Source organism: Coenobita brevimanus, chromosome 15, assembly GCF_032717465.1.
Source record: "Coenobita brevimanus isolate Jiangsu-jjx chromosome 15, ASM3271746v2, whole genome shotgun sequence".
NCBI lineage: Eukaryota > Metazoa > Arthropoda > Malacostraca > Decapoda > Coenobitidae > Coenobita > Coenobita brevimanus.
Genome location: NC_136968.1, coordinates 33,509,416 through 33,581,504, shown reverse-complemented (window position 1 = coordinate 33,581,504; position 72,089 = coordinate 33,509,416). Strand labels below are relative to the sequence as shown.

Genomic DNA, 72,089 nt, shown 5'->3' with positions numbered 1-72,089 from the left:
GTTTTGTCCTGTTGGTGCTGGTGAGTGAAAGTGTGAGAAAACAAAATGTGATGTCGGGTGCTGGGGATGCAGTTTGCCTGGTTTGGGGTGAGGGTGTCTTGTGAGGTGTCAAGGAGAATGTATGTATTGTTGAGCTGTGTTGCAATCTGGAGGCCTAGGCACTTGTTTTTATTATGTTTGTACCAGGTGGGGTTTTTAGCATTTTAAGTCCCCAACAAGTACAAGTATGAGAAAGAAGAATACTCTCTTTGGGGAGGAAAGAGAAATACAGAAGGCAGGGCACAATACTGGCAGAGGACTGTTGGTGAGCCATTTCTCCTGCATATACTAAGTCAATAAAGGAAGATGTGTGAAAAACAAATTCTCAAAAAGTTTTGTTACAGGAAATTAATATACTATTTATCAGTATTATGAGCTTCATTTTGAAGGTTATGCAATACGAAATAAACAAAATTGCAGCAAATGGTTTACATATAATTTTTGCTCACCATAATGGTATAGGAATCTGAAACCACCCTGCCACCCTATTTTCAGGCAGATTTCCACATTTTTTTTCCCCACCCATTTTGGTTTGGAAGAAGAGAGTGAAGCAGCATGTTGGTGAAAAAAAAGGAGGGGCAAGAGGAGTGTGTGGGAGAAGTGTGTGTGTGAGGATAGTGTAGCCTGGAGGTAGTTGTCATGGCCATCCTTTGTTTGGGGTTCCCAGCAGGGAGCAGGTGAAGGGTGTTGGTGCTCTGTGTATCATGTACAGTACTCCTGCCATAGAAAATTATTTGGAGAAGGAAATTTTTCCTAAATTTGAGAATTTACCTGTTTTCTTCCATAGTCACTGTAAAAAATTTGAACAGCAAAGTAATATCCATGTTTGAGAACTTCTGTCTAGTAGCAGCTTTTAGACAGAAGACACCTTGCATGTTCAAGTGATATAGTCAGTTTTCCCATTTTTGTTTGAAGTCACTTCAGTTGATGGTATGCCCAAACCTGTGCACATCCCTCCCCTTTATTGTCTAAATTTCACAATCATAAAACATTACTGTCCACTTATACAGCTATTTGCCTATCTGTCTATAGTCAGATACCTTAATTATGGAAGCGGTGACCACAGACAAATGGCCTCCAAGTCATCCTGTACGCTGTCATCAGGGTCACACCCTCCTCTCTTATACTTCTCTGCCCGTCTCATTTTCAGCTTCACATGTGTGTTGTACAACTTTTCTCTAGTGGGAGTGGAACATCCCCTGTGTCAGTACTAGTAGCAGTTTCCTAAATTTCTTCCATCCATTCTTAAGAGCTAGCTTCAGCCTGCTCAATCCCCTTTGCAGATATATTACCCAGATAAAATTCCTCTTCACAAACCATAAAAATATCTGCCAAGTCTGTCATGCCATGTGCAGCCCTCTCTCTTTGCACTCAAAGCCAGCCTCATTCTGTAACCAGCTTCTGACACCATTGCACCTTCTGTGAACCCAGTTGTTTCAAACATTACGTAAGACTGAATGTCCCCAACACCATTCTGACACATGACACAGCACACAGGGCATAGTCCATAATGTACTCTAACCTAAGACTTGTTTTTGTGGCCCCAGTCTTGTCGCAATGTAAACCTGGTGGACTGCAGCTGAAGGTCCTCTCCTCCTCCAGTCTTCCACTCTCCTTTTGGGGGATAATGAAGTTTAGGGACATACGCATAACCAGCACTGAGTTGCCACCTTTTATCAGCACTGTCACATGAATGCAACCCTCCTCAGTACCAAACTCCTCACAAAAGTACTAGGGTAGGACCAGGATATTACTGGCATTTAGTAAGGGCTGGACATGGGGGAGTGGCTGTAAATGGTAACAACACACCATACTCCAGAATGTGGGGAGGGTGGCAAGCCAGAAATTTATTAACACCAGCATGAAGGAAAGAGTCATTGTTCTTACAGAGTTCAGATTTATGAAGTGTGGTCATTTCCGCAGATATAGGTGCCAGAATAAATAATCAAAATTAGCCATTTTATTCCTGGTGGGTTTATTGCCAGTGTGGCTGAAGGGTCAGGGACTGGTATTGGTAATGTTTCTTAGCACCAGAGACCCAGTATGTTATTCTTGGAGCCTCAGTAAGGTCAGCAGGTTAGGATCATGCTAGGTGAAGTTAGGCAAGGTTAGGCCAGGCTAACTAAAACAAGTCATTTGCAATATAATTAACTACTGTACTGGTATCAGAATCAGATCAGTTTCTGTAAACTTATGAAGGTACCTGGGCTTTGGTTTTGTGGTGGTAAAGATTGAGCTGTCTTTCCTCTCCTAATTATATTTATTTATTTTTTAGTTTTTTCTTTTGCATTATTTATTGTTATTGCTGTTTTTGTCGTCATCGCTGATGTTTCTGTTTTTGGTGTTAGTGTTGTGGCTCAGGGCTGTGAACCATGGCAAGCATGATTTAAATCAAGTGGTTTACAACAGTGATCTAAAGCCGTGATTTCTGACATTAAAAGTGTGTCATAAATGCCATAAATGTAAAAAATGCATAATTTCACAAAGTGTTATTATTTACTAATATCTAAGAAAAATATTGGCATTTATATATTTATTTACTTACCCATCAGCAGTTATAGTAAAAGTTGACTATGAAGAGCAATGTGTACTGTAATTCTTTACTTTATAGATAGAACATGTAAAGTTTTGAAAAGCTGTGGTGGGCACCAGAACTAGCAAGTGAGATATGAATAATTGACAATGTTAAAAAAAGTACATTATCATAGATTTTATGTTTATTTCTTGCCGTGTGAAATCTTCCAGCAGTTATTTTAGTATTTTTAAATATATTTAATTTTAAGAAATGAATGGGAAATCATAAATAAGACAAATTTGGCAGTACCATATATCAAATTACTTGATTATTGCTTCATCAAACCAGAAATAATATCTGATTTCATCTTATCTTTACAGTAGCAGTCCTCAGGATGAATGAAAATAGTAATTCATTAATTTATTCTAGTCAGCCTGTAGTTAATCCTTGATCTTACAAAACTTACCATATTTAGTACATTTTAGTTGTATTTGTTCTTATCTGACATTTATATTGTACAGTATTGCAGTACAGTAACACGCAATAGAATGTTTGTGCAGACAATTTTTTTTTCAACAGTTTGATTTTTATAATTGTGCATTTATGACCACATAAATTTGTCATTTATGACATGAATTAATCAGTCTTGTTGAGCATCACTTATGACACACTTTTTGAACCTTGATGGAACCCAGTGTAGTGCATAATAAAGTTGTCCATCTGTAGTCCACCGTCCTCTTCCTGGAGGATAGGGAACAAGCTGAGAGATGTTTGTATTACCTGGCAGTGAGCTGCCTGGTAATATCAGTGCCACCATGTAGTGTCCCTCTCTAGCACTGCCAGTTTTAGTACTGTATTCATTCAGATTGTGACATATTGGTCTATGAAGACCTCTGATGGTTGAATGTTTTAATATGAAATGGGATTCATTATCTTATGATTGTGATTACTGGACTAACTCATATGAGTGGTATTGGAATTTGCTTTGCAGATGTTGAGCTTTGGCCAAGTTTGGGTGGGTTGACTTAGCAGATGTGTCATGATAACAAGGTTGACTATATGATATTACTTGGCAGCTGTTGTCATTGTTGTTTGTTGCAACCCCAGTCTCTTCTTTGACTGGCCAGTCTGGGAGGTCTTTGTTGAGGTTATGTTGAAGGACTGTGTTGTGATAGTGTGGTGCATGTGGTGTGGTGTGGGAGGCTGCATTGCAGTGTGAGGAAAATAAACTGTTTGTGAGTTGTACTTTGTGTTGATATTGTAGCAGGGAAGAGTGGTGGCCCCAGTGCAGTCTGGCTGTGCTTGCCTATGTTGGAATACTCGTACATTGGGCCTTAACTGGAAACACCACCCAGCTTTTACCAGCTTGTCCTAAACCACTGTGGTGAGCTACAGCTTATTTTCTTATCGTTGTCAAGCGCAAAAGCAGACTTTCTAGAAGTAACACTGCCCCTGATGGTGGGGTGGAGCAGAGTGGAGAACAGACGTAAATGTGGTTGGAGAGAGAACTGTGAGCTGAAGCGGAACAGAAAATTCCAGTGATATGTATTTTAGTTTATTGTTGTTACCACAAAGCAGTTATATTCATTCTAGGTAAGACTGAAGGTATTAAGTATTAAAAAAAGGGATCATCAGAGTGTTGGGGTTAAGACTGAATTGTGACATGAAAAGAACTGGAAAATGGAGCAGAACAGAGAACAGATGTGAGCTGAATATTAGGTGAAATAGGACAGGGAACAAAATTATGTGGGTGATAAGGTGGGGCTAGAGTAAGGAGTGGTTGGAAGAAGTTTAGGGAGCTGTTGTCTCCCTTTATAAGAGAGCTCTCCCTCTGTTATAAGAGATCTCTGTATGTGGCATGTGTGTTAAAGAGCATATAGCTGTACGGTGGTGAGACCTGGGCAGTAAAGGAAGAGGATGTTCGTAGGCTCAAACGAACAGAAATGACAATTAGATGGATGTGTAGTGCATCCATGAATGCGAAGCCTGGGGGGGGAGGGGTAGATATGCGATTGAAGAGTTGAGAGGAAGGATGGGACTGGAATGTATTGGTGTTGTGATGAGGAAGGGTAGATTTAAATGGTTTCGGCATGTTGAGAGAATAGAGGACAGCAGTTGGGTGGGGAAGATGAGGAGTGTGAACATTGAGGGTAGGGTTGAGAGAGAGAGACCAAAAAATATCTAGGATGAGGTCATAGAGTGTGACCTTGGGGATAAGGGATTAAATAGGGAGGCTGCCAGATTTTCAGCAGCATGGAAAGCAGCCATTAGGTGACCAAGGCCGACACATGCAAGTATGTTGGAGCTTCTGTAAATGCAGTGATCATTGAGACAAAACTGTTATCTCAAATGTAGTAAAGGATGGACCGCTTAACAGCTTTGTGTGTAAAGATGAACCACCCAGAGAGTTAGCAGTTAACCACAAACCAGTGAATTTGGTGGTTACAGAAGAAGCAGTTGAATTAGTGGTAAACAATGAAACACTTTGGGAGTTACATTGAGAAGGAAACAAAGTATATTCTAGAGACCTTGTGGCGGATAAAGAATAAATAGTATGAATTTGTTGGTGGTAAAAAGTTCAATCTATCTATTGCCAAACGCTGTAATCCCGTAAGGGGTGGCCATTTGACTTTGAGTTATTTGTTTTACGGGAAGGGGCACTAACCCTCCACAGACCCACTTGTTGACACGTAGGGAGCACACATGGTTTGGTTATATGGTTACCACCCAGCGTTGTAAATGGTTTCTTGGCTTACAGGAAACCATTTGGCTTGTCACTCAATGTAAAGCCACCTGTACAGGAAAGAAAAGCAATAAGAAGTGACAGGAAAGATGGGAGAAATAGGAAGACAGTTAAGAGTGTGAATTTCATTTCATCCCAAGTCTTGTTTTGGTCAGCCTCTAGCAACTCTACCCAAACCTTCCACTCTCAGTTGTGATCCTTCATCCTCTCCACATGCCCAAGCCATTTCATCTACTCTTCTCATCACAGCACTAATACTGTATCATGTGAAAAAAAATAATAATAATAATAAAAATAAGTGATAAATCTGGTAAACTGTTTGCATAGAAGGGTACACTGAGAGCTTTTTACGTTTGATGCTGGGGCGACAGGAGAGATTTGGGGAATACTTTAAACAAGAAGATTCTAATATCTGGTGATGTTTTGAGGTACTATGAAGGGTATATCTTGTAGTAAAGGCCATGGTAGCCCATTTTTAAGCATTTATTACTTTGCGGAAATTTGTTTCTTGCAGGTGTCTGTGTAATGTGACCCCCTAAAAAAAGATCGGTCCAGTAGGTGTGGTGAGGTGTAGTCAGATACTAAGGTCTGTTCACTGCTCATGCCTCTTACCTCATCAATGGATTCAAAGATGAGTGTGACATAGTGGACTTTCAAACCCAGTCTTTCAAACGCAGTGTCCAGGCATCTCGAAATGAACAGATTTTGAATTTGGCTGTCACTTATTTTGTTTATTCTTCTTCTTGGAGGGAACAACGTTGCTTGCTTCTGGCTTTTGGGTCCTGCTTTCTTGCATTAAATATAAAAATACAGGCACAAATTATGGATCACCTGTGGGCGATTATAAGCACCTTTGTCACTATAGAATTCATGCATCTGTGAATTCATTAATGTGGAAGAGGAAGGAAAGTTAATAGGACTTAAGTATTTGACTATGCATTGACAAGTTTGTGTTCTAATTTTATATCTATGGACAGTTTTTATGAAAGTATTTACACGAGTATGCCAGTCACCGTGTTTTATTACTATTTCAGTTAGATTTCATTCTTGTTGTCTTTAGGTAATTTTATTCAGATTGGGAAAGTGAGAGTATTATTCATATTGGGAGAGTGAAAAGAAGTATTATCCATATTGGGAGAGTGAGGAGTATTATTCAGACTGGGAGAGTGAGGAGGAGTATTATTCTGACTGGGAGAGTGAGGAGGAGTATTATTCAGACTGGGAAAGCGAGAAGAGTTTTATTCCACGTGAGAGAGTGAGGAGGAGTTAGGGTATAGTATATCGTGGATGAATTGTCGTGTGGTTGCAAGAGTAAGTTGAAAAATACTGAACGTCATTGCATTGAAGGGGCTGAATAATTCCTGAACACATAATATGGGACAACAGCTGCTTTTCCTCAAAAAATATTATATTCATCCAGTTATTAGTATGAGTCATATCCTAACTGGTTCTGGAGGTTTTGTAAAAACCATTTGCAGTGTAGTCTGCATGTTGCACTGCAATACTACGTGTACTGAGTGCAATTATGCTGCTGCATCCACTACTACTCCTGCTGCTGCTGATGTCATGAATGCTATTCTACTGCCACCACCACTTGCCATTGCCACCGCAACTACTGTTACTGCAGCCACTGCTGATGGTACTTCAACTGAGCCATTCCACCATCACTGCTGCTGCCACTGCCATCCCTCCACTTGTTGCTGGTATCACTGCGTATATCAGTGCTCCTGCTTCTCCCACTGCTGTTCCTATTGATGATGCTGCCACTGCTGGTGCTGTTACCCTTACTGCAGTCCTTCCTCTGCTGCAAATACTGCTCTTGCCACCACTGCTGTCTCTGCCATGCTACTGCCGCCCTTGCCCTGCCACTGCTGACCCTGTCCTGTTCATGCAGCTGCTGTCCCTGTCCCTGCCTGCTCCTGCTCCTGCTGCCTCCACCACTGCCCCTGCCTACTACTGCTCCTGCTGCCTCCACCACTGCCCCTGCCTACTACTGCTCCTGCTGCCTCCACCACTGCCCCTGCCTACTACTGCTCCTGCTGCCTCCACCACTGCCCCTGCCTACTACTGCCCCTGCTGCCTCCACCACTGCCCCTGCCTACTACTGCTCCTGCTGCCTCCACCACTGCCCCTGCCTACTACTGCTCCTGCTGCCTCCACCACTGCCCCTGCCTACTACTGCCCCTGCTGCCTCCACCACTGCCCCTGCCTGCTACTGCTCCAGTTGCCTCCACCACTGCCCCTGCCTGCTACTGCTCCTGCTGCCTCCACTGCTGCCCCTGCTTGCTACTACTGCTACCTTCACCCCTGCCGCTGCCCCTATCTTCTACTGCTCCTGCTACCTCCATTCCAGTCCCTGCCAGCTAATGCTCCTGCTGCCTCCTCCCCAGCCCCTGCCCCTGCCTGTTACTGCTCCTGCTGCCTCCACCCCAGCCCCTGCCTACTACTGCTCCTGCTGCCTCCACCACTGCCCCTGCCCCTGCCCCTGCCTGGTACTGCCACTATTCCTGCAGCCCCTGCCCCTGCCTGGTACTGCCACTATTCCTGCAGCCCCTGCCCCTGCCTGCTACTGCTCCTGCTGCCTCCATTGCTGCCACTCCTGCTGCCTCCATTGCTGCCACTCCTGCTGCCTTCACCACTGCCTCTGCCTGCTACTGCTCCTGCTGCCCCCACCATTGCCCCTGCTTCTGCCCCTGCCCCTGCCTGCTTCTGCTCTTGCTGTTCCTGATCCTGCTGCCCCTGCCTGCTACTGCTCCTGCTGCCTCCACCCAAGCCCCAGCTACTGCTTCTCCTGCCTCCACCCCAGCCCTTTCTGCTGCGTCCACCCGTCCCTGCCTCCACCCCCAGCTCCTGCTCCTGCTGCCTCCACGGCTGCCCCTGTCCCTCCCTGCTACAGCTCCTGCTGCCTCAACCCCAGCTCCTGCCCCTGCTTGCTACTGCTCCTGCTGCCTCCACTGCTGCCCCTGCTTGCTACTGCTCCTGCTGCCTCCACTGCTGCCCCTGCTTGCTACTGCTCCTGCTGCCTCCACTGCTGCCCCTGCTTGCTACTGCTCCTGCTGCCTCCACTGCTGCCCCTGCTTGCTACTGCTCCTGCTGCCTCCACTGCTGCTCCTGCTCCCTCCACTGCTGCCCCTGCCTGCTACTGTTCTTGCTGCCCCTGCCTGCTACTGTTCTTGCTGCCCCTGCCTGCTACTGTTCCTGCTGCCTCCATTGTTGCCCCTGCCCCTGCCTGCTACTGATCCTTCCTCCACCCCAGCCCTTGCCCTTGCCTGCTACCGCTCCTACTGGCTCCACTGCTGCCCCTGCCTGCAACTGCTTCTGCTGCCTCCACCACTGCCCCTGCCCGTGCCTGTTTCTGCTCCTGTTGTTCCTGCTGCCTCCACTGCTGCCCCTGCTTGCTACTACTCCTGCTGCCTCCACCCCAGCCTCTATCCCTGCCTGCTACTGCTGCTGCTGCCTCCTCCCAAGCTCCTGCTCCTACTGCCTCCACCCCAGCTACTGCTCCTGCTGCCTCCACTGCTGCCCCTGCTTGATACTACTCCTGTGCCCCTGCCCCTGCCTGCTACTGCTCCTGCTGCCTCCACTGCTGCCTCTGTCCCTGTGTCCTGCTGCCTCCACTGCTGCCCCTGTCCCTGCATCCTACTGCTCCTGCTGCCTCCACTGCTGCCTCTGTCCCTGCATCCTACTGCTCCTGCTGCCTCCACCCCAGCCCCTGCCTGCTACTGTTACTGCTGCCTCCACCCCAGCCCCTGCCTGCTACTGCTCCTGCTGCCTCCACCCCAGCCCCTGCCTGCTACTTCTCCTGCTGCCTCCACCCCAGCCCCTGCCTGCTACTGCTACTGCTGCCTCCACCCCAGCTCCTGCCTGCTACTGCTACTGCTGCCTCCACCCCAGCTCCTGCTTGCTACTGCTACTGCTGCCTCCACCCCAGCTCCTGCCTGCTACTTCTGCTGCTGCCTCCATTGCTGCCCCTGCCTGTTACTGTTACTGCTTCCTCCACCCCAGCCCCTGCCTGCTGCCTCCACTGCTGCCCCTGCCCCTGTCTGCTTCTGCTCCTGTTGTTCCTGCCCCTGCCTGCTACTACTCCTGCTGCCTCCACCCCAGCCTCTGCCCATGCCTGCTACTGCTGCTGTTGCCTCCTCCCAAGCTCCTGCTCCTAGTGCCTCCGCCCCAACTACTGCTCCTGCTGCCTCCACTGCTGCCCCTGCCCTTGCCTGCTACTGCTCCTGCTGCCTCCACCCCAGCCCCTGCCCTTGCCTGCTACTGCTCCTGCTGCCTCCACCCCAGCCCCTGCCCCTGCATCCTACTGCTCCTGCTGCCTCCACCCAAGCCCTTGTCTGCTACTGCTACTGCTGCGTCCATTGCCGCCCCTGCCCCTGCCTGCTACTGCTCCTGCTGCCTCCTCCCCAGCCCCTGCCTGTTACTGTTACTGCTTCCTCCATCCCAGCCCCTGCCTGCTACCGCTCCTGCTGCCTCCACCCCAGCCCCTGCCCGTGTCTGCTACTTCTCCTGCTGTCTTCACCCCAGCCCCTGCCCCTGCCTGCTGCTGCTGCTGCCTCCACTGCTGCCCTTGCCTGCTACTGCTCCTGCTGCCTCCACTGCTGCCCCTGCCCCTGCCTGCTTCTGCTTCTGTTGTTCCTGCCCCTGCCCCTGCCTGCTTCTGCTTCTGTTGTTCCTGCCCCTGCCTCTGCCTGCTTCTGCTTCTGTTGTTCCTGCCCCTGCCTGCTACTACTCCTCCTGCCTCCACCCCAGCCTTTGCCCCTGCCTGCTACTGCTGCTGCTGCCTCCTCCCAAGCTCCTGCTCCTACTGCCTCCACCCCAGCTACTGCTCCTGCTGCCTACACTGCTGCCCCTGCTTGATACTACTCCTGTGCCCCTGCCCCTGCCTGCTTCTGCTTCTGTTGTTCCTGCCCCTGCCTGCTACTACTCCTGTGCCCCTGCCCCTGCCTGCTTCTGCTTCTGTTGTTCCTGCCCCTGCCTGCTACTACTCCTCCTGCCTCCACCCCAGCCTTTGCCCCTGCCTGCTACTGCTGCTGCTGCCTCCTCCCAAGCTCCTGCTCCTACTGCCTCCACCCCAGCTACTGCTCCTGCTGCCTCCACTGCTGCCCCTGCTTGATACTACTCCTGTGCCCCTGCCCCTGCCTGCTACTGCTCCTGCTGCCTCCACTGCTGCCCGTGCCCCTGCCTGCTACTGCTCCTGCTGCCTCCACCCCAGCCCGTGCCCCTGCATGCTACTGCTCCTGCTGCCTCCACCCCAGCCCCTGCCCGTGCCTGCTACTGCTCCTGCTGCCTCCACCCCAGCCCCTGCCTGCTACTGTTACTGCTGCCTCCACCCCTGCCCCTGTCCGTGCCTGCTTCTGCTCCTGCAGTTTCCACTCCAGCCCTTGCCTCTGTTACTACTCCTGCTGCCCCTGCTGTGCTGTTGTTCATGCTGACCCTGCCTGCTCTTGTTGCTCGTGCTCCTCCTGCCCAGTTACTGATTTTGCTGCCATTGCTGCCCCTGCCCTGCTACTGCTGCTGCTGCTGTTGGTGCCCTGCTACTGCTGCTGCTGCTGCTGCTGCCCTGCCCTTCTACTGCTGCTGCCCTGCCCTGCTACTGCTGCCCTGCCCTGCTGCTGCTGCCCTGCCCTGCTACTGCTGCTGCTGCTGCCCTGCCCTGCTACTGCTGCTGCTGCTGCCCTGCCCTGCCCTGCTACTGCTGCTGCTGCCCTGCCCTGCCCTGCTACTGCTGCTGCCCTGCCCTGCCCTGCTGCTGCTGCTGCTGCTGCTGCCCTGCCCTGCTACTGCTGCTGCTGCTGCCCTGCCCTGCTACTGCTGCTGCCCTGCCCTGCTACTGCTGCTGCTGCTGCTGCCCTGCTCTGCTACTGCTGCTGCTGCTGCTGCCCTGCCCTGCTACTGCTGCTGCTGCTACTGCTGCTGCTGCTGCTGCCCTGCCCTGCTACTGCTGCTGCCCTGCCCTGCTACTGCTGCTGCTGTCCCTGCCCTGCTACTGCTGCTGCTGTCCCTGCCCTGCTACTGGTACTGCTGTCCCTGCCCTGCTACTGGTACTGCTGTCCCTGCCCTGCTACTGGTACTGCTGTCCCTGCCCTGCTACTGGTACTGCTGTCCCTGCCCTGCTACTGCTGCTGCCTGCCCTGCCCTGCCCTGCTACTGCTGCTGCTGCTGCCCTGCTACTGCTGCTGCTGCCCTGCTACTGCTGCTGTTGCTGCCCTGCTACTGCTGCTGTTGCTGCCCTGCTACTGCTGCTGCTGCTGCACTGCTACTGCTGCTGCTGCTGCCCTGCTACTGCTGCTGCTGCTGCTGCCCTGCTACTGCAGCTGCTGCTGCCCTGCTACTGCAGCTGCTGCTGCCCTGCTGCTGCTGCTGCCCTGCTACTGCTGCTGCTGCTGCCCTGCTACTGCTGCTGCTGCTGCTGCTGCCCTGCCCTTCTACTGCTGCTGCTGCTGCCCTGCCCTGCTACTGCTGCCCTGCCCTGCCCTGCTGCTGCCCTGCCCTGCTACTGCTGCCCTGCCCTGCTGCTGCTGCCCTGCCCTGCTACTGCTACTGCTGCTGCTGCCCTGCCCTGCTACTGCTGCTCTGCTACTGCTGCTGCTGCTGCCCTGCCCTGCTACTGCTGCTGCTGCTGCTGCCCTGCCCTGCTACTGCTGCTGCCCTGCCCTGCTACTGCTGCTGCTGCTGCCCTGCCCTGCTACTGCTGCTGCTGCTGCCCTGCCCTGCTACTGCTACTGCTGCTGCCCTGCCCTGCTACTGCTGCTGCTGCTGTCCTGCTACTGCTGCTGCTGCCGCTGCCCTGCTGCCCTGTTACTGCTGCTGTTGCTGCTACTGCTGCTGCTGCTGCTGCTGCTGCTGCTGCTACTGCTGCTGCCCTGCTGCTGCTGCCCTGCTACTGCTGCTGTCCTGCTACTGCTGCTGCTGCCCTGCTACTGCTGCTGCTGCTGCCCTGCTACTGCTGCTGCTGCTGCTGCCCTGCTACTGCTGCTGCTGCTGCCCTGCTACTGCTGCTGCTGCTGCCCTGCTACTGCTGCTGCTGCTGCCCTGCTACTGCTGCTGCTGCTGCTGCTGCTGCCCTGCCCTTCTACTGCTGCTGCTGCTGCCCTGCCCTGCTACTGCTGCCCTGCCCTGCTGCTGCTGCCCTGCCCTGCTACTGCTGCCCTGCCCTGCTGCTGCTGCCCTGCCCTGCTACTGCTACTGCTGCTGCTGCTGCTGCTGCCCTGCCCTGCTACTGCTGCTGCTGCTGCCCTGCTCTGCTACTACTGCTACTGACGCCCTGCTCTGCTACTACTGCTGCCCTGTCTCTGCTACTGTTGCTGCTGTTGCCCTGCCCTGTTACTGTTGCTGCTCCTGCTACTGCCCTGCTGCCCTTGCTGCTGCTGCCCTGCTGCTGCCCTGCTACTGCTGCTGCCCTGCCCTGCTACTGCTGCTGCTGCTGCCCTGCCCTGCCCTGCTACTGCTGCTGCCCTGCCCTGCTACTGCTGCTGCTGCTGCCCTGCCCTGCTACTGCTGCTGCTGCTGCCCTGCCCTGCTACTGCTGCTGCCCTGCCCTGCTACTGCTGCCCTGCCCTGCTACTGCTGCTGCTGCTGCCCTGCCCTGCTACTGCTACTGCTGCTGCCCTGCCCTGCTACTGCTGCTGCTGCTGCCCTGCCCTGCTACTGCTGCTGCTGCTGCCCTGCTACTGCTACTGCTGCCCTGCCTTGCTACTGCTGCTGCCCTGCCCTGCTACTGCTGCTGCCCTGCCTTGCTACTGCTGCTGCCCTGCCCTGCCTTGCTACTGCTGCTGCCCTGCCCTGCCCTGCTACTGCTGCTGTTGCTGCCCTGCTACTGCTGCTGCTGCCCTGCTACTGCTGCTGCTGCTGCCCTGCTACTGCTGCTGCTGCTGCCCTGCTACTGCTGCTGCTGCTGCCCTGCTACTGCTGCTGCTGCTGCGCTGCTACTGCTGCTGCTGCGCTGCTACTGCTGCTGCTGCTGCTGCTGCCCTGCTACTGCTGCTGCCCTGCTACTGCTGCTGCCCTGCTACTGCAGCTGCTGCTGCCCTGCTACTGCTGCTGCTGCTGCCCTGCCCTTCTACTGCTGCTGCTGCTGCCCTGCCCTGCTACTGCTGCCCTGCCCTGCTGCTGCTGCCCTGCCCTGCTACTGCTGCTGCTGCTGCCCTGCCCTGCTACTGCTGCTGCTGCTGCCCTGCCCTGCTACTGCTGCTGCCCTGCCCTGCTACTGCTGCTGCTGCTGCTGCTGCCCTGCCCTGCTACTGCTGCTGCCCTGCCCTGCCCTGCCCTGCTGCTGCCCTGCCCTGCTACTGCTGCCCTGCTACTGCTGCTGCCCTGCCCTGCTGCTGCCCTGTTACTGCTTCTGCTCTGTCTACATTGTTGTTGCCCTGTTCTGCTCTGCCCTGCTACTGTTGCTGCTGCCCTGCCCTGCTACTGTCTGTTCTGTTACTGTTGCTGTTGTTGCCCTGCCCTGCTACATTGCTGTTGCCCTGTTCTGCTACATTGCTGTTGCTGTTGCCCTGTTACTGTTACTGTTACTGCTGCTGCTGCCCTGCCCTGCTACTGCTGCTGCTGCTGCTGCCCTGCCCTGCTACTGCTGCTGCTGCTGCTGCTGCCCTTCCCTGCTACTGCTGCTGCTGCTGCCCTGCCTTGCTGCTGCTGCTGCCCTTCCCTGCTACTGCTGCTGCTGCTGCCCTGCCACTGCTACTGCTGCCCTGCCCTGCTACTGCTGCTGCTGCTGCCCTGCCCTGCTACTGCTGCTGCTGCCCTGCCCTGCTACTGCTGCTGCTGCTGCTGCTGCCCTGCCCTGCTGCTGCTGCTGCTGCTGCTGCTGCCCTGCTACTGCTGCTGCTGCCCTGCTACTCCTGCTGCTGCTGCTGCCCTGCTGCTGCTGCCCTGCTACTGCTGCTGCTGCGCTGCTGCTGCTGCCCTGCTGCTGCTTCTGCTGCTGCTGCCCTGCTACTGCTGCTGCCCTGCTACTGCAGTTGCTGCTGCCCTGCTACTGCAGTTGCTGCTGCCCTGCTACTGCAGCTGCTGCTGCCCTGCTACTGCTGCTGCTGCTACTGCTGCCCTGCTACTGCTGCTGCTGCTGCTGCCCTGCTGCTGCTGCCCTGCTGCTGCTGCCCTGCTGCTGCTGCCCTGCTACTGCTGCCCTGCTACTGCTGCTGCTGCCCTGCTACTGCTGCTGCTGCTGCTGCTGCCCTGCTACTGCTGCTGCTGCTGCTGCTGCTGCCCTGCTACTGCTGCCCTGCTGCTACTGCTGCCCTGCTACTGCTGCTGCTGCCCTGCTGCTGCTACTGCTGCTGCTGCCCTGCTACTGCTGCTGCTGCTACTGCTGCTGCTGCCCTGCTACTGCTGCTGCTGCTACTGCTGCTGCTGCCCTGCTACTGCTGCCCTGCTATTGCTGCTGCTGCTACTGCTGCCCTGCTACTGCTGCTCTGCTGCTGCTGCTGCTGCTCTGCTGCTGCTGCTGCTGCTCTGCTACTGCTGCTGCCCTGCTACTGCTGCTGCTGCTGCCCTGCTACTGCTGCTGCTGCCCTGCTGCTGCTGCTGCTACTGCTGCCCTGCTGCTGCTGCTGCTTCTGCTGCTGCCCTGCTACTGCTGCTGCTGCTGCTGCCCTGCTGCTGCTGCAGCCCTGCTACTGCTGCTGCTGCCCTGCTGCTGCTGCAGCCCTGCTACTGCTGCCCTGCTACTGCTGCTGCTGCCCTGCTGCTGCTGCTGCCCTGCTGCTGCTGCTGCTGCTGCTGCTGCTGCTGCCCTGCTACTGCTGCTGCTGCTGCTGCCCTGCTGCTGCTGCTGCCCTGCTACTGCTGCTGCTGCTGCTGCCCTGCTACTGCTGCTGCTACTGCTGCTGCCCTGCTACTGCTGCTGCTGCTGCCCTGCTACTGCTGCTGCTGCCCTGCTGCTGCTGCTGCTACTGCTGCCCTGCTGCTGCTGCTGCTTCTGCTGCTGCCCTGCTACTGCTGCTGCTGCTGCTGCCCTGCTGCTGCTGCAGCCCTGCTACTGCTGCTGCTGCCCTGCTGCTGCTGCAGCCCTGCTACTGCTGCCCTGCTACTGCTGCTGCTGCCCTGCTACTGCTGCTGCTGCTGCTGCTGCTGCTGCCCTGCTACTGCTGCTGCTGCTGCTGCCCTGCTGCTGCTGCTGCCCTGCTGCTGCTGCTGCCCTGCTACTGCTGCTGCTGCTGCTGCCCTGCTACTGCTGCTGCTGCTGCTGCTGCCCTGCTACTGCTGCTGCTGCCCTGCTACTGCTGCTGCTGCTGCCCTGCTACTGCTGCTGCTGCTGCTGCTGCTGCTGCTGCTGCTGCCCTGCTACTGCTGCTGCTGCTGCCCTGCTACTGCTGCTGCTGCTGCTCTGCTACTGCTGCTGCTGCTGCCCTGCCCTGCTACTGCTGCTGCTGCTGCCCTGCCCTGCTACTGCTGCTGCTGCTGCCCTGCCCTGCTACTGCTGCTGCTGCCCTGCCCTGCTACTGCTGCTGCTGCTGCCCTGCCCTGCTGCTGCTGCTGTCCTGCTACTACTGCTGCTGCTGCTGGCCCTGCTACTGCTGCTGCTGCTGGCCCTGCTACTGCTGCTGCTGCTGGCCATGCTACTGCTGCTGCTGCTGGCCTGCTACTGCTGCTGCTGCTGCTGGCCTGCTACTGCTGCTGCTGCTGCCCTGCTACTGCTGCTGCCCTGCTACTGCTGCTGCTGCCCTGCTACTGCTGCCCTGCTACTGCTGCTGCCCTGCTACTGCTGCTGCCCTGCTACTGCTGCTGCCTTGCTACTGCTGCTGCCTTGCTACTGCTGCTGCTGCCCTGCTACTGCTGCTGCTGCCCTGCTGCTACTGCTGCTGCCCTGCTGCTACTGCTGCTGCCCTGCTGCTGCCCTGCTGCTACTGCTGCTGCCCTGCTGCTGCCCTGCTGCTACTGCTGCTGCCCTGCTGCTGCCCTGCTACTGCAGCTGCCCTGCTACTGCTGCTGCTACTGCTGCCCTGCTACTGCTGCTGCTACTGCTGCTGCTACTGCTGCCCTGCTACTACTGCTGCTGCTGCTACTGCTGCCCTGCTACTACTGCTGCTGCTGCTGCTACTGCTGCTGCCCTGCTACTACTGCTGCTACTGCTGCTGCCCTGCTACTGCTGCTGCCCTGCTACTGCTGCTGCTGCTGCTGCCCTGCTACTGCTACTGCTGCTGCTGCCCTGCTGCTGCTACTGCTGCTGCTGCTGCTGCTGCCCTGCTGCTGCTGCTGCTGCCCTGCTACTGCTGCTGCCCTGCTACTGCTGCTGCTGCCCTGCTACTGCTGCTGCTGCTGGCCTGCTACTGCTGCTGGCCTGCTACTGCTGCTGGCCTGCTACTGCTGCTGGCCTGCTGCTGCTGCTGCCCTGCTACTGCTGCTGCCCTGCTACTGCTGCTGCTGCTGCCCTGCTACTGCTGCTGCTGCCGCTGCCCTGCTACTGCTGCTGCTGCCGCTGCCCTGCTACTGCTGCTGCTGCCGCTGCCCTGCTACTGCTGCTGCTGCCACTGCTGCTGCTGCTGCCCTGCTACTGCTGCTGCTGCTGCCCTGCTACTGCTGCTGCTGCCCTGCTACTGCTGCTGCTACTGCTGCTGCTGCTGCTGCCCTGCTGCTGCACTGCTACTGCTGCTGCCCTGCTGCTGCACTGCTACTGCTGCTGCCCTGCTACTGCAGCTGCTGCTGCCCTGCTACTGCTGCTGCTGCTGCTGCCCTGCTACTGCTGCTGCTGCTGCCCTGCTACTGCTACTGCTGCTGCTGCTGCTGCTGCTGCCCTGCTACTGCTGCTGCTGCTGCTGCTGCCCTGCTACTGCTGCTGCTGCTGCCCTGCTACTGCTGCTGCTGCCCTGCCCTGCTACTGCTGCTGCTGCTGCCCTGCTACTGCCCTGCTACTGCTGCTGCTGCTGCCCTGCTACTGCCCTGCTGCTGCTGCTGCTGCTGCTACTGCTGCTGCTGCTGCTGCTGCTACTGCCCTGCTACTGCTGCTGCTGCTACTGCTGCTGCTGCCCTGCTACTGCTACTGCCCTGCTACTGCTACTGCCCTGCTACTGCTACTGCCCTGCTACTGCTGCTGCTGCCCTGCTACTGCTGCTGCCCTGCTACTGCTGCTGCTGCCCTGCTGCTGCTGCCCTGCTACTGCTGCTGCTGCCCTGCTACTGCTGCTGCTGCTGCTGCCCTGCTACTGCTGCTGCTGCTGCTGCCCTGCTACTGCTGCTGCTGCTGCTGCCCTGCTACTGCTGCTGCCCTGCTACTGCTGCTGCCCTGCTACTGCTGCTGCCCTGCTACTGCTGCTGCCCTGCTACTGCTGCTGCCCTGCTACTGCTGCTGCCCTGCTGCCCTGCTACTGCTGCTGCCCTGCTGCTGCTGCCCTGCTACTGCTACTGCTGCTGCTGCCCTGCCCTGCTACTGCTACTGTTCCTGCTGCCCTGCCCTGCTACTGCTACTGCTGCTGCTGCCCTGCTACTGCTGCTGTTGCTGCTGCCCTGCTACTGCAGCTAGGGCAGGGCAGGGCAGCAGCAACAGCAGTAGCAGCTAGGGCAGGGCAGGGCAGCGGCAACAGCAGTGGCAGCTAGGGCAGGGCAGGGCAGCGGCAACAGCAGTGGCAACAGCAGTGGCAACAGCAGTGGCAACAGCAGTGGCAGCTAGGGCAGGGCAGGGCAGCGGCAACAGCAGTGGCAGCTAGGGCAGGGCAGGGCAGCGGCAACAGCAGTGGCAGCTAGGGCAGGGCAGGGCAGCGGCAACAGCAGTGGCAGCTAGGGCAGGGCAGGGCAGCGGCAACAGCAGTGGCAGCTAGGGCAGGGCAGGGCAGCGGCAACAGCAGTGGCAGCTAGGGCAGGGCAGGGCAGCGGCAACAGCAGTGGCAGCTAGGGCAGGGCAGGGCAGCGGCAACAGCAGTGGCAGCTAGGGCAGGGCAGGGCAGCGGCAACAGCAGTGGCAGCTAGGGCAGGGCAGGGCAGCGGCAACAGCAGTGGCAGCTAGGGCAGGGCAGGGCAGCGGCAACAGCAGTGGCAGCTAGGGCAGGGCAGGGCAGGGCTGGGCTGGGCTGGGCAGGGCTGGGCTGGGCTGGGCTGGGCTGGGCTGGGCTGGGCAGGGCTGGGCAGGGCTGGGCTGGGCAGGGCTGGGCTGGGCAGGGCTGGGCAGGGCTGGGCAGGGCAGGGCTGGGCAGGGCAGGGCTGGGGAGGGCAGGGCTGGGGAGGGCTGGGCTGGGCTGGGCAGGGCAGGGCAGGGCAGGGCAGGGCTGGGCAGGGCAGGGCAGGGCTGGGCAGGGCTGGGCTGGGGAGGGCAGGGCAGGGCTGGGGAGGGCAGGGCAGGGCAGGGCAGGGCTGGGCAGGGCAGGGCTGGGCTGGGCTGGGCAGGGCAGGGCAGGGCTGGGCTGGGGAGGGCAGGGCTGGGCTGGGGAGGGCAGGGCAGGGCTGGGGAGGGCAGGGCTGGGGAGGGCAGGGCAGGGCAGGGCAGGACAGGGCAGGGCTGGGCTGGGCTGGGCTGGGCTGGGGAGGGCAGGGCAGGGCTGGGCTGGGCTGGGGAGGGCAGGGCAGGGCTGGGGAGGGCAGGGCAGGGCTGGGGAGGGCAGGGCAGGGCAGCAGCAGCGGCAGTGGGGGCAGGGCAGCAGCAGCGGCAGTGGGGGCAGGGCAGCAGCAGCTGGGGCAGGGCAGGGCAGCAGCAGCGGGGGCGGCAGCAGGGGCAGGGCAGGGCAGCGGCAGCTGGGGCAGGGCAGGGCAGCGGCAGCTGGGGCAGGGCAGGGCAGCGGCAGCTGGGGCAGGGCAGGGCAGCGGCAGCTGGGGCAGGGCAGGGCAGCGGCAGCTGGGGCAGGGCAGGGCAGGGCAGCGGCAGCTGGGGCAGGGCAGGGCAGCAGCAGCTGGGGCAGGGCAGGGCAGCAGCAGCGGGGGCAGCAGCAGCGGGGGCGGCAGCAGGGGCAGGGCAGCGGCAGCAGGCGCAGGGCAGCGGCAGCGGCAGCAGGGGCAGGGCAGGGCAGCAGGGGCAGGGCAGGACAGTGGCAGCTGGGGCAGGGCAGGGCGGGGCAGGGCAGGGCGGGGCAGCGGCAGCTGGGGCAGGGCAGGGCGGGGCAGCGGCAGCTGGGGCAGGGCAGGGCGGGGCAGCGGCAGCTGGGGCAGGGCAGGGCGGGGCAGCGGCAGCTGGGGCGGGGGCGGGGCGGGGCAGGGCAGCGGGGGCGGGGCGGGGCAGGGCAGTGGCAGCCAGGGCAGGGCAGTGGCAGCCGGGGCAGAGCAGCAGCAGCAGCAGGGGCAGGGCAGGGCAGGGCAGGGCAGGGCAGGGCAGCGGCAGCGGCAGCTGGGGCACGGCAGGACAGCGGCAGCTGGGGCACGGCAGGGCAGCGGCAGCTGGGGCACGGCAGGGCAGCGGCAGCTGGGGCACGGCAGGGCAGCGGCAGCTGGGGCACGGCAGGGCAGCGGCAGCTGGGGCACGGCAGGGCAGCGGCAGCTGGGGCAGGGCAGGGCAGCGGCAGCTGGGGCAGGGCAGGGCAGCGGCAGCTGCAGCAGGAGTGGGGGCAGCGGTAGCAGGAGCGGGGGCAGGGCAGCGGCAGCAGCGGGGGCAGGGCAGCGGCAGCAGCGGGGGCAGGGCAGCGGCAGCAGCGGGGGCAGGGCAGCAGCAGCGGGGGCAGGGCAGCGGCAGCAGCGGGGGCAGGGCAGCGGCAGCGGCAGGAGCAGGGCAGCGGCAGCAGCAGCAGGGCAGAGGCAGCGGCAGCGGCAGCTGGGGCAGGGCCAGCAGCAGCAGGGCAGAGGCAGCAGCAGCTGGGGCAGGGCCAGCAGCAGCAGGGCAGAGGCAGCGGCAGCTGGGGCAGGGCAGGGCAGGGCCAGCAACAGGGGCAGGGCAGGGCTGGGCCAACAGCTGGGGCAGGGCAGGGCTGGGCCAACAGCAGGGGCAGGGCAGGGCTGGGCCAACAGCAGGGGCAGGGCAGGGCTCGGCCAACAGCAGGGGCAGGGCCAGCAGCGACAGCTGGGGAAGGGCAGGGCAGAGCCAGCAGTGGGGGCAGGGCAGGGCAGGGCAGGGCCAGCAGCAACACCTGGGGAAAGGCAGGGCAGGGCCAGCAGCAGCAGTGGGCAGCAGCAGCTGGAGCAGGGCCAACAGTGGCAAGAAGGGCAGGGCAGGGCAGGGCCAGGCCAGGGCAGAGCAGAGCCAGAATCAGCAGCAAGGGCAGGACAAGGGCCACCAGTGGCAAGAAGAGCAGGGTAGGGCCAACAGCAGCAAGAAGGGCAGGGCAGGGCAGAGCCAGAATCAGCAGCAAGGGCAGGGGCACCAGTGGCAGGACAGGGCCACCAGTGGCAAGAAGGGAAGGGCAGGGCAGGGCAGAGCCAGAATCATCAGCGAGGGCAGGGGAGGGCCAGCAGCAGCAACAGTAGCAGAGTAGGGCAGAAGAGCAGTGGCAGTTGTAGCAGGGCAGAAGAGCAGTGGCAGTTGTAGCAGGGCAGAAGAGCAGTGGCAGTTGTAGCAGGGCAGAAAAGCAGTGGCAGTTGCAGCAGGGCAGAAAAGCAGTGGCAGTTGCAGCAGGGCAGACCAGCAGCCGCAGGGTAGGTCCAGCAGTGGCGCGGCATCAGGATACAGCTGGCAGTGGCATCGAGGCAAGGTCAGCAGCAGCAGTAGGGGAGGGCCAGTGGCAGTAGTAGGAGCAGAACATTGCCAGTGGCAACAGCAGCGCCAGGAACTGTGGCAGTGGTTCAAGGACAGCAGCAGCAGCACAAGTGTAAGGGTGGCAGCAACAACAGCACAGGTGAGGCAGCAGTAACAGAATGGATATGGCAGCAGTAATGTCCACAGACCCAAGTGCAACGACAGAAATCACTGTGGGAACAGTGGCAGTGGCAGTGAATTTTCTGCCACCAAATGCTTGACCTCACCGAGCATCCAAATAATAAACGTTACATATAACTTTCTGCACTAAATACAGTACACTTAGTGTGGACATAATGGGCATAGAGTACATTGTTGGTAGGCTACAATGAAAATGTACAGTAGGTTTCACAGCACTTTTCCTGAGATTTATTTTACTGCGCAACATACAATGTCTATATCACTTATATTAACTTTTTGAATCATTATTATATATGAATGTGTTATGTACATACAGTAGTTATGAAATTTCCAGAACCACTTGTTTCGAGGCCTGTGTTGTCATTGGCTTTGGAGCAAGCCCTTCTTATATTTCACATTTTGTATGCCATTTCTAAAACTACAATAATTTGCAGCAGTTAAAGTATTACTGTGCTGGGGTGAATTCGGACATTATTGCAAAAAGTTATTTAATTAATTAATGAGGTAATTATTGTGCTCCAGTCGGATTTAACCGGTGAAGGTTTATATCCAAGGGGTGAATGGGGTTTATTGCTCATGTAATGCCACTCATGGATGAGTGAGGCTGGTCACACTCATGTTAAATGTCAGGACCAACTGCCTAGCCTCGGGCTTCTACGCTCCTCATGGGGCAACCTAAGATTGGATGATGGATGGATAAACGTTAGAAATCTGTTTGTGTCCAATTGTTTGTAATTCTTTACTTTTATGTATAAAGATCTTTAATATATCACATGACACATACCAAATATATATTAAAACGCATACATATATAAAAAGAATAGAATTCTTAACTGGCAAAATTTCTTTGGCAGAAATGTTGATGAATAAATGCAGGAAAGTCTTCAGTGCCCAGATGTACTTTCATGAGTAGTGTGAAAGAGCAAAGTAAGTAATTACTATCTTCTCAATCTCTTAATTGGGCATTTAATGAAATTTGAATTTTAATGCAAATTGGGAGTCAGTTCAGATGGGGAGTTTGAACGAAAAAGTAACTTTGCTGTTATGTTCATATCTCATCATAGTCATTAGCTTATTTTGTCAGGTAGTGACGTTTTTGTACTGGAAGAACACTTTTTTAAAAGCCCCAAAACGTCCAAAATGGCCCCACATACGGCCGAGACTAAACTGGGAACCTAGAATAGCCATCTGTATTCATTTTCTGTTTATGCACAAATTTATACTGTGTCCAAATTCACCAAAGTTTGAGTTCAAATTCGGACATTCATTACTATATATGCTATAATTATACATGAAACATTTTAAATGTTACTGCTATGCTCTGATACCTTAGTGGACCACCCCCACATACAGTACTTAAAGTCTTGGATTGAATTAAAAACTAATTAGATGGCACAAAAAGAAAAAAAATTGCCCGAATCCACCCAAGTTTAAGGTATTTTAAGAAATGCATGAAGTATATGGTTCTAATAACGTAAATGTGATTCAGTCCACCAAGACCAATTAACCACTTTAGTCCAGGCATATATGTTTAACTGTAATCATCAGAGATCAACAATAATGTTCAGTGGAGAAAAGAAGTCTACTGATTAAGGTATTAAGACTATCAGACTGAATAAGTTAACTTGGCAGTTGACAATGGTAAAAAAAAAGCAAAACATTTGGCAAAGGATTTACCAGTACTCCACATTACAGTTATCAGCAGCCTCTTCAAGGATCTCACCTCTTTATCTTCTACATTGTGTACAAAAATTAACAAATGTAGGTTGGTTGGGGTTTAATGCTCACATATTACCACTCATGGAAGAGCAACAGGTCACTCATGCCTAGCCCTGAGCCCCTACACCTCTACTGGGAAAACAATGCACAGGCTGATGGATGAACAAACACACTCTTATGCTAAGAAGGGAAAAGAAAGTTATTTATTAGCAATAAAAAATTTATTAACTTATTTTTCCAAACATGCTGACGCCTTGCCCTGCAAAAAAAAGAGAAAGAAGATATCAGCAACTTGCTAACAGTTATTGATTACCTTAATTGTACTATTAAGAGAAACTGGAATGGGTACAGCATTAAAATATGGTAGGTTGAGACTAGTACGCTAAAATAATCTGGCAGTAATAAAAATGAAATGAATAAAAGCACTACTGTAAATTAACCAAACTAAACCAGCACCGGCCATCGCAATAATATACTTCAGTAAACAAGAAAAATGTACGAAGCTCCACTGTCTGTTAAACAGATGTCACTAATTCCCTCCCAAGCCCACCAAAAGGAAGCTTGTAGTGTGGACAGCAGGATGACGGCAATTTCAACCTGCAGTCCACTGGATTATGTCCAGATGGACCTGGGGTTACAGCTACTGTAGACCAGTATCTAAATTCCAAAACCCTCCTTCCAGAATACTTTTCCATTTAACAGGGTGGCGTAATCACCTGTCTACGAACAATAAATGCACACTTCAAAACCTCAGCTCCAAACAGTACCACATTCAAATTCAAATCCAGTTCCAATAATTATTGAACAAAGATGAAAGAAATGGGAATTAAATTAAATCATTCATTTGAAATGTTTGCTTTCTGTAAATTCAAATACAATTCCAAAAATATAATGAACAAAGATAAGAAATAGGAATAATTCACTAAATCAATATATTCAACTGCCATTTCAGATAAATGTTTATGCTGTAGTACTATTAGTTGCAATCTGCCATAAATTGTCAGCCTCAGTTACGGCACAGACTCTGCCACAGCGGTAGGCCTGCTTCCTAAGGGCTATTACTCTAGCCCACTTCTTGGCACCATCAGGTCACAAGGTCAGACTCAGTGGTGTGGCGAAGATGGGCAAAATGTACTATTACACTACAATCAGCCATTGTGCAGTTCTCATAAGTCCGGGATGTGTAAAACTTTATTTTCAAGTCTCTAGCACAGTACACAAAAACTGCTACGAACCACTGCTACCTACAAAGTGGAAGCTAGTTCTAATGCTCTAACCGAAAATTTCACCGAACTAATATATTGTCGATATTGGCCCCTAATCTTCTATTTTTTACTGCTGATATTGGGATATTTGTTATTTAAGAGGAGCCTGTGGAGTCACATGGAGAGACAGGCTGACGAATGAGGGTATAAAGGAGCGTTGTGGTGTTGATGTGGATGTGATAGGAAGCGTTATGAGGAACACACCGAGGTGGTTTGGCCATGTGGAGAGGATGGAGGGTGAAAGACTGACGAAGAGAGTGTATGTGAGTGAGGTGGAGGGGGGAAGAGGGAGGGGGAGGCCAAGGATGAGATGGAGGGATGGGGTGGAGAGGTATATGAGAGAGGGGGGTGTGAGTTGGGAGCAGGGCAGTGAAATGGCGGGGGACAGGGCGACTTGGAGGCGATTTGTTTGTGGCCACCCCAAACGGGATTGAGGCGTCTGGCAATAGATAGATAGATAGGTTACCAATGCAAGAATTTTTTTTTTTTTTTTTTTTTTTTTTTTTTTTTTTTTTAAAGCCCAATTCTGTGTGAAAGTGTTATTTCCTTGACTCGCTCTTGCAGCATAATAAAGAAGTCTTACTGAAAACCATTAAAGGTTCAGAATTGTAAGTGGGTGTGTAGGAAAGGAAGGGGAACAAAATAAGGACAAACGCAGTTAGCTGAGTGAGGTGTACCGTATACAGGCAGTGTATAAGTGTGGCAGCTGTGTGGGGTTATGTACATACATGGGGTACACATGGTCAACGCAAGCGAAAAAGAGCCAATAACCAATAATCTTTACGTTACTTATTTAGTCTCTTACTCTCACTGTAGTCTAAATGAAGAAGTGACTTGTTCCCAAGGCACGATAATAACACCTTCAGACTCACACGCAACGACTCTAACATTAAGAGTAGACCACCGTACTCTCCCCAGAACTTTTCTCCATCTCATGCACTATCGTACATCCGCTTTACCTCACACACAATGTACCCCACATCATCATGGGTTCACACCGGCAAGGGCATGCAGCCAAAAACTTTGCCCCCGCTAACTAGTGACAGACTTATTGAGGGGAAGCGTAACATGGGCTCCGCCAGTGTACTTTTGGGGACCGGAATGGGACAGGGTTCAGATCTGTGCTAGTGGGTATAAGGCACATTGCAGTTTCTAGGCTGCAACTTCTGCCCAATGCAGCAGAGGGACCTGAACCTGTGAGTAACGCCCCTGGAGGCTGCCATATTAGTGGATGTATGAATGTAATGGCAGAGCAGTTACAATGCCAAGGCACACTTAGAGGGTGTCCCTGTAGCTGTCCTGGCAGGGTGCCTGAGGGCACAGCCACTGGTCACGGCTGGTGGACTATGGGTCCAGGTCGCATGCCTGGACTTGGGACTGAGTGGGTGTGTAGGGCATATGGTCTGTCTCTCCCTCTGTTTAATTTTCATGACATGGCAAAAAATGAGAAAAAGCAGAAGCCTGACGTAATTACCCAAGAAGATCACAGTAACATCTTGGAATGTGGGTAGTTTGAAGAGTAGAGCAAAGGCAGTGGTCCAGACAATAAGTAGGCATTGGGTAGATGTTGGCTGTATACGGAAGGTTTAATACAGGGGAGAATCAGTGATTACTGGGAGGGTTTGCTGGTATAAGATACTTTAGCAGGGAAGGGCAGACTGACATGGTGGTGTGGGTGTGCTTGTTAAGAAAAAAACTGGTGGAATTTACCATGAATGTAATAAGAGTACATTAAAGGATTATTGGCTCATTTTCATTCATATTGGTACAGTATATGCTTCATCGCTGGGCTTGAATTATGCAGAAAAAGATACATTCTGGGATTATTTCACTGTGTGGTAAGTGGTACGAGGGATGATGAGATTTGTTTAGAGAGAGAACTTAATTATATGAAGGGAGATGTGCATATGCTACAAGAAATGAGGAAGGGGAATGGATACAAGGGTTTAGGGAGGCTACGAACATGATTTTGTGCAACACGCATTTTAGAAAAGGAGAAAGTAGGTTGATTATGTAAGAGTCTGGGGGAAACAGCAGCCAGACAATTTCCTGGTCAGGAGGGCTGACATGAGGTTTATGAGAGATGTTAAAGTTACACGGAGCAAAGACTGTACAGCAACACAAATTATTGATGTGACATTATGATTAGCCCCCATCCACCAGTAACGTCTATACATGTCACAATCTGACCTCCACGAGGCCGCTGGGCAATGGGTATACATGCAAGTGTCTTCTCGCCACCGAAAGGCAGGGAGGAGTCCCTCCACAGCACACAGGCATGAGAGTCTGTCCCGTGCTTTTGCCTGGTGTACAGCTACATCTTCAGGTTCGTATTAGTCTGATTCCATCCGAGCTGCCTGTAGCCAATTGCATCATCCACCCCTGCCAAGCCTCTTTCCAACGATACTAGAAAAGGGGTCAGCGATAGTGCCATAAAGCATGCCTTGGATGCAACAGTATCTAGTAATGGACAAGTTATCACACTCAGAGCAAAGCCAGTCCGCACCATGGGCAAACGCACAAACACGTCTTGCTCGTGCACTGAAAATTATATATCTTCCTCACGTTATCACTGACCAACAACAACCAACAGACCTGGGGATACTTTCAATCAACAGAAAGAGTTGGCAGATACGGTCTTTAATTTGTTTCCCTATGTGCTATATTTTCCGAGATATTAAGATCTGAAAACAAGCAATTTCCGGGAAACTGCCTGGAGTGAGGTGACAACTGCGTAAAAAATAGCCCAGCATTTAAGGGTTAAGGTATAGGTGATGAAGAAAACGACCTGTGCACTTATGACGAAAATATGGGAGTTGAAAAACCAAGCAGTAAGGGATACCTTCTGTAGTGAAATGAGTTGGGTGGTGGCTGAACAGGAAGCTGTTGACATAAGTGTTAATGAACAGTACAGAGCTCTCAAGAACAATTTCCTGAATTACTGATTTAGTGTATGGATGGACAAGCGCCCCCCCCCCCCTCCAAGGACAAAGTAACTTGGTGGTGGGTTGAGGAAACTGCAGTTAATAAGAAACGAAGGCTTTTCTGAGCATGGAAAAGGGATGGTAAAGAGGAATACTTGGCTGCCAAACATACAGCTACAAAAGAGGCATACGGGGCAAAATCTGCGTCTTGGGTGATTTTTACTGGATAGCCTAAATGGCAGTGAAAGGAAGAATATATTAAGGTGGCAGATATGATGAAGAGGGAAACCAGGGATATCACAGATGATCAGTGTGTCAAGAATTATGAAGGAAAGGTAGTGGTGAATATTAAGGATATTAAAGACACCTGGAGATTGTAACTGGTTGCTGAATGATGAGTTTGACTGGAACAGGGAAGGCTTGGAGTCAGCAGATCTAGTGTTTGGCCCTTGGCCGTTGATTGATACTGCTATTGTGAGCAGGGCATAGGCAGAATGCAGGTGGGGAAAGTAGCAGGTGTGTTTGGGTTGACTGCTGAAATACTGAAGGCCTAAGAGATATAGGAGTGGGATTAGTCACTGACTTCTAAATACAATTACATACGAGTGTGTTGTCCCTGATGATTACTTGGAGTGATTGTAAATGTGTACAAGGGGAAGGGTGAAGCCCTGGAAGGAGGAAATTAAAGGGGCATAAACTTTTGGAGCAGATAATGAAGGTAATGTGGAGAGTTCTAGAACTTATGATTAGAGAAGGGGTGAATATTGATAAGATGCAGTTTGGGTTTATGCCAGGCAAAGAAACCGCTAATGCCATATTCACTGTTTGACTGTTTCAGGAAAAAATTTAAAAGGGATTTGTACTTTGTTTTTCTTGACCTGGAGAAGACCCTTGACAAGAGTCCCTTTGGAAGGTGGCAAAGTGGGCAATGAGTGAGCTTGGGACTAAGGAGTGGCTGGTTAGAGTGGTTATGGCTATGTAAGGGTGCTTGCACCCAGGGGAGTGAATGGAGATTTGAGTGATTAGTTTTCTGTAACTGACTGTGTGCACTGTGGTCAGTCTTGAGCCCCTGGTTTATCATGGTGCTTGATGCCTTCTCAAGAAGAAATGGATTCCCATGGAAGATGTATTCCAATGATTTGGTGTTGACTGCAGAGAATGAAAGGAAGGAGGAAGAAATATTTAAGAATTGGAGAATTGGTATGGGGCACAAGGGTCTGAGAGTAAATGCAAATAAAAAGGTGATGGTATCTAGAAATGGCAGATGAATACAGGACCAAAGTAGAGGACGAGTTAGAATTACTGAATTGGAATTAAATGGATCTGGACAGACTGTGGAATGCATACAGGGATTGCTTAGTTAGGAACGCTAAAGCGGTGTGTGTGGTGTGACAAGAGTAACAAAGAAGAAAGATACGGCATGGTGGGATGAGGTAATGAGAGCGGTGGAGAAAAAGAGGAAGAAATGGCTAAAGTGGTTACAGGACAGAGGTTCAGTTGAAATAGCAACGTTGAGAGCAAGAAGCACGTAATGAGACTAGTGAAGAGGAAAATGGAGGAGGTAAATGAGGATCTAGGAATAAAATGAATGCGAACCACCCTGAAAATAGAAAGTTACACTGGAAAGAGGTGCGGAAATGTAGAAGTGAAAGCAGAAAGAAATATGATGGTGTGAAGGATGCAGGTGGTAGATTATTAACCCATGGAGATGAAGTAAGGACCAGATGGAAAGAATATTTTGAAAGCCTGATGAATGGGAATAGAGAGAGCAGAGCAGTTGTAAACATGATTGGTTTTGGGGGTGTGCATAGAAGGAATGCAGTGCCAGGAGATGTGACACTCGCACAGGTGAAGAGTGCTGTGAAGCGGCTGAAAAATGGGAAAGCAGCTGGGGTTGATCATGATGAGGTGTATGCAGAGATGCTTAAGTGTACTGGAAAGAATGATATGAAGTGCTTGTTGAAGATATGTAAGAAGGCATGGATGAGTGACACTGTGCCTGCAGAGAGGAAAAAGGCTGTGATTGTACCCCTGTACAAAAATAAGGGTGAGCGAAGTGAGTGCAAGAATTATTGTCGCATAAGCTTACCGAGTGTGGTAGGGAAGGTATATGGAAGAATTATTATAAAGTAAGAGAGATCAGAAGTCCTAATGAGTGATGAACAAGGTGGCTTTAGGAGTGGCAGAGGATGTATGGATCATATATTTGCAGTGAGACAGATGGCAGAGAAGGCTTGTGATAAGGATCATAAGGTGTTTATGGCATTCATGGATCTGGAAAAAGCATATGACAAAGTGGATAGAGAAGGATTGTGTAAAGTTTTGCACAAGTACGGTGTAGTGGGGAAGCTGCTAGGTGCCGTCAAGTGTATTTATGATGGAAGTGAGGCATGTTTAAGGGTTAATGGGCTTAGTTATCCAAGTGAATGGTTCACGATCAATGTGGGCGTGTGACAAGGTTGTGTGATGTCCCCATGGTTGTTCAATACTTATATGGATGGGGTGATGAGAGAAGTAAAACCACAAGTAATGGAGAAAGGGATGGCATTGGTAATGAATGGTGATGGATGGAATTCTTAAATTTCTTGTATGCTGATGATGCAGTACTGCTTGCAAGGACCGGACAAGTACTTGGTAGGCTAATGCAGAGTTTTGCTGATGTCTGTGAGCTTCGTTCCTTGAGAGTAAATGGAGAAAAGAGTAACGTGATGGTTATTGAGAGAGAAGGTGACTCCCAGTGCAATGTAACAGTGAATGGAGAGAGACTGGAATTGGAGAGAGTTCAAATACCTGGGTACAGTGATAGAAGAGAGGAAAATGTGCAAAAGAAGTCGAAAGCAGAGTGACACAAGGAAGAAAAGTAGCTGATGCAATGAAGGCCTTGATAAGAAACAAAAGCTTGAGTGTTGCAGCTGCACAAGGCTTACAGGATGGAGTGTTAGTGCCAACTTTAACATATGGATGTGAGACTATGGTGTGGCATGAAAATGAAATTCAAGAGTTACAGCAGTGGAGATGGGACTGCTGAGGAATGTATGTGGAGTACAGAGGGTTGATAGGATACGAAATAATGTGATTTGTGAAAGATGTGGAGTGAGGAAGTCGGTAGACACCAGAATCGAAGAGAGTGTATCGAGATGGTATGGTCATGTGGAGAGGATGGATAACAAAAGAGTGGTGAAAAAGGAATATCTGAGCAAATTCGAAGGAGGGAGGAGGCAAGGTAGGCCAAGGAGAAGGTGGAGAGATATGGTGGATGAATGTGTGAGGAAGAGAGGTTTGGAAGTCAGCTAGGGAACTGACAGGAGATCGAGCTGACTGGATGAATATTGTGAGAAGTGCATGATCAGGGATTTATGGCACCCCTTTTTAACATGGCAGCATCTGGATGAACTCGGTCAGATACAATTATGTGAAGCTACAGAACGTGGTGAATGTTTTTGGAGTATCCGATAGAGCCAGGATTCCGGGGGCTTGAATGATGAGTGAATGGAAGCGTGGCCCATTGGATTGGGCAAATTTGGGCTGTCTGGACATTGCTACTCCTCACCCTGCCCTAGGGTGGGAAAGGAGGTCCAGATGATGATGATGATATCTAGGGTTGGTGGTAGTCCTGTCAAAAAAGAGGGAAAGGAACCAAGTGTGGTTTGCCAAAACTGAGTGGGAAGCAATTTCATCTTGTGCAGTGTTTGTGATAAGTGGGTGCATAAGAGATGAAGTGGTATTAGAGGCAGACTGCAAGATAATGCTGGTTTCATGGGTATGGTGTGTCAGGGAGAGCATGTGGAGATTGTCAGCCATGATAGGACTGACCTTGCTGGTATTTCTTGAGTGTGTGGAAGAGTTTTGTCATCAGAGACATGTTATGTGCTGGAGGCAGGGCTGGAACTACCTCTGGCTAGAGTGAGAGATGGTTCGAAGTAGTTCAGGAAGCCGTTGCCTCCTGACACTGAGAGGGCTCTCCCTCTGTGCTAAGATCTTCGTATGTGGCATGAGCTGTATGATGGTGAGACCTAGGCAGTAAAGGAAGGAAAATATTCACAGGCTCACACGTACAGAAACGGTGAGTGGATGGATGTACAGTGCATCCTTGAATGCGAGGCCAGGAGGGGTTGTTTACAATTGAAGGTAATCAAGCTCCAGAAGATGATCATCCCCAAGCTGGCTATTGGCTTTCAGAAGCAGAAGGGTAATATCTTCAGCTTTGGATACTGTGATGAGTCTGCAGAGTTCTGTCATTCAGATGGATCCAGAGAAGTTGGTGAAGGCACCAGTCCACAACCTGAATGCAGAGTGCAGTGTGGGCTTTGTTAACTAGGAGCTGTCAAGAAAGGGTGCCAAACAGCTTGGGATTGCATCTGCAGCACAGGTGAATGCCAAGTCCTCGGACCTCACTGACCAAAGACAACCAGGGTCTTTCAGGAGCTAAGGCAGCATGATCAGGAATGGAGGAAGGATACCATAAATCATGCTGGCATGGAACACAAAGCAACAGGAACTGAAGAAACACGACAAGGAGATTGCAAATGTAGTGGTAGATCGTCAAAGAAACAAAGACCTTGATACATTGATATCAAAGAAACAAAGACCTTGATACATTGATGGGAATGGGAGGCCCTTTTACATTAGCTGCTGAAATTGATGAATATGTAGTAATACTGGTGGTGTGATAAAGAGGGGTAGACTGAGGCAGTTTGGAGGATGACAATTGGGTGCAGAATGTGAGAAGTATCAACACTGAGGGTGGGGTTGCATGAGGCAAGGGGGTAAGGGGGGGAAGCAAGGTCATACCGAGTGACCACAGGGTATGGGACTGAACAATGAGGATGCATAACATCAAGCAGTGTGAAGAACTGCCACTTGGTGATCAAGGCTGATGCATGCAAGCATGTGGGAGCCTTTATAATGAGTTATTACATCAAAAACAATAGTCTTCTTAAGCCCCATGAACATCCATCACAACCATTAAATCTAAGCAATGGGAAATTTTGTTTCCCACATGACTCCTGAGGTGTAGAATGCTTTGCAGTTAAGGACAACAGTTTTAATTCCAAATGCAATACAGGGTTGGCATGACTTGCGTGATTTAAAATTGAAGTGTGATCCATTCAACTGGGAAAATTTTTTTTTTTGTAAGATTTGACATTAAACACTTCATAAATGTCATGTCAAAGATGCATAACCTCACAAGCAGCTTTACAGTATTTAATCATTTGGGGAAAACAAAAATAAGTACAAAAGTTCAAACAATCCAGCAATTACCACTGTATTGTTAATGGAAGAAAATGGCCTCATTTTACTAAGTGTCAAGAATTTAAAAATGCAGCACCAGATGTTATTTCTTGCTTTATAAAAATCTTCATTAATATCAGCTCTTCATATTTTAGTTTGTTACAAATAACTGTACAAGACAAATCTGCCAGAACTATGTAGTAATCTATCATTGCTCATCAAACCAGGAATAATGTGATTTCATTTTATCTTTGCAGATGCAACAGCAGCAGCCTTGAGTCAGTTTCAGTAGGAGGCAACAACCCCACTGGTAAAATCAACAGCAACAGTTGTAATTTAATTTCCTCCTGTCAAATTGAAGTAAAGTTTTCACCTTAATAAAGTAAATTCAATGCAGTTTTAATTTATCTGTCCTTGTTTGACTTTTACTCTGTACAGTTGAGGGGGACAACTTAAAGCTATAGTAGTTGTCTTGGATGCCTGCCCTTTTCTCTCTCCTTTTCTTCCTTCATGTTACATTTCTTTCCTTCATTGTTTCCTCTTCCTTCTGTCTACAGGTGATTATGCTGAGTGACAAGCCAAAAGGTTTCCTGTACACCAGGAAACCATTTACTATACTGGGTGGTAGCCATATAACCAAATTATGGCACCTGGTGGTTTAGTGGGTAATCAAGGTGTCCTGGGCCAACTGAGCTGGTGCAGATTTTATATCCAAGGGGTGGTTGAGGTTTATTGCTCACGTAATGCCACTCAGGGATGAGTGAGGCTGGTCCCTCATCTTAAATGTTAGGATCAACTTGCCTAGCCCCGGGCTCCTATGCTCCTCATGGGGCAACATAGGATTAGATGATGGATGACATTTGACATGATTACATTAACTGGACCAAAAAAGCTCAAGGCTCAAGATGCAAGGGGTCATTACTACTATGCAGAATACAGCACTGCAGCAAACATGCCACGTTTCGAGAATGAACCGTTTTGAACAGGACGTTAGGACTGTAATGCTGTATGGTGGTACAACCTGGGAAGTAAATGAAGACGATATTCACAGGCTTGATTGTACAGAAACTGGATGTGTAGTGCATTCTTGAATGTAAAGTCTAGGAGGGCTAGGATTACAGCTGAAAAGTTGAGAGGAAGGATGGGACTGGAATATACTGGTGTTGTGATGAGAAGGGGCAGATTGAGTTGGTTTAAGCATGTGGGGAGGATAAAGGATGACAATTGGGTGCAGAAGATGAAAGTATGAATGTTGGGGGTAGGGCTGCGAGACGCAGACCGAAAGACCTGGGACGTGGTCCCAGTGTGTGACCTCGGGCAGGAGACAGAACAATGAGGCTGCCAGAAATCGAGCAGCATGGAAAGCCGGCATTTGATGACCATGGCTGACGCACGCATGTCAGAGCCTTTATAACTGACACAATACAGTACAATCATACAGGCAGACTTTGATTCTTACAAATCTTGTTGCACACTATCACTTTTGTTATATTTTTCAGAGTGACCCTTTTCTTTAATCTTCATAACTGATTTAGTTCTAATCATCTACTGTATTTCTGTCATTGTATTTATCAAGGAAGTTGATAAATGTGTAAAGAAAAGAATGCCCAGAGTGCCTTTGAGGAAACTGGCATAAGAAACAAGAGCAACCATTCACAGGACATGGCATGTAAACAAGTGTGAGAAGAGGTAAGAAGCTGACTGGACAAATTCTGTGCCAATGGAGTGTAAGACCAGGGTTTGGGATCCTTTTACCTTGACAGTCACCGGATGAACTGTCGGATTTTTTTTTTTTTTTTTTTTTTTTTTTTTTTAAATGCAAGAAAGAAGGAACCAAAGGCTAGGAACCCACAAACCGTTCCTTCCAAGAAAAAACAAACAATACAAAAAGAGCCAAATTCAAGATCCATTTATTTCAAGATGCCTACCTGTTAATATTTGTTTTTGACCTATCAAGTGCAGCCAGGTTTCCAAGCACTTGAATGATGAACAAATGGGAATGTGACCCATTCAACTGGGCAAACTTTTGTTCTTCCTGGCTCTGAACCAAATCACCCCAACCAATGGTGGGAAGCCTATTTTATTTTTTCAAATTAACAATTTGATGAGGTTTCAGTAGGGTTTACAAATAGTTCCATGTAAAAGGCAAGGCATCCCTCCACCCCACCCCATCTACCACCAATCAGCTGTTGCCTGTGTTTGAAGAGGTCTAATATATCAAATTTTCATTATTTTTGAATGAGAATATGGCAGCCACTGTTTTGAGATGTAATCTTTTAACTGTTTCTTTGTTGTATGTAGTGTGAGGTAGCCAGTGGACAAATGTATGATTTGTGATGGCTTGGTGTGTCTGGGAGAAATCTTTCAAGAGGATTTATACTGCATGAAAAACTTGGAATGCAAAAAATGGCATTATATACAACTGACATCCTGTATCTCAAAAGTTTTTGAGTCTATTCTTAATAGAAAAATTTTAAAGCATCTTTCCTATCACAACCTTCTTTCTGATAGTCAGTATGGGTTCCGTCAGGGACGCTCCACAGGCGATCTTCTCACCTACCTTTCAGACTCCTGGTCATCCTCCTTTCGGGACTTTGGCGAAAGCTTTGCCATTGCACTTGACATCTCAAAGGCTTTCGATCGAGTCTGGCATAAATCTGTAATTTCCAAACTGCCCTCTTACGGTTTCTATCCTTCTATCTGTGCCTTCATCTCCAGCTTCCTTTCTGGTCGTTCTATAGCTGCTGTTGTAGACGGCTATCGTTCTTCTCCTAGATCTATTAACAGTGGTGTTCCTCAGGGCTCTGTCCTATCACCAACTCTCTTCCTTTTATTCATCAATGACCTTCTAAGCTGTACATCTAACCCTATCCACTCATACGCTGATGACTCCACCCTTCACCTTTCCATTCGGTTCCCCCAACGTCCATCTCAGCAGTTACTTCAACAGGCAAGGGATGAGGCTATGGCACACCTAATGTCTGACTTGGCTCGTATCTCTGACTGGGGTAAAAATAATCTTGTTTTTAATGCATCAAAGACTCAGTTTTTACACCTATCAACCCGACAAAATCTTCCACAGGTATACCCACTTATGTTTAACCCCTAAAACGCGGATCGTCGCGTTTGCGACGCTCGGCCATAAGGGCAGAACGGCGGGTCGTCGCGTTTGCAATTTTAGTAAATTTTGAATAACCGCGGGCAAGCAGGCTCCAGCTGGTATTGTCTATCAGTACCACCACCCTCTAGCTACAACTAGCATACTTTACCTTTGTACTACTGACCTCAGTTGTTGCCAAATATCGCGTTTCCCCCCCGTCCCCCCCCCCCCACGGCCCGGCCAGCCTGGCTGTGATACATGGCAGCGCTCTGAGCGCTCAGAACTGTAAATCTGCGATCTCCTCTCACAAGCAGTTTATGCTACTAGGAAACGCTTGTTTCCCCAGTTGTAACACTAGCTTTTGCCTCTGTTTAGTGTCAGTTTACTGCAGGCTTTCAAAGTGAGATTATGGCGAGTTCTAGCTCTTCCCAGTCAGTGCAAGCGGCCGACAGGAACGAGAATAAAGTGGCGGACATAAGGCAGAATAAAAAGCTCGCCGTGGTGATCTTTTGGGAAGTAATATGATTGAAAATAATGTAGTATACATGTTTTTAGCAGTGAAAATGGAAATGTTTGTTGAGGGACGGGAAGACCGCCGCCACAGTGCATGTCGGCCGTACGCTCCGTTGATTTTAGCCTTATTTTCAGTGCTTATTGTACAAATACGGATTCCTAACTACCTTTACGTTGTAGTATAAAGTTTACTGTGACAGAATGAGGCTGTGGTAGAGGGGAAACCGGGTTGCTGGAGGTGTGAAAGTGGAGGGGAAACCGGGTTGCTGGAGGTGTGAAAGTGAAGATTTGGTTACCCAACTTTGCAAGTCTCCACAAGTCCTTGGGTAGTCAACGAAGGCTCAACATGTGGCTCAGGAGAAAGCTGAATGTAAGTACTATATGCCATAAAAATTTTAATGCTCTAGGGTTAATCTATGATTTTTGGCAAATATTTTCCCACAGGTACTCGGACCCCGCTACAACACCGCCACAGGGGGGGGATCGGCCGTACACAGCCGCGTTTTAGGGGTTAATAATACTCAACTTAATCCTGCATCATCGTTGAACATGCTTGGGGTTTCATTTGCTCAGGACTTGTCTTGGAAAGATCATATTACATCTCTTGTAAAATCTGCTTCCAAGCGATTGGGTGTGCTAAGCCGACTCCGTTCCTTCTTTGCCCCTGCACAATTGTTGACTCTATACAGGGGTTTTATCCACCCCCGTGTGAAGTACAACTCTCATGTATGGGGAGGCTCCCCACATACAGCTCTTCTCAATAGGGTGGAGTCAAAGGTTTTTCGTCTCTAACTCTCCCCCTCTTACCGACCCCCTTCAACCTCTGTCTCTTCGCCACAGTGTTGCATCTTTATCTCTTTTCTATCGCTACTTCAATGGTCACTGTTCCTCTGAACTGTGTGCATGCATTTCTCCACTTCTACGACGGGCACGTAGCACCCGTCTAGCAGCAAACTCTCACCCCTTTTCTGTCCCCTTTTCTGCAAGGGTTAACCGTTACTCCCAGTCCTTCATTTATGCAACAGGTCAACTCTGGAACTGTCTCCCTCTGTCTGTATTTCCTGCTTCCTATGATCTCCAGTCTTTCAAACGCAGTGTGTCCAGGCATCTCGAAATGAATGGATCTTGAATTTGGCTCTCTCTTGTATTTTGTGTATTTTGTTTTTCTCTTGGAAGGAACAGTTTTGCAGGCTCATTGCCTTTGGTTCCTTCTTCCTCACATTAAAAAAAAAAAAAGTACTGTATTCCAGAATGCCGGGCAAGGGGAAATAACATTTCAGGAAAAATGTAGGAGCTCCCATTTACAAATGAGAAAAAAGTTTAGTTTTCATAACTAATTCAATTATAATACCTAAATTTTGCAAAATAACTACAGTAATATGGTACAAGGAGCACAAAGCCTGGGCCTGCAGTAGCAACGATGGGTAGATTCTGACCCAAAACTCACTCATCCCCAAGTCACTCTGGTGGTGAGGCTACTGTGGATAATGTTAGTAAGAAACGACTGGCGACAGACTGACCTTTGGGTTGAATCAGACCAAAGGCCAACAACATGGCAGGAGGCCATTTGCCACAATATGTATAAACTGGTAACATTCTAAAATTAATAGGTCCAAAATAATGCATTTCTGCAACATTTTAAAGCTATCTTTATGATATATTACCATTTACTAAGAAAAATACAACTAATGTATATGCATGGGAGCTCTCCTACATTTTCACCAACATTCAAACTAGATACTCAGGGTCACTCAACTGTACCTTGAACATCATTAAAGTTTAAAATCAAACCTGGCTCTTACATGAAGTCAATGAAACTCAATTAAGCTTAGCAAGTCTATCTATCAATAGCCAGATGCCTTAATCCCTTAACGGATGGTCATTTGTCTCTTAGCTGTTTTGCGGGGTCTGGCATCAACACCCCGCCAACCAACTCGCTGACATGTAGGGAACACGTATAGGTTGGTTATATGGTTACCACCCAGCAATGTAAATGGCTGAAGTTGAAGTATATTTTCAAAAATCCCTGACTTGTTCCAGCAATATGGAGCACATACAGGTTTGCATTAAAGAAGTGGTTTATGATGACTCCTTGGGGACTGAATGACTAGGTACTTTTGCCATAAAATGCCTAGACTAAGTGTTTGTAGTGTAATGCTGTATGGTTGTAAGACCTGGGCAGTTGCAGGATATTCACAGGCTCAAATGTACAGAAATGACTATGATAAGATGGATGTGTAGTGCACACTTGAAAGGGAGTGGGGGGGGATTGAAAAGCTGAATGGAAGTATGGGAATTAAATGTATTGGTGTTATGGGGGGGGGGGGGTAGGCTGAGATGGTTGGAGCATGCCAAGAGGCTGACAAATGGGTGCAGAAGTTGAAAGTGTGAGCGTTAGGGTTAAGATTACAAGAGGCAGGCGAAAGAGACCTGGGATGCAGTCAGTGTAACCTCTGGGATATAGGAACAAATGGGATGGCTGCCAGAGATTAAGCAGCATGGACAGCCACCATTAGATGACCAAGGCCAGCACATGCAGGCATGTTGGAGCCTTTATAAACCATAATTAACCTAGACCCAGACCCCTATACACTTCATGACTCAATCCCCAAATGAGTATGATAAAACAGTATTTTCGCCACAACACCAATAATTCCAATTCAAAGAGGAATGCGACCTAACAAAGTAATGTGAAGTTTTGATCCACTGTGGGAGGAAAAAAAAAAAAAGTTTGAGAAATGAAATTGTTTACCGAAAAACTTCAGCATTTATTGCATCAATAAAAACTGGGGAAAACATTCTGTTTACCCACCACTTACATATTTCAGGTTATAAGTGGTTCAGAACTGTTTGCACTGTTCACACATACACACACACACAACAGTACCCTGCCATGCACTTGTGCCACGGGAGTCTCCCCAACCAACTTATCAACAGCAAACAATCAGTGACAATGATGGATACCACTAATGTAAAGTTCGCCCAATACATGGCACAGACCGTACTGGATGGTAGCTTAGGCTACCTAAATCTAGTTATAAACAATTGTGTTACGTAGCAATTTGTATTTAACAAACTTCATGGCAAAATTACCCAGTTTTACCCTATATTCAATAAACTGGTATATCAGATTTACACATAGCAATGTACCCATAACTGACAATTTTATGTGATTTACACAAACAAAAAAATTCTATATTACTTTTGCAATTTATGAGGACTGCAATGCAATGATTTAAAGTACCACCATCCCTCATTACTACATACTGCTATCAATTCAACACCTATTCATTCTCATAATTTACAATAAAGTTGTTTGTGTGCAGTTTATCCCTCCATAGAAAAGAATAAGATAATAGAAAAGAATCCTTACTGTAAGCACGTTTCTCAAAGATGTACCCTAACATTACAAGCTGACAAGCCATGCAGCCCACCTGTGCCTATTCCGTTGGCATGGTGCGGATGATATCGGAATCGCCAGGGTCAGTGATAGCCAGGGAGCACACCCTGAAGTACTTGCCACACGCTGTGCCCAACTCAATGTTGTTGCCAGAGTAGTGATGCACACCAGTCTTTGCCAACATGGCATAGTACTCAATCTCAGACTTCCTGAAATATTTATGGTAAAATTAGCACTTACATTCCATTCTATTATCCAATCCTATGCCACCCCATGAGGAGTGTAAGAGCCTGGGGCTAGGAGAGTTAGTCCTGACATATAAAATGAGTGACCAACCTCACTCATCCCTAAGTGGCATTATGTGAGGATTAAACCCCAACCATCCCTTGGATATAAACCTACATGGGCTCAATCTGATTCACAAACCAAATTAACCCCCTCTGGATTTTTTTTTTTCATTTATTGTCATTTTTGGGGTTTGAGTTGGAATGATGCTACCACCAGATATTTTTAGCAAGCCTGAGGAACCTTTCACAATACACAACACTCCTTCAGCCCGATGGGATCTTTTATTATGTACTCTTGCAGCTGCCATATATTTGTAATCTGCTAGAAGACCCCCTGAGACCAGAAAAAGATGAATAATATTGCATTTCACTTTATCAAACTAATGGCCTATCATTTCTGAAGTATCATTTTGTATCATATGAAGACTAAAATCACTCTGTACCTGCACAGTATCTGAATGCAAAAACAAAAGACTTCAAAGTACTTCACTAGTTTTTGTTTGCTTGCTATAACCATAAACTTTATTCAGTAGTAAAGGAACTAATGAAGGTAATATCCCAACCAATTTATGTCAAAATAAAAACTGCCTACAATATCAAAACTAAAACCAATCAGGCTTCACTTGAGTTAATTTTTCCTTGCTATTACCAGATACCTTTATTCAGCCTAGGAAACCATACTAGTAAAGGAAAAGTAATATCCCTACCTATTTAATTTTCATTTTGTTTCATTTTTGAAGGCGCCAACATGCTTGCACGCATTGGCCTTGGTCACCTAATTTACGTCAAAATAAAAATTGCCTACAGTATCAAAACTAAACCCAATCAGGCTGAGAAGCAACCCACTGACACCACAGATCTTTCATTTTATCCTTGCCATCTAACATTACTATTTAGCTTAGAACAGACTGAGCTGGAGGGGTTAGATATAGCATTAATAAACCCCTTCAATAGGAGTGATTTTCCCTACACTGAAAATGCTAAAAGGATAACACACAGACCCCAATAATTATTCCTTTGACTATGTGATTAAGGCCTAATTTATTTGTACTGCCAGAGAAGCCTACCACGAGAGAGAGAGAGAGAGAGAGAGAGAGAGAGATTGTTCATTTGGTAAGAGAAGCCAACCTGGGGTGGGGTGGATAATATGCATTTTGACTGAATCACCAACTTCAACCTGGATAACATCTCAACTAGTTTATTTTTGCTCCTACGAGAGATTCACCTTATGAAAGGCATCATCACAGGGACTGATCATGGCTGTATCTGACCCTTCTGAGTTCAAAGTACCCTTCTCAGTTAATAAATACAAAGGAATTAGAACACATGGAAGAACACTATGCCCTGCCTGAATAGGGGCAAGTGCTTTATATTGTATTCCAGATCTATCTTCATTGTCATATTTAGCTGGAGACCACAGCAGCGAAATGGTGAACCTACTCAATTGGTCCATGGTCTGTATTCTCGACAGTTAAGGAAGCTCCCTAGCATCTCTTCCTTGGTAATAAATTTATGGATACGAATGGGTAACTTGGATGATATGCTGGAAATGGTGATACTGGTACTGGAATTTTAACGATACAGGAGTCTATAATGAGCAAAGGAAATTGCTTAGGAAGAGATGTTAGGGATCTTCCATAACCATCAACATCAGATCTATGAGCTTGTCCACCCTCTGGTCACAATACAGACCCACAAGAGGCAGCCTACTCCTGAAAGACTGCTCGCTAAATCCATAAAACTTGTCCAACTTAACCCCTGACATGTTTTGTTAATCCCTGATCTGTTCTATGGGTTATTCCTACTGGCTTCAAATGGCTTTATTCAGCTCTATTGACCCTATAGTGAAAGGGCTTATGGAAGCTGTCCTGACTTTTTCTTTTCAGACTATAAAGTGCTGAAAATCGTCTAGAGGTAACAAAAATACATCCCGTAAATAAAATAATGGTACTGGACTGAAAGGGTAAAGCAAGCTTGTTGAGATGGGGTAAATTAAGGCTTCCTATCCCGTCCTAATCAAGAAGCTGCTCAAAATTGTAAACTGCTCGAAGGTTGCAAAAATATATCACAGGCAATATCACTGTTGTATCAATCTCATCCAATTTCAAAAGCTGAGAGAGAGAGAGAGAGAGAGAGAGAGAGAGAATGCTTCACAGTAGTAAAAATATTAAATACTAAAATAATTAAGGACTGTTGTAAAAATCCCTTCAACTTCACAGCTCAATAACACTACACAAAAAGTAGCAAAGTAGCCAATAAAACAAATGCTGTATCAATCCTATTAAATTTGAAAATGCCATGTGAAATTACTAGGGGGGAAAAATAAAATGAATACAGTATCAAATCTACTTTCAAAACCAGAATAAAACTGAAAGTAGCATACAAGGGGTTAATTCTGTCAATCCCATTATGTTTAGATGTCAAAATTGGGAGGAGGGGCTACTTGAAGGTGGTAAAAACATGAAAATACTGAAATTAATCAATGCTGTATCAATCTTATCAAATTTCAAAGGCTAAATAAAGTGCATGACGGTGGGACAAATAACAAAATGGCTAATGAATTACATCAATTATATCTCATTCAAAAGATGAGTACCGCTGGAAGGTACCGGTAGCTAATTAAATTACACTGGGGTAATGCTGTATCAATCCCATTAACTCTCAGAAGCCAAGTAAAACATGAAAATAAAAAAAATATATATATTCCAAGGTGTATTAAAAAAAAAGTTATTTCTTGTCAAAATCTGAGTAAGGCATCCTGATAATGATTAATACAGTACTATATCAATCCCATCAAGTTTATAGTCAAAAGCTAAGTAAAATCCCCTGAAGGCAGCAAAAATGTAAATTAATGATGCAATGGTTAGGCCATCAACTCATTTAATGGATTATACTGTCATTCACTGGGCTGGTACACAGATCCCTATGGGGAAACCTGCTCCTTAAGAAGTGTTTGTACCAAGTTCAAGAAGGCTATGCATATCCTCGTCTACTGAAAGTCAAAGCCAATAACCATTTTTTTTTTTTTTTTTTTTTTTTTTAAATATTACAGTTCAAAAGCTGAATAATACTGCATGAGCACGAGAGAAAGAGAGAATCAACCCAGATAAAATCCAAACTGAAGGGGTTAGATAGTATATAACATGAACTCCTACACAAAAGGCACTCCTAAATTCAAATAAATAAAAATGAATTATAATGGTAGTACCACAAATATAAATGTTACTGGGTTGAATGGGCTAAGCAAAAATGTAATATCTTGTCAATCCTTAGGTCGGTACACACACACCCACACCAGGCATGCTGCTCCTTAAGAACCGTTTGCTCTAGCCTCCTCAATGACACCACGGACCAGAAGGGTAGCGTGGCAAGGAGGAAGAGGCATAAAAAATAAAAGAAAAACAAAGCGTGGCAAGGAGGAAGAGGCATAAAAAATAAAAGAAAAACAGGAAGCATGGCCAGGAGGAAGAGGCATAAAAAATAAAAGAACAGGTAGTGTGGCCAGGAGGAAGAGGCATAAAAAATAAAAGAAAAACAGGAAGCATGGCCAGGAGGAAGAGGCATAAAAAATAAAAGAAAAACAGGAAGCGTGGCCAGGAGGAAGAGGCATAAAAAATAAAAACAACAGGTAGCGTGGCCAGGAGGAAGAGGCATAAAAAATAAAAACAACAGGTAGTGTGGCCAGGAGGAAGAGGCATAAAAAATAAAAGTAGAACAGACTTGGGGCCTGAAAATTTTGACCCCCATCAGTATATCTGGGGGAGGGGTGCTGGGGGCTAAAGAGGGCTTGAATCCTGGTGCAGGCTGCTCTCCAAACACCAAATGAGAACTTTAAACCCTGCACCAGGCTGCTCTCCAAACACCAAATGAGAACTTTAAACCCTATCATTACGAACCTAGATTATAACCATTTTATGACTAATTTAGCAACGTTTTGTCTATCTGAAACCACTAAATTTTATATCTTCCTCAACAAATTTCTGTCCCACCAACATCTAAGTGGCTTGCTCAATAAATTACAGTAGTCCATTGGCATTCCTAGCAATATTGAACAATAAATCAAACCCATAATATCAAACAAGATTTGTACCCGAATGCTATTAGAGCTTCCTAAATACAACTTATTGCTGTAGTAGAAAAAATGTATCCTGTCAGACACTGGTATATCACACAAATATTGTCAAATTCTTTATATACTATAGTGATATATGGTAATTAAGGTAAATAAAGCTTCAATACTGTACACAGGCATGGAGGGGGAAAAAAAATAAATAAAACTTCAATACTGTACATACGTATAAAAAAGGGGGGGGAGGGGGGGCATATACAAGCTCAGGTAAGTAAATAAACATCAACATTTTACAAAAAGCCTCTGTACAGTATTTGAAAACCGAGATCTTCCAACTACAAATCAGTACAACTTACGTGCATCATACGTGGTCACTGAGACTCCATAAACCATCACATTGCCAGCACCAGCCAAGCTACCAAACCCAGAGTGACCCAGGATGGCAGCCTGACCGACGCAGCTCACCCACAACAAGGCATAAGTACAACCATTAACTTCAGCTTGGTAGAAAAATGGTATACGCCCAATGGTAGAAATAATGGTAAAAGCCTGGTTACTCACACACCAAATTAAGGCACTGTTATCCAGAACAGAGGAAATCCAATTCTCAGATATTTAATTCTATGCCACACTTGGAGTTTTACTTTTTTCCTATCATTCATCAGTCACATTTCATAGCTGGGTGGCTTCTTGTATGGTAATTCTGTTGGAAATCCCTAGTGAAGTTAAATTTTACCAATTCTCCACATACCAATTTAACTACAGCCCTGGGGATATATTCTTTATTTTCTTCATGCCATCATTTAACAAGCTTCACTTTAGGGCTAACTATGCCGCAGGATTGATAATAAACCCTCTTAATGATGAAGTCTTTCCAAAGTTGAATAAAATCATGTGTTGGCAGCAAGATTAAACTCATGGCAAAACATTCAGATTTAGGTCCCTCATCACTACAACCTCATTACACTACAGTACTGTATTACGATGGAAAAACATATGACGGTTTATTCACGTGTTTATCAGAATTCAATGCAAAGGTTTATACAAGTGCTTATCAGAATTCAATACAAAGGTTTATACACGTGCTTATCAGAATTCAATGCAAACTTGTATGTCCGATACGAAATGGGTGTTCATGAATTTAAACCACAAAAAGGCACTACAAATCAAGCGTACAGTGATTACTAAAGGAAATGGGTAACTGCACCAGGTCCACCGGCTGATATGAAGCAGTTCCTTTCCAACATTAACATTTTGCCAACTAAAAACTACATGAATAGTCTGAATATCCAATTGTAAAAGTGAAATGTTTGGATACCATACCTCGTCATATAATGTGCTAATAGGAAGGCAATTTTTTTTCCTTTTCAAATTATATTATGTTAAGGAGAATGCAGGAACGCCTTACGGTATGGACAACAATCAGGCTTATTACACATTTGTTGACTGCTAACCGTGGGATGCCTTAACAGCTCCACAGAATTGTACATTATGCCTTGTCCAGACCTCCCAGCCATATCAAGGGTATCCGGGAGTCAGGGGTGGTCCATGTGAGGTCCACTTCTCAGTCTCACCTGAGTGACGGGGTGTTGTTGGCAATGATAACCAGTTTGGCCTTCCCTGCACGCAGGCACTTCAGCGTCTGTTTGTAGCCCAACACGTACTTCCCGGATTTCATCACCAACGCCAACCGAGAGTTTATGCTCTCAATGGCCTTTTTCTGGAAGGTAACATAAAAGTTAATTCCAATTTAAAAAAAAAAAAAAAAAAGGGGGGGTGGGGGTGGGGGGGCAGCAAGCTGTACAGTAGGTTTAAAAAAAAAAAAAAGAGAGAGAGAGAGAGAGAGAGAGAGAGAGAGAGATGATAATGCCATCCGGTCCAGTGATGAAATTCATTACCAAACATGACTAAATGGATGCAGATTTTATCTATGACAGTCATTCAAGACACATCTTGCTACATCATGCTTAAGTCAACTAGATGTATCAAATGAGTGCTTAATTTTCATTTAAATGATTTGTAGTTACTTTTAGTCCTCTGAGCCCCGGAACTTCATTTATATCCTTGCCATCTAACAACTTCAAACCTCAAAACACCATAAAAATGTGTAAGCACTGTACTGCAGGACTTAACAGTTCTATAAATAACATTCAAGTATAAAATGCAAAATGTGTTAACATCAAAAATGTACAAGGTGGGTGGGTGTTACAAGCTGTATCTGTCACCGATGAAACCTTATCCTGTGGTTTGTGGGATGTCAGCTGTTGCTCCACATAGTTCTGCCTAGCTTTGGGAGACTGAAAAGAAAATTATTTATATACTGAAGGTGTAGGGTGGGGGATAATCTGGCTAATATCAATACTGGGTAACAAAATTATCAGCCCACCAAATGCTAATAATGCAGACTTGCTGGTCCATTCAACCACATTTTGAGTTTATTTGCCCACACACAGCAGTCCACTAGCCTACAAGCCTTGTGGGCAACAAGAAAGCTTGGGATAGAGTGGCTTTAACAGTGGTTATGGCTACCAATGTGAGCGCTTGCACCCAATGAGTGAATGACGACACGACTGTTAAGTTTTCCGTGAATGCTGGTGCACATCAGGGGTCTTGGACCCCCTAATTTTATCGTGGTACTGTACTTGAAGCCCATGTTACTCCAGAGATGGACTTCTGTGGGAGATGTTGCATGCTCATGATTTGGGGTTGATTGAAGAACGAAAGGGAGGTGGAAGAATGATTTAAGATGTGGAGATATGATATGGGGAACATGGGCTTGAGAGTAAATGCAGATAAAGCAAAGGTGATGGTATCTTGGGTTGGTGTTGGACTGTCAAGAAGAGGGAGAGTGGCCATGTGTGGTTTGCCAAAAGGGCACGGAAGTAATTCCATCTTGTGCAGTGTCTGATACGTGGGTGCATAAGATGTAGTGATATTAGAGGTAGACTGCAGGACAACGCTGATTTCATGTAAGCAGTGTGTGAGAGTGCATGTGGAGGAGATCAAGCATGAGAGGGCTGAACTTGCTAGTGCCTCGAGTGTGTGGAAGAGTTATGTGCTGGAGGTGGGGCTGAAGCTAGCTCTGCAACTTGAGTGAGTGGCTGGAAGTAATTCAGGGAGGTTTTGCCTCTCCTGACATAGAAGGCTGTCTCTCCATAAGGGATTTTTGTATGCAGCATATGTAAAGCAGAATGGTTGAGAACTGAGCAGTTATGGAGGAAGGTATTCATATGCTCAAACGCGGTATGTGCAGAGCGTCTTTGAATACAAGGCCTAGAGGGGCTGGGTTTATGATGAGCTGCGAGGAAGGATAGGACCGAGGTGTATAGGTGTTGTAACAAGAAAGGGTATCGGTAGATGATATGGTCTGGGCACACGGAGAGGATGGAGGCTGACAAATGAATATAGGTGAGAACTGAACATTGGGTGTACAGTAGGGTTGCAGGATGCAGATCGAAAAAGACCTATGATGAGGTCTGAGTGTGAGCTCAGGGATAAGGGACTGAACAGGGAGGCAGCCAGAAATCAAGCAGCATGAACAGCTGCCATTAGGTGACCAAGGTTGTCACATGCAAGCACATTGGAGCCTTTATAAATGAAAGCAAAACAAAAAGTAGTTATGATGTAAGTTACCTGATATATACAAAAAATAACAATATTAAAACTCAAAGTATTATAATGATTAAAAGACATTTGGTGATACATCATCTAGCCACATATCAGCTGTTGACTGGGCCATTGAGATGAAGTGAATACTTGAGCCTGCAATTCCCTCAGTTTTTTTTTGTTGGATCCTTTGGAACTTTTTTCTGATACCCGCCTTATGTACTGTATACTGAGATATTTATCATCAGGTAAAAAGACTAACTTGAATCTATAATGAGTATACAGCTACATTCTCCTTTACAATCTGTAGGCCATTATGTCATGAATTACTCGTCTGAAAACAAGTGTTAATTCAAATTCAGGGATCCTGAGTTGTGAAGAGTAAATCATCTGTTTGCTTGTCACATGAATAACTGGACAATCTGACCCTTCAGGACCCACCACTATCACCATACTCAACCAGAACTCAAACTAGAATGGAGTTGCTGGTGTACGTGATTTTCCTGACAATACATCCCAGGTATGACTTGTGGGCAAAACAGCTAGATAGTGTGGACTAAATAACCAGACCCCTAGTAGACCCCTTCAATATACAAGGGATTTCCTACACTGAGCACAAATATCTAGTAGCAGCAAGAACTGAATGAAAAGTCATCCAGATTCAAAGTTGAAACAAAACATGTATGGCCTTTAACCGGCACAGATATGGCCACAATGAGCCACCCTGCTTCTTAAGGCCTTTAGTTACTCTTACCTCCACAATGGCACCAGCGCACCACATAGGCAGCGTGGCATGGCGCAGGAGGCATAAGGTTTACAGCAAATTGGTCCCTTAGTGAATTCACCCCACTGAGTACAAAGAGGCAAATGGACGACCTTATACACGAAATGAAGACTACAAAACTAAGAAAATTATGGCGGTGAATGGCAAATTTGGATGAGAATATTGTGGGCCATAACCACTGGCCTGAACTCACCATGGGACTTATGTACTAAGGTGTGTGTATATATATATATATATATATATATATATATATTACTCTACAATCAAAAGTTCAAAATACCTGCTGGAAGTTTAAATGGAAAGTAGTCCTCAGTGTAAAGGATACATTCTAAAATATCAACTTCCAACAAACAACTGCTGCTGTGAATCTGAAGAAACTGGCAAACAAGCTTAACACAAAATGAATTTATTAGGCAATCTTACTTTAATTTATGGAAGGTTCACCTGCAAAAAATGTCAAAAGGGATAGTCAATGACTAAAGGACCACTTGCAAGATCTTTGGCACCCAAGAAATTTTCCAGAGTATCAAATGTTTCAATACTGTTAACCTTTAGTGGAGATATATTAGTCTGCAGCAGTACTTTTATCATTCTAACATTAACTGACAGGGAGAACCTTAAACTTTTAACAGACATTCATAAAATGCCAACAGTTTGAAATCTTATCAGCCTTCATTCCTGACAAAGTAATAACACTGATCAATTTTCAATTCAAAATCTTGCCTAAAATGGGGTGCTTACTGTCGTCTTTACTCAAATATTCACAGATGTCCAGGAAGAGACTTACACCTGTAAGCCTCATCTCGATTTTGTGACTTAAAATTTAGTTAAAGAAAATGGGACCTTGTGTTTGGTGCACATTCTCTTCTTAGGTGTATTTCATCACAGTTTTTTAAGCGGATTCCAAACTTGAACTTTTGGGGGACAAATTTTTTAAGAAGTTAGGGTATGGTATAATAAATAGGTTAGTTGACAATAAGAATCAGTTTAGTTAATAATAATTAAGCATTGCAGAACAATTATTTCCTTGCTCCATGCATTGCTAAATACAGCTATGGCGGATAAAGGAAGCGTGCCACCATCAAACCACATTCCTGACAGAAATCCACTCGTTACAGCAGTGTTTAAAGCAACGCCACTGAGCAGAGCTGCCACAAATGCTTATGGTGGCATAACCTAGATTTTGGATCTTTTGTGTTTATAGCTTAGATTCCGTAGGGAAGAGTAAAGTGATGGTCTCTGAAAGAGGTGAAGTCAGTGAATGTACAGCAAGGTTGGATGGTGAGGAATTGGAAAATGCGAGTACGTTTAAGTACTTGGGTAGTGTGATGAGTAAGGATGGAGATTTAGAGGGTGAAGTGCTTGAAAGGGTACAGCAGGGAAGAAAGGTTGCAGGTTCTTTGAAAGCAGTGATAAGAAACAGGGAAGTGAGCATGGAAGTGAAAAAGTTACTACATGACAGTGTATTGTGATACCAACTCTAACGTACAGAAGTGAAGCTTGGACGTTGTTGGAAGGACACAAGTCAAGAGTGAGAGCAGTGGAAAGGAGTTATTTAAGAGGAGCCTGTGGAGTCACATGGAGAGAGAGGCTGACGAATGAGGATATAAAGGAGCGTTGTGGTGTGGATGTGGATGTGATAGGAAGCGTTATGAGGAACACACTGAAATGGAGGGTGAAAGACTGACAAAGAGAGTATGTGAGTGAGGTGGAGGGGAGAAGAGAGAGGGGGAGGCCGAGGATGAGATGGAGAGGTGTATGAGAGAGGGGGGTGTGAGTTGGGAGCAGGGCAGTGAAATGGCGGGGGACAGGACAACGTGGAGGCGATTTGTTTGTGGCCACCCCAAGCGGGATTGAGGCGTCTGGTAATAGATAGATAGATAGCTTACTTAAATACAATACAGATTATTTGTTATTAACCTAATTATACCTAACTTTTAAAAATTTCCACCCAATTTCAGGTCAAATTTGGAATCTGCTTAAAAAACCATGTTAGCAACGAAATTTACAAAAAAATATGGGAGAAAGTGCACCAAACAAAATATCCAGAAAGTGTGCAAGATCAATGTATGAAAGGAAGAATCTACATATAAGAATGTAAATAATACAGCAACGGCTAAAACAACTGCAGTTAAATAAAATAAAATATATAGGGAACTGTCATGAACTTTTTCAACTTTGTTGAAAAGCTGTTTCCAGTGATACTCCTAAAACAGAAAAGCATGAAGATTCCAGAAACACGAATTAACATCAACCCAGGGCTGATATATATGAGGTGGTTTGGCCATGTGGAGAGGATGGAGGGAGAAAGACTGACAAAGAGAGTATATGAGTGAGGTGGAGGGGGGAAGATAAAGGGGGAGGCCGAGGATGAGATGGAGGGATGGGGTGGAGAGGTATACGAGAGAGGGGGGTGTGAGTTGGGAGCAGGGCAGTGAAATGGCGGGGGACAGGACAACATGGAGGCGATTTGTTTGTGGCCACCCCAAGCGGGATTGAGGCGTCTGGCAATAGATAGATAGATATTCAGGATCTGCAAATAAGTCTAGGCAATTTTAGATCTGTTCACACAATTGTACTCAACTTCACCTATGATCACACCGACATTTTCAAGCAATAGCATTCCAAAAGCAATGAATGCAATCAAAGGTGGTTATGAAGTTGTCCACAATATCCCAGCATGTGAATAGCAAATGCTGCCTTGCAAGCGAGATAAAGGATTGTTGTCCTCTGTACTGAGCTCTAATGATAGCATGAATACCATAGCAATAACTACTAAACTACACTCATGACAAAAAACAGTGAAAAAGCTTGTGGGCTCTACTACAACCCTCAAATGAGGCTGTGGATATGACTCTGCAAACCCCTAACTCTTAAATACGTTTCTTGCATTATTTAAAGCAAAATAACACAGTAAAAAACTGGTCAACTTAACATCCAATATATATGCTATCCTTGCCATTAAATATTTAATCTGTTAATACATGGAGTTATGCAGTGTGTATGGAAAGTTCTAATTAGCAAGGTTTTATGGCAACATCTGATTTGCTCTAGCCTAGCAGAAATGTTTCTTGCTCTTTTTAGGACAGTTAGGTGCTGATGGAGGCAAGTTTTCATGTTTCAAAATTTAACGCCATGCTACACCACTACTGAATCAGCAGCAGAGATGGCAAAGTTTGGTGCTCCTCAAACAAAAAACTTTTTTAACGCCACTTTTCTTTTTATTAAAAAAAAAAAAAAAAAAAAAAAAAAACTACTGGTGACCTCCATTAATACAAAATCAATAACAGTTTGCCCTAACAGCTGTAGGTTGAAATTTGGGGGGAGAACTCTAGGTAACAATGAGACAAATGTAGAATTCCCATTAATGACTGATGAATATTTTTTTGAAAAGACTACATTTTATACTTGTGTAATCATTTGACACTGAAAACCCACGAAAATTTATAAGACCAACAACGTTACATTTACCAGTGCCAGCAGTAGCAGCATCCTGAAAAGTTGATTCAGACCAACAGCCCATTCGTCCCCAAGTCATTCTAGTTAGGTAGGGTTAAGTTGTTAGTACTGAACGACTGGGGACGGATTGACTTAGGGGCCGATCAATCTCAAAGCACAACATGGTGGAATGTCATTTGCTGTGTGTAAAACAGATGAAGTTCTATATTCATTTCCAAATTTTGTGTACTAAGACAATACTGCACTATGTGCATGGCAGCTTCCCTACATTTTCGTTTAGTCTTGCCACCATAAGGTAGTTTTCATTTCAAAATTGTTCAACATGCCAGATAAAAAAAATTAATAAAGCAGAAAATTGTTTTCCAAGCCATAAGGACCAAGAATTTTACACAAAATTTCTGCTAGCTACTTGCCTGACCAGCTAAACTGGCTAAAACAATAATTATGCACAAAAAATTGCACGGTAATGAAATAAAGCATGAGCGTGAAACATGGTATACTACCTGAAAATCTTTCATCCAAAAATGACTGAATACTACCTAAATAAATGCCAAGAAATTATATTATTGCATATGAAGTAATTCAAAAAAGAAATGCTTAAAAATGTCCTTGTGTGATCACAGCCTTTGGGGACACCATAACAGGATGGGTTTTAAAAAAAAAAAAAAAAAAAAAAAAAAAAAAAAAATGCTGTTTCAGACAAAACTATATTTTCCAGACGGTCTTTCCTGTTTCAGATGCATCTAACCTTCATTTCTACCAGAAATTAGTAGTTTCTTTGACAATATTTCAACCCCCATTAATCTCAAAACCCCTCTAAAGTGGGGAAAGCTTTGAAGATCAGGTAAAATGAGGGGTTAAATAATTAGTAACCAGAAAAACTACAAACTCCAGGAAAGAATGAAGCTGAAAATTTATCTAAAACAATGAAAAAAAACAGCTGTTGACCTAAAATCACATAAGCATAATAAATTCAACCAAACAAAATATACTCCACCCTAACCTAGAGAAACTGGAGGTGTTGTCCAAAAGTGAAATAATACCGAATAAAATTATAGAAGCAGCTATCAGACTTCAAAGTTGAAATAATTTAAGTGGGAGTCTTCTTCGGCCCATTACATATGAAAGGCCATCCTTCAAATAAAAAGCTGAAAACATTACTGAAATTTAAGTAACCAAACACAAGCAATTTTTTTCTACAAATTCAATGACACCCTCTATGCAACTAGTGGAGATAAGCGGTTTCAAAGGCAGACATTGCTACCCTAATAAAATGCATATCAACCGGAACGAACATCGTCAGCCCCTAAAACTGTATCAAAATGTTATTGAAACAGTAAATACTAACAACTTACTGGAAATTGACTAACTTTTCTAAGGATACAAGTCCAGTCGCAGAGCCCATGAAACTACCCCCCACCCCACACCCCAGAAAAAAAAACTTCCCGAACTCACCACTCGCCGGCACCCACCAATGTCCATTAATTTCATCCCAAAATTCCAAATGTTATCCAAGGACACGATGCAATAATATAATATGGGCCGATCAATTATTCATACGCCATACATAAAAGACGAAATATTATCCGCCGCTACTGAACTGGCTCACGTGGTCCCTGACAAAAACACAAGTCGATTTTACTTACGGATTTCTTCGTAGGTGCCATGGCTGCCTGGGTGATTTTACGTCAATCTGGGGAGAACATGGTCCTACGTCAATACAAGTTGATAAATACCTGATGTGTGCACATATTTACAAGCTAATGGACAAAATAATGAGGAGGCAAAGACATCACACCTACACTCCACAGCGGCTGGTGAGTGAAAGAGTGAGAGTTTGGTTGGCGTTGATGTGGTAAGTACCGGTAAATATTTCCCGTACTCAAAAGTAAGAAGTTACTATTTTTTCCCTATCTGAGATGTTAGAAAGGTTTGGATTATATTAAACGATTTTTGTAGGTATGTATATTTTCTTAAATGACCATATTTCCATATCGTTGTTTCTACTCTTTGGATATATTTTTCGTACAACTGTGGAGCATTTATTACACCAACAACTATTCACAGCATTTTTCATATTTATCTACTTATTTATTCACATCAAAGTGTCAGTTCTTTAGCTTCCTTTACAATTTCTCCCACCAGCCACCTCCCATCTTCACTCACATGTACAGACCCCTTTTCACTATTATCAACCTCTACTCTGCTATATCTTCACCTCTCTCTTCAACCCTTGTATGACTTGCCTGTTGCGATTCTTAACACTAATCTTCCTCTGATTTTTTATTTCTCCCATGCCCTTTTTCCTGATCCACGAATACTTTAGTCCTTGTCAGTGCTCTCTATATTATCTAACCAGGCATATTCGAGGGTGGCCAGGCATATTTCAGGAAGGGGCCACTGGTTCCTATGCCATGTTGGCTGCAGAATGTGAACCCAGTGGACTGTAGCCACTTTCCTTTGCTGTGCCAATCAACTTTCTACTTTGTACATTTACTTCTTTTTCTTTCCCTGTGCCAATCTACTTTACACTTCCCCTGAAATTTCTTACCTCCACTTTTATTATGTACTGCATCGTGGTGTGTTTAATCTCTCTATTCACCAGCACATCATCAGGAAGTCATCTTTTCTCTGCATTTACATTACTTTCAAAACACACAATTATTCAGAAGACCCTGTATTAATTTATAATGCTCCAGCTCTGTTTTAGCAGGCAACACAGCATCATCCACATACACCTTTCCAAAGATACTCTACCTTTCTTCATCCACATAATTCATTTTTTCATTCATCCATCATCCAATCCTACATTGCCCCACTAAAAATGTAGAAGCCCAGGGCTAGGCAAGTTGGTCCTGACGTTTAAGCTGAGAGTGACCAGCCTCACTCATCCTTGAGTGGCAGTACATGAGCAATAAACCCCAATCACCCCTTGGATATAAACCTTCACCAGCTGAATCCGATTGGAGCGCCATAATTACTCAACCACCAGGCACCAAAATTGGTTATATGGTTACCACCCAGCACAGTAAATCGTTTCCTCGTGTACAGGAATCCATTTGGCTGGTCACTCAGTGTAGAGTCACCCACAGACAGATGGAAGAGGAAAGAATGAAGGAAAGAAAGACAGAAGAGGATGGAAGGAAAGAAGGATGGAGGAGAGGAAAGGGCAGGCACCCAAGACCAAAGATAATCCATCCTTCTTCATCCACATATACCAGACCAAAGATACTCCATCCTTCTTCAACCACATAGATAAGATACTCCACCTTTCTTCATCCACATAAATAGTATGAAAGATACTCCACCTTTCATCCACATAAACCAAACCAAAGATAATCCATCCATCTTTATCTCCCCCTCCACGCACAACTTACATTTGGAGGTCATAAAACTAAATTGTGATGTAAATGCAAATGGGTGTGTAAAAGATCACACAGCCTAGTAGACGAGAGGAGTACTCAGCTCAGAGGTCATGTGATGCGTTTTCTTGCAGTGGCACTGATATAACCAGTCAGTTCTGCTGCCAGGTTACACAAATGTCCCTCAGCTTCTTCCCTATCCCCCAAAAGGAGGATGGTGGGCTCCAGGAGGAGGGCAACTTCAGCCTGCAGTCCAGTGGGTTCACATTCAGATGAGCCTGGCATTGCAACTACTGTACTACTACGACTACTACTATCACCACCACCACCACCACCACCACCACCACTACTACTACTACTACCACTACCACTAGGCTACACCATGTGGGCCCAAAACTCCAAGAGTGAGTCCCAGTTTGACGTGATTTTTTTTTTTCTTTTTTTACATATTAACAACTCCCTAATTTTTATGGAACACCTGTAATTGCTGGGTGTGATCAGCCTACATCTTCATTACAGAGTGAAGTCAGGAATGATACATGTAGGGCACATCATCATCATTACATGCATTAAAATAGAAAAATAATAAAATAAAAAATAAATATAATACAGTTTATCCAGACCTTCAAACTCTGAATTTTACCCCCTTCAATACAATAACCTTTTTCAATTTACCTGTCAGTCCAATGTCTCTAGAAATTTTAATTCAGTGTCATACACATTTTTTCAAAACCGAAGACATTATATAAGGCATGATGGTGGAGGTCAGGGTGGTAGGGAAGAGATATTTGTGGCCACCCCTTATGAGACTGTGGCATCTGGCAATTGATAGACAGACTAGATAGATAAAGTGTTAGGAGGTTCATCTAGGCAGTGTAATGTATTATTGCCAGTTAGCAGTAAAAAAAAAAAAAAAAAAAAAAAAAAAAAAATCACACTATATCGAGTATATATTACAGACCTACCCTCTCTCACAACAGGAGATATGTAACTGAAATGGAACACAGTATGCTTTCCAAGTTTATTATAGCTACACACACATGCAGCTCCTCTCACTTTCACTCTGTTTAGTACCCAAGGTCACTCAAGGTGGAATGCTTAGTGGACAGTTTGTTTGGCTTGGTGTGAAGGGAATAGACAGAAGATAGATGGATAGGTAAGATGATGAAACAGATACGAAGAGGATAGATGGAAGATAGATGGATAGGTAGGATGAAATGGATAAATATGAAGACGAGAGATACAAACAGATGAATAAAAAGACAGAATGACGGATATGCAGATGAGTGTGGTACAGGACAGACAGATTGACAAAATGATGAAATGGGTAGATCAAGAGTGGGGAGGACAAACACAACAGACAGACAGAGATGATGATGAGGACTGATGTAACGTGGACATGGTGACGTTGAAGGAAGTGGAGAGAGGTGTGGTCTGATTGTAGGTCATATTTCAATTGGCACAGGAAGCTTTGTGGCAACATTTAATTACTAATATATTTTCCATGGCATTCCTTAATCTTTTTGCATTATTTTTTTCATATTAATAACATCAATAACATAGAAGAGGAAATTCAGGTGTGACATATCTTAGTTTTCAGATTAATTCTCCCTATGCAAATTATTTGCCATACTATACCTTCACATTTCTTTGTATGTTAATTATATCACTTTAGTATCAACCTAATTTGCATACATACAAGAGGATACTGAGCTGTCATATGCAGAATCAATTGCTAAAGTTGAAAAGTGTCACAAAATCTCCCGAACCATCTGAAATATGAGCCTGTGTTGTGGATGTGGATTGACATGTTAAACTCTTGAATCCAGTGATGTATTTTTTAGCTTATTCTTCCTGTCCTCAGAGGATTTATGTTCAGCTCAGGAGAGACTTTTCTAACTGGAAGGCTGGTTTACTGTTGAAGTGCTCAATAAGGCTGAATAAAATATGAAAACAGCAAGAATAAAATAAAAACTGTCACCACATTGAAGGACGAGGAAGAATGCAAGAAGAAGAAGTAAGTCTGGATCCAAGTATGAGGGATAAAACATTAAGAAATCTGTTAAGTGAAAGGCAAAAGCAACTTTAAATACTGAAAGAGTTAGGAGAAAGGTAAATGTAATACTGGTATATTTATATGTTATAATGCAAAGTAAAATATAAGACACGGGATATGTTTTACAAATACAGTAAAAGTATAATGTTTCTGGAGAGCTTCTGCATATACAGTTTAACCATCATCCATGAAATTTCTGGGAAAAAAGAAAAACACACTTCACTTCAGCCTCCCAGACGATTGTACACCACTGCTCTCAATTACCTTGTGCAGTCCCCCACAGCTCCACATTTACTGGTTTCAAGTTTCAATGGAATATCTTTGAATATGCAAACTTTTAAAAATATTTACTCAGTCACCAAGATTCTGTATCATGTTTCCTACAATGTCAGGCCACCTACCTGGAGGAGAAAAAAAAAAATACATTGCTAAAATTTCAATACTGCCTCTAAATGTTGAACTGGAGGAACTGACCTTACTACATAAAAAAATTATTTCACTCATATACCATCACTAATAATGCAAACTTGATGTACAATACAATAAACTGCAATATTGTTCTGAGCTATAGTATTGTCAATGCTTGCTTACCAAGTGTTGTTTTAGTAACAGCTTTTAATTTTTGTGAGAATCATTATTACTATGTATCTATTTCAACTTCTAATATACGAGGTAGAGACAGCATGCTCATTACCCATACGATTTCCATAAATATATCGAGTACTAAATATACAATTAATGCATGAACTACCTTTAAATACTGTATGTGAAAGAATAAATAATAACATGATTTGTGTATTATCAGTTCAGATATACACTGTGTTGTTTTAACAGTAACTATCTTTGTAACTGTACCATACAGAAAGTGGTTACAAGTTTCAGTATAAGTATTAATGATAAATAGTTTTACAGTGTGGGACAAAGTTATACAGACTGTTGTTAAGTATGTAAATAAACACCATATGAGTATTATAGCTGGAGTATGTATGTATATATGCCATAAGGCTAACCTGAACACATTCCTTGATATACATGCTGCTGTTTATGTTCAAGCCATGTTTGAAAGTTCCTAAATGTTAGCACATCCACACAACCAAGGGATATCACTTTGCCATCAGTGACCTGTCCCTCTACCCACGCTTGGTACAGTAAGAGAGGCATGTGAAGGGTGTAGGCAAAGAATGAGATGGCTTAAGGTAGGGGATGTGATAACCTGTTCATAGCCTTGCATGGAAGATTATGAGTATGTTGGGAGGTACCTTTCATACAGGGAGTTACTGACCATTCATCTGCTATAAATGAGCCTTAAAATGTATGGCCACACAACTATGCACTCTAGTACTGATGAAGTATTACTCATTATATATCTAAGAAGGCATAATATTTACTGGGAGAATATCAATACACCACCTGACACTACACAGGGATCAGTCAGAAGCAATCATCATCATCATCATCATCACCAATATCATCATCATCACCATCATTATCATTGTCAACCTAAATATTTATCCCATCTAAGACGTGGCAATGATAAAGCAGCTATCACATATACACTTTACGTTACACAAACTGCATGTGATCTTGGTAAATTCATGTCTTCTCCAATTTCCTCTTTTTGAATGCAGAATATCAAATTACTTGGCTGAATACACAGAAAGTTCAGATATGTATCACTCTTGCTATCACCAGATGATTTTAGTTTGCCTGGGAGCAACTAATTCATCTGCTTGGTAGTCAGAACATCAAGAAAACATAATTATTATGGTAAAAAATACGATGAAGGAAAAAACATTAAATGGACGGAAAAAATTTCATGACATGATAAAAATTTTCATAATGAAAGAAAGATATAATAATGAAAATGAAAATATACAGACCTCTTGGCAAAACTCTTTCAAATGCCATTATCCTGTTCACTACAAGTCTTTTTTCATATTATTCTTGCCACCTCAATATTTTCCAAAGCTCTGGAGATACTTCTCAAACAGAAGAGGTTAGGTATTAACAATAATCCTTTCACCACTAGACAGCTCTCTTAAGCTGAATAAATATCTTGTAGCAGCAGGAATAATCTAAAAATGATATCCTTGGCCTGAAGGGGTTAATCATAAACATGGAGATTCCTATCTTGAAAAGAAGGTTGCAACTTAAAGTAAAACTGAAACTAAACTTAGCAATTTCTACAAGCTTTTATTTAAAAACAAAAATGTTCCAAATGTGTAAATAATATCTAAGTCATTCACTGAGAATGGATGTAACTTAATGCTAAAATTCCAATAAATAGTGTGTGCACTCATTCAGTCTGGCAATTTATGGTGATTTTAACCTCTTCAGTACATGGACATTTTATGTACAGGGTGATCCACATAAAACACTCCTCTTATACTCCTCACAGCAATTTCTTGGCCTGTACTCTGGTCTGTTAAAAAAGCTCCGTAATACCCTTTCCTCAGTGATTTATTTCTGCTCTCTTGTATGTCTGCTGTTTATATGTTTTGAACACCAACATATAAGGCAAAAATAACATACAAAGGATTATCAATGAACAGCATGTAAAAATAAAGTGGCAAGGAACATGTGTTACACATCCTCCTTAACTGACAAGAATAAGGCTCCGTGTGTTATGGGGATGGGTCAGTCAGCATTATCAGTGTTTATCCTGCATCTCCTATTAATTGCCTACTCATACTGCCACACCTACACTTACACCAGCTGAGGCTGTGGTGGAGTGCTATTTACAAACTACCCTGTGTTTTATTCTGGCTACCACTTAACCATCTTATTAAACTTGGCAAAGATGTCTCATACTGGCGGGGCTAATGAAGGCTACACTAAACCCTCCCTGCCTGCAAAGTCTCTCCTGAGCTGCATAAAAGTGTCTGGAGGTAGTCAAATACTGGATTCACAAATAATGCAATATCGTAGACGAGGTGCATACTATCATCATCTGTGAGTTAAAATATGCACCCCTGTCCACTAAGTCTCACTGAAGTATCTATGAATCCTGCAATAAGTAAAAGGCAGAGAGGTGAACCTCTGCGTCTGACTGTACCAAGAATACAGTGAAAATACATCAATACCCTGAAACAGTTAACCCAATGTGCCTATGAATGTTTTAACTCTAGCCTTACCATATCCTCATTATACTAGTCAGCTTAGGAAAGACTTTTTCAACTGGAGGGGTTAGATACAGCCTTAATTTCCTTCAGTGTAAGAGGATTTTTTTTTTAATGAATATAAGAATCCAAAGGTAGATATTAATAACTATAAAAGGATGTCATTAACTATAAAATGTCACACAGAGTAAGGAGGTTAGAGCTGCAGGATTATTATGAAATTATCCCTGTAAATAAATACTGTACCTGAAATTATTTGCTGCATTCCTAAGCATCTAAAAATCCAACAGGGAAGTCAATCACTAGGACCTGCTATGGACAACCAGCATTCAGTGAGACAAGAGGTGACTGGTTTTACATGAATTCCCTCAGATTTTGGTGGTATTCTGAAGTGGCATATTAGACTCCGTACTGCCTCTTCCTTGCTGTTTATTATGCATATTACACAAATATTACCCTACATGTTATCTATATCATTTTAATAACAATATATTTCTGCACCACCAACATGAATGACTGTAGAATAAATTATTAGGGAAATTATACACTGATTTCCTCTTGTATGCGATTCATAGTTTCAAACTGATATAGTTTGCATCATTACCCTACTATATGATACTGAGGTGTAATGTGCAAAATGAACTGTTAAGGATGAGGTGTTTGTGTATCTTTAAAGCCACTCAGAATACAAACCATTATATAACCCATGTTGACAATAGGGGTTATGTTGCCAACCCTTCCTACAATGCCTTTCCTCTCATTCTTGCAACCTCCAGATTATCTTATACGCCTGAAAAGATACACTTCAAATTGGAGAGCGGTTATGCAGTATACAGAATTCAATATACTTTTTTTATCTCCCCCCCCATGTAGTTTGAAGATGGCAAGAATAACCCAGCATCTCAACCATTACCAGGTCCACAAAAGTGATAAGTATACAGTATTCACAGTACCCAATGATGGATAAATAGCTAAATAAGGAACCGTGCATGTCAGTAGCATATGTCAACTAAAATTCCATTCAAACTTGCCACCCATACAAGCCATTCTGCGACCCTGACTCAACAATCATTTCTAGTAATCAAAATGTGCCATCCCAGTTCCTGATCCTATTATTCTGCACTTTGGTAAGGAAAAAAAAAAAAAAATCTCCCCTCTGCACTTCAAAAGTACCTAAAATTCCATTCAAACATGCCATTCACACAAACTATTCTTTAAATTGAGTCCTCTCAGTTTCTGACCATTATTTTTCTGGAGTTAGGAGAGTTGACAAAAATTTTCAATCAAACCCACAATTAACCTGGGTCATTCTCTTACACTGAATCAACGTTATTTATCACCATCATTGTCATTTTCATTCAGACCTCTTCTTCCCTACCCAATCACAACAATCAAAACAGGTCCTCCCAGTTTTTTACTTAAGTTTTCTTCTGTAGCTTATATGATTACCCAAAATTCCATACAACCCTGCCACTCACACAAATCATTATAGAGTCCTAAGTTAAAATGAGTCCTCCCAGTTCTTGACCCGGTTCTTCTGTAGTTCAGTCAGTTTGGTGATCACTGCGTCAATACTGTGTTCCCCGTGGACCTTGTTGTCTCTGGTACGAACATTGACAGTGCCGTTGGTCTTCTCTTTCTCCCCAACCACCAGGATGAAGTTGTACTGCTCCAGCTGGGCATTGCGGATCTTCTTGTTCATGGTGTCGCCAGGGTCAGTGTCATAGTCTGCCTGGAAACCAGCATCATGGAGTCGCTTCTTAACATCTATCGCATAGTCATCGAACGGTGGGGCAACTGGGACCACCATGCATTGCCGAGGGGACAACCAGAATGGCCATTTGCCCCCAAATGACTCGGTCAGGATTGCAATCATCCTCTCAACTGAGCCGAGGATGGCCCGGTGGATTATGACAGGTTTTCGCTTCTCCCCAGTCTCAGACACAAACTGGAGGTCGAAACGGATGGGTAACTGAAAGTCGAGCTGGATGGTGGCGCACTGGTGTTGTCGCCTCAACGCGTCAGTCACGGTGATATCAATTTTGGGGCCGTAGAACGCACCGTCGCCAGGGTTCAATTTCCACTCCTTGCCGAAGCTGTTGAGGGAATTCTTTAGCTGTTCTTCTGCCTGGTCCCACATACTGACTTCTCCCAGGAACTTTTCGGGGCGGGTTGAGAGGTTCAGATGGTATTCAAAGCCAAAAGCATCATAAACTGTATCCAAGAATTCCAGGCAGCCTTTGATCTCAGTTTCTATCATCTCTGGGGCACAGAAAATGTGAGCATCATCCTGCTGGAACCGTCGTACTCGGGTAAGGCCAGTCAGTGCCCCAGATAATTCGTTCCTGTGCAAGACCCCAAAGTCAGCCATCCTCAGCGGCAGCTCCCGCCACGACCGTGAGGTATTGCCAAACATGAGGCAGTGGCCGGGGCAGTTCATGGGCTTGAGGGCAAACTTCTCCTTCTCCACCTCAAAGGCAAACATGTTCTCGGCGTAGTGTTCCCAGTGGCCGGACGTCTGCCACAGCCTGGTGTTGTACAGGTTGGGGGTGATCACCTCCTGGAAGCCTCTCTTACGGTACTCTGAACGGATGAAGTCAATGAGGGTGTTGTAGATGTAGGCACCACGTGGAGTGAAGAAGCAGGATCCGGGGCTCAGCTCGTGGAAGAAGAACAGCTTCTGTTGCACGCCTGAAACAAAAGTAAACAGTAATTGCATTTGCCAGTCACACATTACCCCTGAACAGTGTCAGGAACGGAGGAAGGGTTACAATAATTAAGAACATTACAGAAAGGTACAGTAAACCCTTGATATACAGAACCCTCTTTTAATGAATTTCGGTTTTAAAGACCAACTTCAGCTGGCCAAATATTATGTTCATTTGACAAATTTTTGTTCAGTAAAAGAATGGACGTGTGGGAAACATCGACGCGTGTGGCATCCCTACACACGCACGTGCACCCAAGCATGTGCACACACACACACACACACACACACACACACACACACACACACACACACACACACACACTCCTCTGCATCCCGCAGAACACTGCATCAGTCTCTGGGTGACCAGCATCATGACAGGAGCCATAAGTAGAGTATTTATTGAGAAAAAGAGCAATTTAGACCTAGCTGTATGTTACGTGTATGACTGTACAGTTGAACGAAGCTCTATACTTAACAATCTTTGTTTGGAAAAAAACAAAATGCCTGGGAAAACACCGAACAGCATGGTGTCCAGCTTTAACGTCAAACATCTGGTACCAATTAGTTCATTATATTGACGGTGTACTGTGCTTTTGAAACTTTATGACACAGTGGATATTTAAACCACTCAGTAGGGAAAATATCATCGACTTCCTGAAATAATCATACATACTGTTTTTATTTCATCTGAACCAACACAACACAGGGACCACTCATTTTGCGTAGGGTTCTACTCGCATGAAACATGTTTTACACTGTCTTATATACCAATGCCCTATTTATTAACATATTTGTGTATGTCCTACATATGAGTACACTCAAACATGTATGTAATCTCTCATGTACCCTTTGACTATAAGCTTTGCAGTAAGCTATAAGAAGGTTGTTAATAACCACAGAACATTAAAAGCTGACTGGTATTAGTCTTGGGAAGGAAGTATATCCCTTTGTATAGTGAATATGTCAAAATACTGTACCTCAACATGCATGGCTACAGTGTGGTATGTCTTACCTACCTTAAATACAGTGATCTGGCACTATAGTTGGTCTGCTTTTACCTGTGGAACTGTACCACTTCCACAACTTAAGTACTATGGTATTACTGCATGAAATTCAATATACTTCAGCTATGAGGAAGGAATGAGTCTCCTTGTTTACTAGTTAAGTTAATCCTCCAAACTGACTAAACCTGGCCATCGACTGAACTGAATAGGGTTAGCATGTGTCAGGTAGAGCAAATGCACTATAGCTATAAAAACACAATAAAGACATTGGACTGAAGAGACTAGGGAATTTGTTCTTACCAATTTTCCTGTGGTCCCTCTTGGCAGCCTCCTCCTGGAAGTGCTTCCATTCCTTGAGCTGTTTGGGATCAGGGAATGAGACGCCATACAGGCGTTGTAGTGATTCAGCATCACTTTTACCCTCCCAGTAGGATGATGAGTTCTTGGTTACCTGGGCAAATAGTACACATATCTGTTACCATGAAAATAGGTTAGATTTTTTTTTTTTTTTTTTTTTTTTTTTTTTTAAATATGCCGGAACCTGGGCAAAGGCTTCAGGGCCTATTTCTCAGGGCAGTGGCCTATCCCAAGGCCCAGCTGTCCTCCCACACTTCCACATGTCACCACATCAACACTAACATCCACCATCCATATTGAATACATGCTAGGTCTGTCTCATACAGGACTGGTGTTTTGTCATTAGTGGGGGTACTTTTACGACATGTTGGCGGGTCTTCTGGTAGATCAGGAAAGTCTTCTTTTATGGAATTCAAATCCTTAAACTGTTCCCTGTCCCAGCCAGGATTCAAACCTGGGTCCACCAAGACTGCAAGCCGCCTCTCTACCAATTCAGCCACCGCTGATAACATTGAGATAACATTGAAATGATATACCATTCTGTGAGCTGTTTGGGGCCAGGAAGGATATACAAACAGATGCAATGTAGTGGTTCTGCATCATTCTTACCCTCCCAGTAAGGTGATGAGTCCTTGTTTACCTATACAAATATTGTATTAAAAATCTTATTCAATATATTCTCCATCCATCCATCCATCATCCAATCTCTTTATATAAAATCCATTCATCCATCATCCAATCCTACGTTGCCCCACGAGGAGCATAGCAGCCCGGGGCTAGGCAAGTTGGTCATGACATTTAAGATGAGAGTGACCAGCCTCACTCATCCCTGAGTGGCATTACATAAGCAGTCAACCCCAACCACCACTTGGTTTATAACCACGGGGTGGTTAGGGTTGATTGCTCATGTAATGCCACTCAGGGATGAGTGAGGCTGGTCACTCTCATCTTAAATGTCGAGACCAACTGCCTAGCCCCGGGCTCCTACCCTCCTCTTGGGGCAATGTAGGATTGGATGATGGATGGATGGATATATAAATATATAAAATCTTCACTGCCCCATTAGACTATTCAGCCCAGATATTTCTATTCACATCCTTCAAGCTCCCTCTCTGTTCACTGTTGGGGGGCAGGGTGGCTCAGTGGTAGGGTGCCTAACTCAAAACCAACCACATCCACACCACAACAGCCAGTCCCCCAATGCGACTCCAAATCCATAAATGCCATCTACATCTTACGGTCCTTTGCTCATACCTTTCCTCTCATCCACCATCCTGCATATGAATTATCTATACTTTTATTACCGTAAAGTACTCTGAAAACCATCCTGTCGTCACTCACCATTCTGATATCTTCCTTGCTTTCTTTTGTACAAGGAGAAAATTACTGCATGATGTTTCCCCAAGATATAAACATACATTTGCTAAGACAGTTCCCTATGCAGCTTGGGTCAGCCATTTCCCCTGATGAATGCTTTCAAGTTACTCAGTCTGCTGACTCCATTCAAGTTCCCTAAACTTGAGTTCCTTCTCAGGACCTCATCCTAAATATCCCAGGTTTGTCACGAGGGGCTATCCCTTCCTACTGAGGGCTTGTACAGGACTTTACTAAGTTACGCATATTGTATTCTCTTCCGTATGTCCAGACAATTTCAATAACTTCAGCCTATCTGTTCATCCCACCTCACTGACTCTTTATCCAAGAATCCTCTTAAATCTACAGCTGATGCTCTGATTTTCAGTGTGGCACTCAGATCTATCGAAGTACCGTGAGACCACATTATAATGCACAAACAGGAGGGAAATGGCAAAAGGCAGATACAATAGTTCATTACAGTAAACCCTCGATAGCTATACTGAACCCTCTTTTAACAAATATCATTTTTAACAATTACCGTGAGCTGGCCGAACGTTATGTTCATTTAACGAATTTTGTCTGGTAAAAGAATGGACACACAGGAAACACTGGCCAGCATGGCGTTCCTACAGACACCCCAGCGCTCCTCCACATCCTGCAGAATGCCACATCCAGTCTCTAAGTGACAAGCACTGTGAGGGGAGCCATAAATAGAGCATTCATTGAGGAAAAGAGTAATTTAGGCCTAGCTGTATATTACTGTGTATGACTGTACAGCCGAATGGTTCTCTATATTCAACGATCTTTAGTAAAAGCCACTATGCCTGGGAAATTACCAAACAGCATGGCGTTCGGCTTTAATGTCAACGGTCTGGTACCAATCAGTTCATCGTATCGAGGGTGTAATGCAAAAAAAGACGTCTGATACAAACCCACAATATGAGACCTAGGGTCAGTATATGTGAAAAATTATCCATTATGTACCCCATGTAATAAAAGCTATGACATTAATAAAACAGTATTGTACAGTATGGGTCTGGACTGTGTTCCATGATATAACAAATGTCTCGTTGGTTGCTGAATGCATTCCTTGTACTGGAACTTGGTTCAGCATAACAAAGTTGTCTGGCAGGGTCAAGGGGTATGTAATATTCGAAGTTTGGTTAAAGCGAGGGTTTACTGTTCTCTCGCTTCAGTATTCTTAATTCTGCAAACCTTCATCCACGTTCCTCCAACAGTGACCAACCCTGTACTCACCATAAACGCCTTAACCTTGCCAGTGTGCCTGACGTGTGGGCCACGACACAGGTCGATCAGTGGACCACACCGGTATACAGTGGTGGTGGGGGTCTTCACCTTCTCCTCCAGTATCCGCACCTGCAACACCAACGATGATCTAATATTATGGCTGCAATATATGAATTCAGTATTATGTTCTGGTCAACCAGAGTCATATTCAATCAGTAAAAGGGAGATAATGCTGTGAGACAAAGTGTCATCTTATTTTTGCCGGATGGAACTTTATTCTGTGCACACCTTCACTAACAGGTGCCCAAACACTTGGACATGATGGATGTGAAAATAAGCAAAACGTAGCATGTCACATTAGAATGACTGACATGCCTGATTTTGAAGAGATGTAGGCTAATCTGAAGATATTACTCTGCTGTAAGTTGCTGTGCCCATTACTGACACTGATACACACAAAGAATGCTGCTTTCAGATCCTTCATTTATACATTTCAAAAAGCATGGTGCTTACAGATTTTGGATACTTTTGGTGAAAGTGTGCAACCTGTAATAGACAGGTACACAAAACATGCAGCTGTGTCAGAGGTAGACTGACTGCAGGATAAGAGAAATTTACAATCTTTAATTTAAAGGGTCATCTAACTTGATGACAGAAGCAGAGCTGTGGAGACAGATGAAAATACAGGACACGGAGAAAATAAGTCAAATAAAAACACAACCTCTCACCTTAAACTTATTATATTTAAACATCTCCAAGAGGTCTTCCTTCTTCATCTCAAGGCGTTCAAATGGCTGTTTTTCCTTACTGATCTTCTTCACAACATCCTCAAGCCCAGGGAAGTCCAGGGCTGACACTCCTGGACCTGTTGACAATAATTAGGTTCACTATCAATCTACTTATCCGCCATCCAACACAGTAGTACCTCTTCAGGAGCACAGAGGCCAGGCATTAAGATGAGTGACCAGTTTCTCTCCCCTTAGTGGCACTACCTGAACATGAAACTCATAACATTCCTCAAAAGTTGACCTTCGTGGGTCACATCTGGTTGGAGCACCTTAATGCACTAGACCACCAGGCATCTAAAATACTGTAAAGGGCAATTAGGCTAATCCACTACATCAGCAAAAAGTACACAGCTCCATCCTTGATTTCCCAGCATGAATATGAGGACTATCCATAAAGGGCAAAGTAGAGTACCAAAACACTTGCACAATCACTTTTTTTTTTTCTTTTACTCTCTACAGACTCTCTCTTAATCCTATCAGCCAAAGAATATCACTCAGTTTAATGAAATCTTGGCTCCACTTATGACCCTCCTCCTTAAGCAATCTCCATAGTGAGGTTAGCCAGGGTACAGCTGATGATTTTTAAAGACTGGAATTAAACTAGGAGTCAAAACCAGCTAATTACTTCCCAAAGGCTGCTGGAGATTGCTGGGATAAAAGAAATCTAACATGTGAAGTTAATGGGATCTGTAACACTGCGAGAGAGAATATGGGACTGAATAGGAAGGCTGCCAGAGACTGAGCAGTGTGAAGAGCCGTCATTAGGTAACCAAAGCCACACACAAGCAAGTTGGATCCTTTACAAATGATACTAAACTAGTCTCCTCTCTGACTCTATTTACATAGGGCCAAATTTCCTGCCCGTGAGTGATGACTGTGTGACTAGTTATCATGCCTGCAGCCATTTCTCTCTCATTGTAATACCTCCCAGGGTCAATGGTAGACAAATGTGTACTATCCAGAAGATTCCAGGAGCACTTTACCAATGCTTGTGGGGAAAGTATTCTTCATTCTCCTCCTTCCCAGTTTCCTCCATATTCTCTCCGTTTTCCTCTCTCCAACTCAAATTCCCTCTCTTCCCCTCCCCCTTCACTCTTTCCATACCATCAGAGTGCATGTCATAGTAGAACCCCTCCTCTATGGGTGGTCCATAGCAAAGATGGCCGCCATAAACCCGCTCCATTGCCTCCCCCAGCATATGTGCCGATGAGTGCCAAAACACCTGGCAGAGAAGATAAAGTGTCAGACTATTTCCTCATACTAGTAATATGATGTACAAATGAGAGACTCAGGTGGCCAGTATGTGTAGAACAGAAGGTGAAAATAGTGAAAAGATCAAGGTGTGAATGTGGAAGGCAAAGCACCTAGAGGTATACTTGGGACGAGATTCTATGAAATAATCTCAGGGTTTGGGAAGAAAAAAAGATACTGCCAGATATCATACAGCAAGGGCAGCCACCATCAGGCAAACAAAACTGATACATAGAGCACACACAAAGCCTTCCAAAACATATGTCTTTTTTTGCCTGTCTACGTTAAGTTTATTGCAGGATGGGACCTTCTCTGTGGCAAGAAAGCAGCATGCTTTTCCCTGCCCCCAAAGTAAAAACTGAGAAAGAATGTCCACAATGACATTGGTATATGTGAAAGCGTGTCTATGTATCAGCAACTGTATCATCATTATGAAACTGACACTGCAATGTCATGAAACTAATAATAACACTGCAGCAATAATAATAATAAGAAACTTATCAGAATTCCTCTGCTACAAGACAACCCACAAAATCCTTTGGTACTCACAGCCTTGGCCTCATCGTCATCAAACTTTAGCAGTTCCAGTTTGCAGTTGCCCTCCAGTGGTCTGTCCAGGTCCCACACCACACCATTCACCCGCGCCACGATGGTGTTATCCGCCAGGCCCTGTGAGATGCCCTGTGCAATTTCGTACGGAGTGGTACGCCATGACTTGCCATCCTTGGTGGCACCGTCTGGTAGAGTGATCTGGAAAGGTTAGAAAGATGAGGATAACTATACAATAAAACAGTCAAACTACAGCTAGAATACATTAACTATACAGTAAACACCAATAATAAATGAACACAGTATTGCCATTGTTATAAAAATATACATATGGCAGGTTACAAGTTGATAAAAAATAATCCATACACTGCAAAAATAAAAACTGCCATACACATACTGTAGTAATAAATAAACTGTACTCTGCATTAATAAAAATATGGTGCACATTGTGCTATTAAAAAAAAAATAAAAAAAAAATAAAAAATCCTACATCACAACCTTAGTCTTAGTGTAATGTCCAACTGTGTGTGTGTGTGTGTGTTTTACCTGGAGTATCTATTTGTCAGTACCATAAACATAAATGCTATTGTGCCAAATGCAGAGATAAAATGATAAAGATGCCAACAGCCTCCTAAACTGACAACAACGGTAGCTGAGAACAACAATCGTGATCAATACTCACAGTGATGGGTTCAGGGACCTTGGCGGCAAGTGCATCATCAGCTTCCTTCTTGAGCCGGTCCCAGAGAGAGAGTCGGGTCTGGATGAACTCCGGCCAGGGGTTTAGTTCCACTGCACCCTTACCACCATCACCACCACCCTTCTCTTTCTTCTGTGAGATGCCAGAGAACAGAATAGTAAGTTCCAGTACCAAAAGAACAAAAGCTTCAGTACCATAACAAAATGAGTTTCAGTACCATAACAAAATAAGTTTCAGTACCATAACAAAATAAATTTCAGTACTGTAACAGAACAGTATTGCAAGTTTCAGTACCATAACAGAACAGACTTGCATGTTTCAGTACCATAACAGAAGAGCAAATTTCAATATCATACTTAAATTCAGCAATGCATAACTGAATCATGCTATATACTGTACACCCAAATATACATGCAAACAACCCCTTTATTCTAGATACACTCTTCCTCTTTCTTCCATCATCAGCGAAGCAGATTAGTTTCATCATCATAATTTCAATTCCACAACATATACAAACCAGGATCCCTTTATCCACATGAAAACAGACACTGAGCAACTTATTTACAGTGCTACTATCATCTGCCAAGTCACTATAATTACTCAAACTCTAGTGATCTGTATGACATAAGTGGCATTCAAACTAACATTCCAATCCAACACTTATGAAGCCAAATTCTCATGAACTTAATAAGACAGCTTCATAACGCCTCTTCAACCATGACAAATTATATTTTTACATATAGTATCTTAATACAGTATATCTTTATAAACTCAACAATTTCCATTAATAACACTTAAGATTATTCAACTCCTATAAGCAGAATTAAGCTAGACAAAAAGAGGGCTAGGAAATATCTCATGCTCCAAAGACTCAACTTGTAGCTCATACAGAACATGGAAATGATCAGACATAATAAATTAAGAAGTAAAATTAATGATCTCATGAATCTGTCTCCTATGCACAACTAAAGAATGCTGCATATATCATTTAACTGGATACTCAGGTACACCTTCCACTACATACACTGTCAACAACACCTGTGTCTACAAAGAATACCCACTAAGTAAACATTCATACATTCTCTACATACATTAAGAAAATTCTAGTAAAATACTGTTTGGCATTAAAAAGCCACGAATGAAAACAGATTTTTGAATAACAGGTTGTCCTGGGAACCTCAAACTATCCCACATATTAACTAACTTGCAAATATATATAAAACACACAGACACCACTTTTGATTATATAAACCAGTAAATAAATAAACAGTTACAGATGCCAAAAACACCAACTCTAAGATAAATGTGCAGCCATGCATGTACTACAGTCAGCACATCAATGCCATAAGAGATAAAAATGTTTGCAGCAAGACATCAACAAAGTACAGCCCAATAATACAAACGCAAATTCACCACAAAATAATCAACCACCATGTTTAATCAGTTTGTACAGCAGCAATGAAGTATAACTGAAGGACATGGAAATACACAAAGACCTCTGATTCTGTTCCCCACATCAATTTCATCACTGCAAACATTTTTCCATGCACAGCAGTAACAGTGGGTGAGCTCTCAAAAAACACAAAAGGAATCAACAACTCAACGACTCCGAGTGCTACTGGATTAGCAGAACAAGGAGACTTAACATTTACCTTTGTGGGCAAGCCTTTTCATCACCTATAGTCCTAGCTTATTAGATTTTTTTTCCCATCTGCTTATGAATTTAAAGTTCACAGTTTTGATAATACAGTATTAAGTAAGAAGAAACTACAGGATAAAGGGTATTATAGGGAGGTGTAGGGTTGGGTAAGAGTGAAAATTTAGTTAGGATAAGATAGGAGAGGAGAGGAGGGGATAAGGAGGGTGTAGTTAGGTTAATCTGGATATGATGTACCAATAACCATTTCAATCGAATGGCACATGTTAATCTGTTTTACTGCCTTCAGGCAGTTTCATTCAACTTAACAATGGGATTTACAGGAATTCTAAGCAGTGTATAAAATGAGAAGTTTTAGGGTTAACTTAACCCTTCCAATCCGATGATGAAGTATCTGTTTTGCTCTTACTTTAAAACATTTTATTCAAGTTAGAAAGGACCTCTTGTCTGAAGGGGTTATTTCTGGCTGTACAGTATCTATCACCTCCAGTACAAAAAAATCCTCTGGAAACAACATTATTTATCTATCTATCTATAGACAGATG

The 72,089-nt window shown here is 45.5% G+C and overlaps 2 protein-coding genes across 3 annotated transcripts in view; both read right to left on the bottom strand.

Annotated features, from left to right (window-relative positions):
* Positions 1 to 22,947: 22,947 nt before the first annotated feature.
* Positions 22,948 to 53,123, bottom strand: RpL30 (ribosomal protein L30). 2 transcript variants are annotated; one of them, XM_080265422.1, is made up of 4 exons: positions 53,034 to 53,123; positions 45,113 to 45,258; positions 39,217 to 39,391; positions 22,948 to 23,007 (listed from the first exon to the last, which is right to left on the bottom strand). In XM_080265422.1, exons 1-3 carry the CDS (start codon positions 53,052 to 53,054, stop codon positions 39,223 to 39,225), a joined length of 336 nt encoding a protein of 111 aa, XP_080121548.1. In that variant the 5' UTR covers positions 53,055 to 53,123; the 3' UTR covers positions 22,948 to 23,007; positions 39,217 to 39,222. The 2 variants fall into 2 exon arrangements, with proteins under 2 accessions (XP_080121548.1, XP_080121549.1); XM_080265423.1 differs by lacking the exon at positions 22,948 to 23,007 and adding an exon at positions 27,992 to 28,086.
* Positions 53,124 to 58,732: 5,609 nt separating this feature from the next.
* The window catches only part of ThrRS (threonine--tRNA ligase), a 22,545-nt gene continuing 9,188 nt past the window's right edge, over positions 58,733 to 72,089 (bottom strand). Inside the window, exons 2-8 of the mRNA XM_080265568.1 lie at positions 69,870 to 70,019; positions 69,188 to 69,388; positions 68,492 to 68,609; positions 67,328 to 67,464; positions 66,609 to 66,728; positions 63,939 to 64,089; positions 58,733 to 62,615 (exon numbers count right to left, since the gene is read on the bottom strand). Coding sequence (XP_080121694.1) covers positions 61,426 to 62,615; positions 63,939 to 64,089; positions 66,609 to 66,728; positions 67,328 to 67,464; positions 68,492 to 68,609; positions 69,188 to 69,388; positions 69,870 to 70,019 — 2,067 coding nt within the window. The 3' untranslated portion in view covers positions 58,733 to 61,425. The remainder of the gene's footprint in view (positions 62,616 to 63,938; positions 64,090 to 66,608; positions 66,729 to 67,327; positions 67,465 to 68,491; positions 68,610 to 69,187; positions 69,389 to 69,869; positions 70,020 to 72,089) is intronic.

Coding starts and splice junctions, on each gene's coding strand:
- RpL30 (XM_080265422.1), bottom strand. CDS start 53,054: ATGGCACCTACGAAGAAATCC. Junction 45,259..53,033: donor TGGCACCTACGAAGAAATCC/GTAAGTAAAATC, acceptor GTTACCTTCCAG/AAAAAGGCCATTGAGAGCAT. Junction 39,392..45,112: donor AACAACACCCCGTCACTCAG/GTGAGACTGAGA, acceptor TAAATATTTCAG/GAAGTCTGAGATTGAGTACT.